Source organism: Lotus japonicus, chromosome 2, assembly GCF_012489685.1.
Source record: "Lotus japonicus ecotype B-129 chromosome 2, LjGifu_v1.2".
Taxonomy (NCBI): Eukaryota; Viridiplantae; Streptophyta; class Magnoliopsida; order Fabales; family Fabaceae; genus Lotus; species Lotus japonicus.
Genome location: NC_080042.1, coordinates 60,999,219 through 61,070,523, shown reverse-complemented (window position 1 = coordinate 61,070,523; position 71,305 = coordinate 60,999,219). Strand labels below are relative to the sequence as shown.

Here is a 71,305-nt window from a genome sequence, read left to right as displayed (position 1 = left end):
TAAGAAAAGGCTCTCGCTTAAGCGAATCTGAAGCTCGCTTAAGCGAGCCAAACCGCCTTGAGCCCTTATAAAAGGCCAGAACACGATTTTTCTCGGGATTTCTTCCATTCTTCACCATTTTTCCTCCCTAAAACATTCAGAGGAGGCTGAGCTTCATGGAGGAAGGGTCCTTAAGCTAGGAATTGATAGAGTGAAGCTTTGGAGCATGGTGACAACCTCTTGGTGGCTATGGAAAGCTTGAGAAAGTTTCCATCGCCGTGGATTCGTCTCCGTTCTTCGGGTTTCATCTCTTCCTTTCTTATCTCTTGTATATGTTCTTTTCTATTTTTGTATCTAGAATGTTATAGCTTAGTTCTTTGATTCTTGTAAACTCAATTATTGATGTAAATGGAAATCTTTCATGTATGGTGTTTCTTTTTGTACTTCATGCTTCTAACCAATCAATTGATAATCAAAAGAGCTTCACTAATTTATAAATATATCGAGAGGTTGATATGAGTTGGTGTATGCTTAGATCAATGAAAGTAGAATGCCTATGTCTTAGGTCACGCCGTGTGTTAAAGTTTTGCTTTCTACACTTCAAGTATCATTGATTTGTGTTAGATTTTTATGGACTAGCATGAGATCGGGAGATAATTGCGGGTCCGGTTCAAGAGAGAAACCACTCAATGAACTTGTTGTCTTATGGTGAGATTATCTTAGGTAGGAACAATAGTGGGCTTCCACGTGACAGGTGGGGTTTTGAGTTCTAACAGGAGTTTCCGGGGTGACAACGGAGATTCGCAAGCCTAGGTTACCTTGTCTTAGGATAAATTTGTTATTGGGAATGTCTTTGAGAGAGAATTTGAGTTTTAATGTTCCTTTTGGTTTTCTAGATGGTAAGGCGTCTAGGAATTCCAACTGATAGATTCACCTAGGCTAGGGATAGTTAGGTGGATAACTCTCGACATCATAAATGAAATGTACCTTTACATAAGTGATTGAGTGGAAACAATTAGAGGATTAGGTGAATGCATTCTGAATATGTTTTCTTCTTCGTTGTCTCTGTAAACTTTCTTTTACCGCTTTCTTTATATTTAAAATCACAAAAACAATTTATCAAACATCTTTGTATCCGCTCAAATCAATGTTTAACTGGTAGAACTGATGTTCACACAATCCCTGAGGACGATAAACCCGTATCTGCTTCGCTATGATTGAATCATAAAGGTTTAGCCAAAAGCAGTACAAAAAAATGAGGAAAAAACCTTTTATCAAATTTAGCGCCGTTGCCGGGGATTGTGTTTGTAATGTTGGTGAAACTTGTAGAATGTTGATTTGAGTTGTAAGAAATGTAAATAGTGTACATATTCAATGATGTTCTTGTGTATCAATATCCCTGGTTTATTCTTGTTATTAATGCTTGTTGTAGCCTGATCAACTATAACATGATTTGTGGTTTGGAATTCTGTGAACCTGTCTTGGAATGAATCAGCTAGTGAATTTAATGTAATTTAGGTTCATTAGTCATGAATTGATGCATAGGATAATGTATATAGGTGTTGTCTTGTGCATAGTTGTTTGTGTTTTCTTTCTCTTGTTCTCTTGTTTTTGTTTTTAAATTTCCTAAGGATTCCTCAATTTGGGTTCTTGAATGATCTTTGTATGCTTTCATGTTTAAAATCCTCTTTTGAGTTATTTGAATCAAGATAGAACCAAGAGTTTTGGAAACCATGTGTTTTGGTGTGCTTGTTTTCTCTTTTTAAATTATGTAGTATATGTGATTTAGTGAAGTTGTGCCTAAAGTTTAGTTTTTATGAGCTTCACAAGTGTTATTTAGCATATTGAGATTGTTCAATGAATTTGGAAGCAAGAAATATGATAAAATCAAAATTTGGGGGTGTGACTTGTTGAATTTGCATGTAGAATGGAATGTGAATTGGATTATGTGCTTTTGATGCTAACAATCTGCAATTGAGACTTGAGACAGGTCCAAAGAGTGTTTTTCATGCATATGGAATGATGAAAAGAATGGATGCTAAGTTTAGCTCATTTTGAGGTATGAGGTTGTATGAATTTTGTGAAGAAGTAAGTCCCTTTTGTAAACTTCTGCATAATTATGCAGGTTGCTTCCCATAACTCTTGAATTTTAACATGTTTATTTAATATAAGTGTTGGTTTGATGTAATTGTGTCTTTGAATTATGTATTGTAAGATCAAGTCTTGATCTAGTAGTACAACTCTATGTTTTGATGATTACAAGTTAACCTTTTGATATGAACAATTGTGGTACTCTAACGTGTTTTTCTGAGTGTGCTATTTACAGGCTCTGACCTCAACTCAATCTCACACAAATCAGAAGCACTGTGTATAAAGAGCAACCCAAGCAACGCTTTCGCATTCACCATGTTCAGTATGAACAGTGGAAAAGCTTCAGAAGTTCTGAAGTTATACAAACTCTGATGTGGACTCAGTCACTAGAAGCTCTGAAGATCCAGAAAGTCTGATAACCAAGAAACACTGAAGGCTCAGATATTCTGATGGTGTAGAAGACTCTGAAGATCCAGAAGCTGATTAGTGAAATTCTGTTGTCCAGAAGCAAGATACTCTGAAGACCATGTTCTTCCCTCTGAGTTCAGAATCAGAAGAAACAATGGTCAGAGGATCTGGGCTTTCCCTCTGACTCTGATCAACCGGCTTCACAAGTTCCAATATGAAGCATTCCCCTGATCAGAAGTCTCCTAGGTTTAAAGGTCAAGTCGCTATCCAAGTACAAAAGCAACTGTACCTTCCTGACGACCTACCTAACAGTCTCAGACACAGCAGAAGCTGGATTTTCCAGAACTTCCCTCCAACGGTAGCATTTCCCATGCAACGCTCAACCCTAATCCTTGGAGTATATAAAGAGGCTGAACTGAAAGAAACGGCTAGAAGCATTCACATACGCGCAAGACAAACTTAAATTCTTCTAAGCTTTCTTTCATCTGAAATTCATTGAGTTTACTATTAGCTTTTTAGAAGCAAATCTCTTGTAAACAATTCTTTGATAAACAGTTTGTTTAGTTCCTTTAGGAGATCAAGGCTGATCGGATCCTAGAGAAGACTAAGAGAGTGAATCTTAGTGTGAGCTAAGTCAGTGTAATTGTTAGTCACTTGTAGGTTTCAAGTGCAGTTGTAACTCTTACCTGATTAGTGGATTGCCTTCATTCTAAGAAGGAAGAAATCACCTTAACGGGTGGACTGGAGTAGCTTGAGTGATTTATCAAGTGAACCAGGATAAAATCCTTGTGTGCTTTTCTATCTCTTATCTTTAGCACTTAAGTTCTCGAAAGATTTGTCAAAATCTTTAAGGTGGAAGTTTTATACTGAAAACGTTATTCAAACCCCCCTTTCTACCGTTTTTCATACCTTCATGTATGTGTAGTTTGGTATGCTAGTGTTTAGGTTTGTTGTGTTTCAAGTTCATGTCATTAAAGTTTTAGTACTTAGGAAGTGATATTTTGATATTGTAGATTGAACGCTTGAATTTTTTATTTTAAGTTCTCCACATGTTTCCCTTGATGTATATAGAAGGTTTGCTCATCTACAAGGCCTAGAAAGTGAAAGGATTAAAATTTGGGTATGTCACTTGTGAAAATTGCATGCAAATTAACTTGAATTGAATCTTATGTTCTTAATGACAACATGTTTAATTTGAAGCTTCTCTCAAGTTTAGATTGATGTTTCACATGCAATTGAATGAATTTGAAGGTTAAATTATGATGGAAATGGAAATTGGGGGATGAAGTTGTAAAAAAATGGAAATTTTCCCTGTTATGTACTGTCAAAATTATGCAGAAATTTAGTGAGTCTCGCTTAAGCGAAGACTTATCTAGCTTAAGCGAGACCTGTGTAAGAAAGATTAGTGATTCTGTCAAAGAATTTCGCTTAAGCGAGATTCTGTTGGCTTAAGCGAAATTGACTATGTTTGGCTCTGTGAAGATTTTGGCTTAAGCAAAAATGACCATGGCTTAAGCGAGAACTACCCCAGAAAATTTTTCACCTCTTTGTGACTAATTTGATTTTAAGTGACTGTTAGCAGGAATCTTTTGTTGCTGGTATTGTTTGACCTGAGGACAGTCCAATTTTCTTGGAGGGTGTGAGAAGTTTGATGAGCAATCCTGAACTGAAAGCAAAGTATCACGAGGGAGTACTTTTTGTCCTTCTTTCATTTGTTTTTAATTTCTTTTTAGTACATTAGTATGTGAATAATTAACACTTTGTGATAGATTTCATTGATATCTGACTGATTTCATATGGCATGGTTGATGAAATATCAATTGAATTGCATGAATGTGTTAAAATGCGATTTGAACTGTTGATTCCAGGGTTTATCATATGTTTTCACTCAAAGATAGCATAATTTGATATGATTGTATAATTCACATGTAATTCATAGGCATAACATGAAATTTTTGAAAATCAGGGACTGCTTTGAACCTAAGCCATGTGAGGGAGTGAAGCCTATATACACTTGTGAGCTGAGAGAATTCTCACTGTGTTACATGATTGGTTTTGTTTGAGTCTCCAAATTATCATTGTTGTATGGAATTTCTTGGAAATGATCAAGACATTTTTTTTGTTATGCATATATATCTACTTAGCCAAATAGCCTACATTTTTCATTTAAATTCCATTGTTACCCCTTTGAGCCTAAAAATGTGATTTCTTCTTGTTTATAACCTTGAGCTTAAAAAGAAAGACAATGATCTCACCTAAGCTGAATAGGTTAAGAGAGCATTTGTTTATGATATGGTTGTATTCAAGTTGGGGGGAGAAGGATAATAGTGCTATTTTTGTGTGGTTTGTGTATCAATATGTTTGAGCATACTTGAAAGTGAAAACAAAAAGATGAAAAAAAAGCAAAGAAAAAAAAAGAAAAGAAGATAGATTGACAAAGAAAGAAAAATAAAAGGGTGAGCATAATTGAAAAAGGTGAATGAGAGAATTGGTAAGAGCATGAGAGTGATTCATTATTTGTGAATGGTTTGAACTGTGATTGCTCTCTTAGCTTGTTGAGTATCTTGCATATCCAGAAAAACCAAATTTCTTTGAAGCCTAACCACATTACAACCCTCAAAGACCTTAGAGATCCTTGATTGAACATACAGCCTTGATAACTGCGGAGATGGGTAACAAAATTTATTTATGTGATTCAGCGAGTGAAATGAGTGAAACACTCTCCTTACTTTGAACATAATTAAATGTTGAGCGAATGAGTATCCCTGGTTGGAAAGGAATGAATTGTATGCTTATTGATTTTCAGAGTGGATGTGCATTTGTATCACTGTTATGTTTTCTTTTGTGGGCATCACATTTCTGACTTGGATCTCTTATTTGAAAAATAGGGAAATCATGCACTTTGAGCTTTATTGATTCAGACACCATGTCTGCTTGAATGAAATTCATTACCTTTTGTTTGAGGACAAACAAAGTGTTAAGTTGGGGGGAGTTGATAAGTGCCAATTTTACATGTCTTTAAATATCATTTTAAGCACTTATTTGACCTCTATGCTTGGATTGTTGATTATTTTATCCCCATAAGTAGTTAATTTAGTAAATAGTTAAGTTTAGTATATAAATAGAGTGAATATTATATTTTCACATTTAATCTTTTGTTTTCAATGATAGGTGAAAATCTATGAAGATCTGTGCCACAAGATGTCAAAAGGCCAAGAAATGAAGAATCTCGCTTAAGCCAAATGTTATTCACTTAAGCGAAATTATATGGCAGAGGGTATCAATTTTGGAAGGCAATCTCGCTTAAGCCGAATTCTTTCTCGCTTAAGCGAACCATTCAGTGGCATAGAAGGAAAGTGAACCCTCGCTTAAGCGAGACTTATTCTCGCTTAAGCGAGAAGAGTACTTCAGTGTTAAGAAAAGGCTCTCGCTTAAGCGAATCTGAAGCTCGCTTAAGCGAGCCAAACCGCCTTGAGCCCTTATAAAAGGCCAGAACACGATTTTTCTCGGGATCTCTTCCATTCTTCCCCATTTTTCCTCCCTAAAACATTCAGAGGAGGCTGGGCTTCATGGAGGAAGGGTCCTTAAGCTAGGAATTGATAGAGTGAAGCTTTGGAGCATGGTGACAACCTCTTGGTGGCTATGGAAAGCTTGAGAAAGTTTCCATCGCCGTGGATTCGTCTCCGTTCTTCGGGTTTCATCTCTTCCTTTCTTATCTCTTGTATATGTTCTTTTCTATTTTTGTATCTAGAATGTTATAGCTTAGTTCTTTGATTCTTGTAAACTCAATTATTGATGTAAATGGAAATATTTCATGTATGGTGTTTCTTTTTGTACTTCATGCTTCTAACCAATCAATTGATAATCAAAAGAGCTTCACTAATTTATAAATAGATCGAGAGATTGATATGAGTTGGTGTATGCTTAGATTAATGAAAGTAGAATGCCTATGTCTTAGGTCACGCCGTGTGTTAAAGTTTTGCTTTCTACACTTCAAGTATCATTGATTTGTGTTAGATTTTTATGGACTAGCATGAGATCGGGAGATAATTGCGGGTCCGGTTCAAGAGAGAAACCACTCAATGAACTTGTTGTCTTATGGTGAGATTATCTTAGGTAGGAACAATAGTGGGCTTCCACGTGACAGGTGTGGTTTTGAGTTCTAACAGGAGTTTCCGGGGTGACAACGGAGATTCGCAAGCCTAGGGTACCTTGTCTTAGGATAAATTTGTTATTGGGAATGTCTTTGAGAGAGAATTTGAGTTTTAATGTTCCTTTTGGTTTTCTAGATGGTAAGGCGTCTAGGAATTACAACTGATAGATTCACCTAGGCTAGGGATAGTTAGGTGGATAACTCTCGACATCATAAATGAAATGTACCTTTACATAAGTGATTGAGTGGAAACAATTAGAGGATTAGGTGAATGCATTCTGAATATGTTTTCTTCTTCGTTGTCTCTGTAAACTTTCTTTTACCGCTTTCTTTATATTGAAAATCACAAAAACAATTTATCAAACATCTTTGTATCCGCTCAAATCAATGTTTAACTGGTAGAACTGATGTTCACACAATCCCTGCGGACGATAAACCCGTATCTGCTTTGCTATGATTGAATCATAAAGGTTCAGCCAAAAGCAGTACAAAAAAATGAGGAAAAAACCTTTAACAACGGGCCGACATCGCCTCTACCCTGACAAGAGCAACGTCAAGAAGGGACCTGGGCGTCGGTACTTCCGCATACTCGTACATCCTTCCTACCTTGAAGCTTTCACTCGCCGGGATGGGACTGCTCTGTTCCCTTTCTACTGGACCGAGAGTCCTCGCGACGTCCCGCAACCGTCCGACACATCGCTGAGTGATGAAGATAAAGCCATCCTTGGATTTTTCGCTGGGCTCCCCATCCTTGAGTGCTCACAGTTGCTTGAAGCCGCTCGCAAAAACACCATCCGCTCATTTCTAGGAGGAATGAACTTCACTGAAGTCGCGCTCAAGTGCGCCCTAGCTGCTGACTCACTTGAGTTTCCTCCCGTTTTTAATACTAACGGGGTTAAGAGGAAGCGTGCTGTCGCGGATGCTGATGCCGAGGTCGCCGCTTCCCTTCTAAAGAAACGGACCAGAAGATCCGGTGTTGCCCCTTCTGAAACGGTCGTGACGGCCCCAAACGACGTTGCCACGGGGTCTGGCGAGTCAATACCAGACTCCATCCTTCCGCTGGAGATTGACGAGCCAGCTCCGATGTCCACCGGCGACGCTGACCAACCTTCCCCAACAAGAAAATCCCAAAAATCCAAAAGGGTCGCCCCTGGCACAGATGAAAAGTCGAGTGTCACGACTCCCTCGCCTCAAAAGTCAAAAAAGAAGAAGAAGAAAGCCAAGAGACCCAGGGCTGGCGAAACATCTGCCCCTCGCCAAGACCTGGTGGGCGGGGAAAAGCCAAACCCCACGGGCAATGCGGGGTCCTCGCCCTTTCTTGAGGAAGTCATCGATGATCAACATGCTTCTGAAGACGTTCCCTCTGGTTCTCCCCAAACGACCCTCTCTCCTGACCATTCATGTCATCAAGCTGAGGCAAGCCCACCTAGGGCCTCCCTCGTTCCCACCATGAGTCATGGCAGAGGAGACCAAACCCCCACCGCCTCGCTTCCGCTTCGTCGTTCTTCCCCCGCCGCTAGCCATCTGATTGTTGATGGGCAGACGTGCTTTGTTTCAAATCAGCAGCCCTTCCCCTGTCGACTTTATGTTAACTGACCCTTTTCTTGGCAGCATGAGAGGAACTGAGAGTCCTGACCTTGATGGTGTGGCGCGAGAAGCCATCTCGAGCCTTTTGCGTGCGGGGTGTCTCTTCGCCAAGTTGTCACGGGACTCTTCCACAGCCGCTGAAGTTGAAGAGCTTCGTCAGAGGGCTGAGGGTTACTGCCACGCTACACTCAAAGCGCATGGCGAGCGTGACAAGTTGCTGACCCAGGTAGCGACCCAAATGACTAAACTGAACAATTTGGGTATCGAGATGAGTTATCGCGAGGCTGACTTGTCCGCTTGTGAAAGGAGAACGGAGGAACTGGAGGGCGAGTGGGACAATTTGCAGCAGGAACTGAAGGCAAAGGCCGAGGCGGTTGCCCCGTGCAGTGCTGCTTGCCTTGTCAAAGACAAAGAGATCGCGTTCCTTCGTAGTGAGTTGGGGTCGACGAATGAATCTCTCGCCGAGGTGAGATGTGAATTAGAAACAAAGGCCAAAGCTGTTGCGGACGCGGAATACAATGCGGATTCTGAGGTCAGAACTCTCCGGGCAAGGTTGGCGGCCAAGGCTGCTGCCAAGGCCGTGGAAGAGCGTGGTCGCGGTTTCTTCCTCGCCAAAGCTCAAGTTCAATATCTTTATGAGGGGATTGACCTCAGCGGGACGGGAGCCTTCATGAAGGTCACCCCCCACGGATTGGTCGGCTCGGACGATCCCCCGGGCTTCAATGCTGCATATTTTTCGGCCGTTGAAAACGCAAGGGAAGTAGAAGACGTTAATGTAGTGAGAATATTTTGTATTGATTTTTCTCTTACCTTTTCTTTTTGTAATTAATATCACCCCACGTTATTTAATGAAAATTTGCTGCGATTTCATTTGTCCATTTCTTTCCTCGTTCGCGCCCTTGTGCCCTTCGGGCTTTGCATTTTGTGCTCGTGTAGCGATTTTGAATGTGTGCTAGCGAAACTAGGACTTTAGTGTAAGATCAAGTTTTGATCTAGTAGTACAACTCTATGTTTTGATGATTACAAGTTAACCTTTTGATATGAACAATCGTGGTACTCTAACGTGTTTTTCTGAGTGTGCTATTTGCAGGCTCTGACCTCAACTCAATCTCACACAAATCAGAAGCACTGTGTATAAAGAGCAACCCAAGCAACGCTTTCGCATTCACCATGTTCAGTATGAACAGTGGAAAAGCTACAGAAGTTCTGAAGTTATACAAACTCTGATGTGGACTCAGTCACTAGAAGTTCTGAAGATCCAGAAAGTCTGATAACCAAGAAACACTGAAGGCTCAGATGTTCTGATGGTGTAGAAGACTCTGAAGATCCAGAAGCTGATTAGTGAAGTTCTGATGTCCAGAAGCAAGATACTCTGAAGACCATGTTCTTCCCTCTGAGTTCAGAATCAGAAGAAACAATGGTCAGAGGATCTGGGCTTTCCCTCTGACTCTGATCAACCGGCTTCACAAGTTCCAATATGAAGCATTCCCCTGATCAGAAGTCTCCTAGGTTTAAAGGTCGCGTCGCTATCCAAGTACAAAAGCAACTGTACCTTCCTGACGACCTACCTAACAATCTCAGACACAGCAGAAGCTGGATTTTCCAGAACTACCCTCCAACGGTAGCATTTCCCATGCAACGCTCAACCCTAATCCTTGGAGTATATAAAGAGGCTGAAGACTGAAAGAAACGGCTAGAAGCATTCACATACGCGCAAGACAATCTTAAATTCTTCTAAGCTTTCTTTCATCTGAAATTCATTGAGTTTACTATTAGCTTTTTAGAAGCAAATTTCTTGTAAACAATTCTTTGATAAACAGTTTGTTTAGTTCCTTTAGGAGATCAAGGCTGATCGGATCCTAGAGAAGACTAAGAGAGTGAATCTTAGTGTGAGCTAAGTCAGTGTAATTGTTAGTCACTTGTAGGTTTCAAGTGCAGTTGTAACTCTTACCTGATTAGTGGATTGCCTTCATTCTAAGAAGGAAGAAATCACCTTAACGGGTGGACTGGAGTAGCTTGAGTGATTTATCAAGTGAACCAGGATAAAATCCTTGTGTGCTTTTCTATCTCTTATCTTTAGCACTTAAGTTCTCGAAAGATTTGTCAAAATCTTTAAGGTGGAAGTTTTATACTGAAAACGTTATTCAAACCCCCCCCCCCCTTTCTACCGTTTTTCATACCTTCAATTGGTATCAGAGCGCAAGTTCTGATTACCACACCTAACAGTGTTCAGTGATCCGGGCCGGTGTGAAAAACAATGGCTGCCACCACCAGTGAAACTCAAAGAGATGGTTACAATGCAAAGCCTCCTATGTTCGACGGTCAAAGGTTCGAATATTGGAAAGATAGACTGGAAAGTTTCTTTCTGGGTTTCGATGCAGATCTCTGGGATATTATTGTGGATGGCTATGAGCGTCCAGTTGATGCAGATGGCAAGAAGATCCCAAGGTCAGAGATGACTGCAGATCAAAAGAAGCTGTACTCACAACATCACAAAGCAAGAGCAATTCTTCTAAGTGCTATTTCTTATGAAGAGTACCAGAAGATTACAGATCGTGAGTTTGCGAAAGGCATTTTCGAATCTCTGAAGATGTCTCATGAAGGAAACAAGAAAGTCAAAGAATCAAAGGCATTGTCTTTGATCCAAAAGTATGAATCCTTCATCATGGAGCCAAATGAGTCCATTGAAGAAATGTTCTCCAGATTTCAGTTGCTTGTAGCTGGTATACGACCTCTCAACAAGAGCTACACAACAAAAGATCATGTCATAAGGGTCATCAGGTGTCTTCCTGAAAGTTGGATGCCTTTAGTGACTTCAATAGAGCTCACGAGAGACGTTGAGAATATGAGTTTAGAAGAACTCATCAGCATTTTGAAATGCCATGAGCTGAAGCGCTCAGAGATGCAAGATCTGAGGAAAAAGTCCATAGCCTTGAAATCCAAATCTGAAAAGGCTAAGGTTGAGAAGTCAAAAGCTCTTCAAGCTGAAGAAGAGGAATCTGAAGAAGCATCAGAAGATTCTGATGAAGATGAGCTGACTCTGATCTCCAAGAGACTCAATCGCATCTGGAAGCACAGGCAGAGCAAATACAAAGGCTCTGGAAAGGCAAAAGGAAAGTCTGAATCCTCAGGCCAGAAGAAGTCCTCAATTAAGGAAGTCACATGCTTCGAGTGCAAAGAATCAGGGCACTACAAAAGTGACTGTCCAAAGTTGAAGAAGGACAAGAAGCCAAAGAAGCACTTCAAGACAAAGAAGAGTCTGATGGTGACGTTTGATGAATCAGAGTCAGAGGATGTTGACTCTGATGGTGAAGTCCAAGGACTCATGGCTATTGTCAAAGACAAAGGAGCAGAGTCAAAGGAAGCTGTTGACTCTGACTTAGAATCAGAAGGAGATCCTAACTCAGACGATGAAAATGAGGTATTCGCTTCTTTCTCTACCTCTGAACTAAAACATGCCTTGTCTGATATCATGGATAAGTATAACTCTTTAGTGTCTAAACATAAGAAGCTGAAAAAGGACTTATCTGCTGTCTCCAAGACTCCTTCTGAACATGAGAAAATTATTTCTGATTTGAAAAATGATAATCATGCCTTGATCAATTCTAACTCTGTGCTTAAGAACCAGATTGCTAAGTTAGAAGAAATTGTTGCCTGTGATGCCTCTGATTGTAGAAATGAATCTAAGTATGAAAAGTCTTTTCAAAGATTCCTAGCTAAAAGCGTGGATAGAAGCTTAATGGCTTCAATGATCTATGGTGTAAGCAGAAATGGAATGCATGGCATTGGCTATTCTAAACCAATTAGAAATGAGCCCTCTGTGTCTAAAGCTAAATCCTTGTATGAATGCTTTGTTCCCTCTGGTACCATATTGCCTGATCCTGTACCTGCTAAAGTTGCTAAACACCCTCTTAAAAAGGGATCCTTCTCTGTGACTAAATATCATGCAAATATTCCTTTAAAATATCATGTTGAGACACCCAAGGTGATCAGAACCTCTGGGGTAACTAACAAGAAAGGACCCAGAAAGTGGGTACCTAAGGACAAGATTATCTATGTTGCAGATATCCTTGATAGCTCCACTGAAACACCAATCATGGTATCTGGACAGTGGATGCTCGCGTCACATGACGGGAGAAAGGCGTATGTTCCGAGAGCTGAAACTTAAGCCTGGAGGCGAAGTTGGCTTTGGAGGAAATGAAAAGGGTAAAATTGTTGGTACTGGTACTATTTGTGTAGATAGTAGTCCATGCATTGATAATGTGTTATTGGTAGACGGCTTAACACATAACTTATTGTCTATAAGTCAATTAGCTGACAAGGGTTATGATGTTATATTCAATCAAAAGTCCTGCCGGGCTGTAAGTCAGATCGATGGCTCTGTTCTGTTTAACAGCAAGAGGAAGAACAACATTTATAAGATCAGATTATCTGAGTTGGAGGCTCAGAATGTGAAGTGCCTTCTGTCTGTTAATGAAGAGCAGTGGGTATGGCATAGACGGTTAGGGCATGCCAGTATGAGAAAGATTTCTCAGCTGAGCAAGCTAAACCTTGTCAGGGGCTTACCCAATCTGAAGTTCGCTTCAGACGCTCTTTGTGAAGCATGTCAGAAAGGCAAATTCACAAAAGTCCCTTTCAAGGCAAAGAATGTTGTCTCAACCTCAAGGCCGTTAGAACTTCTGCATATCGACCTTTTTGGACCAGTGAAAACTGAGTCTATAGGTGGCAAGAGATATGGGATGGTTATCGTTGATGACTATAGCCGCTGGACATGGGTAAAGTTTCTAACCCGCAAGGATGAGTCTCATGCTGTGTTCTCTACCTTCATTGCTCAAGTGCAAAACGAGAAGGCTTGTAGGATTGTGCGTGTCAGAAGTGACCATGGTGGAGAGTTTGAGAATGACAAGTTTGAGAGTCTGTTTGATTCCTATGGAATTGCACATGATTTCTCTTGTCCCAGAACTCCTCAACAAAACGGTGTTGTTGAGAGGAAGAACAGAACTCTTCAGGAGATGGCTAGAACCATGCTCCAAGAAACTGGCATGGCTAAGCACTTTTGGGCAGAGGCAGTAAATACAGCATGTTACATTCAGAACAGAATCTCTGTGAGACCAATTCTGAATAAGACTCCTTATGAATTGTGGAAGAACATAAAACCCAACATTTCTTATTTTCATCCTTTTGGCTGTGTTTGTTATGTTCTCAATACTAAGGATAGATTGCATAAATTTGATGCTAAGTCTTCTAAGTGTCTATTACTCGGTTATTCTGAGAGATCTAAAGGTTTTAGATTTTATAATACTGATGCTAAGACTATTGAAGAATCTATTCATGTTAGATTTGACGATAAGCTTGACTCTGACCAGTCAAAGCTAGTTGAAAAGTTTGCAGATTTAAGCATTAATGTTTCTGACAAAGGCAAAGCTCCAGAGGAAGCTGAGCCAGAGGAAGATGAACCAGAGGAAGAAGCTGGTCCCTCTAACTCACAAACTCTGAAGAAGAGCAGAATCACTGCAGCTCACCCTAAGGAATTGATTCTGGGCAACAAAGACGAACCAGTCAGAACCAGATCTGCCTTCAGACCCTCTGAAGAGACCTTGCTCAGTCTGAAAGGATTGGTGTCCTTAATTGAACCGAAGTCCATAGATGAAGCTCTTCAGGACAAGGATTGGATTCTGGCCATGGAAGAAGAATTGAATCAATTCTCCAAGAACGATGTTTGGAGCTTAGTGAAGAAACCTGAGAGTGTCCATGTTATTGGAACGAAATGGGTATTCAGAAACAAGCTGAATGAGAAAGGAGATGTAGTCAGAAACAAGGCAAGGCTAGTTGCTCAAGGCTACAGCCAGCAGGAAGGAATAGACTACACTGAAACATTTGCTCCAGTAGCAAGACTTGAGGCAATCAGACTGTTGATCTCTTTCTCAGTAAATCACAACATAGTTCTACATCAGATGGACGTAAAGAGTGCCTTCCTAAATGGTTATATCTCAGAGGAAGTCTATGTTCATCAACCCCCAGGTTTTGAAGATGAGAAGAAACCAGACCATGTGTTCAAATTGAAGAAATCACTCTACGGTCTGAAGCAAGCTCCCAGAGCATGGTATGAGAGACTTAGCTCATTCCTTCTGGAGAATGAGTTTGTAAGGGGTAAAGTAGATACAACTCTTTTTTGCAAGACTTATAAAGATGATATCTTAATTGTGCAAATTTATGTTGATGATATTATATTTGGTTCTGCTAATCAATCTCTATGCAAAGAATTTTCTGAGATGATGCAGGCTGAATTTGAGATGAGTATGATGGGAGAATTAAAGTACTTTCTGGGAATACAAGTTGATCAAACACCAGAAGGAACATATATCCATCAGAGCAAGTACACTAAAGAACTTCTGAAGAAGTTCAATATGCTGGAATCTACAGTGGCCAAGACTCCAATGCATCCTAGATGCATTCTGGAGAAAGAAGATAAAAGTGGTAAAGTATGTCAGAAGCTCTATCGTGGCATGATAGGTTCACTTCTATACTTAACTGCATCTAGGCCAGACATACTATTTAGTGTTCATTTATGTGCTCGTTTCTAATCAGATCCAACGGAAACCCACTTAACTGCTGTTAAGAGGATCCTAAGGTATCTGAAAGGCACCACTAACCTTGGCTTGATGTATAAGAAAACATCAGAGTATAAGCTTTCAGGTTACTGTGATGCTGATTATGCTGGAGATAGAACAGAGAGAAAAAGTACTTCCGGAAATTGTCAATTTCTGGGAAGCAATCTAGTCTCATGGGCAAGCAAGAGGCAATCAACCATTGCACTATCAACTGCAGAGGCAGAATATATCTCAGCAGCAATATGCAGCACTCAGATGCTCTGGATGAAACATCAGCTGGAGGATTATCAGATCCTTGAGAGCAATATTCCAATCTATTGTGATAACACTGCTGCAATCTCATTGAGTAAGAATCCTATCCTACATTCAAGGGCAAAGCACATTGAGGTAAAGTCTCACTTTATTAGAGATTATGTGCAGAAGGGCGTACTTCTTCTGAAGTTTGTTGATACTGACCATCAATGGGCAGATATCTTTACAAAGCCCTTAGCAGAGGATAGATTTAATTTTATTCTGAAAAATCTAAACATGGACTTTTGTCCAGAGTGAAGATGGATCAGAACCTCTGACTATGATACTTCTTGATCAGAAGATGTCTAGTCCAGAAGGTAACTCAATCAGAGTGTGTGTACCCACTGGTACTGACTCTGAAGCTGAGACAGCAACACGTGTGTCAGTATTTCTGATGCATAGTTCCTTGTGCCCGTGTGACAGTCTGTCATGATTGCGTGTAGATGTGCTTCTCTCCTGTGTGTGATTTGTGTATTTACTGTTACTATCTATCTTTAATTTTCAACCGTTGATCTTAAATTGCTTTTTGAATCAACAACGGTTATTTGTCAAAACCCACTATACACACACGATCTCTTTCACTTCCGGTTTTTACTCTCGCTCTCTCTGCTTTTTCGAAACCGCTTATCCTCGTTTTCTCTCTCGATCTCTCTTCATCTTTCAACCTTCATCTTCTACCTCAAACCCTCAACCGCTTCAAAAATGGTGAGTCAAACCAGAAGAGCTACTGCAGATGCACCCCAGTTCCCTCACATGGTAGTTGGTCTAGCAACGGGTCCAAGGGGCCCTGAGAATCCGACACAAGATCAAGGTCAAGCTCAAGAGCAGATTGTTCCAATTGCAGAACGGGGCTGTGCCGTTCACTGCGTATATGCTCCTGAGGAACTTCAAGTCTTGGCAGAATGGAGATTCGACCTCGACAACCTGGCTACAAATGGGTATGATCTTCGTCCTGAAGTCCAAGTTCAAGGTTGGGGAAATTACTTCAACAGACTTCGAGGACCGGTGTATGATAGACTGGTCAAGGAATTCTGGAAGCACGCCTACTGCGATGATACTCAGGTGGTATCTCATATTCTTGGAAGAAGGATCATCATCACAGAGAAGTCTTTCGTGAATTTGTTGGGTACAGACACTGCTTTTGGGTATCGTTTCCAACTCACGGAATCGAAGCTGAAACCCAGCACCAAGGATACAATCAACCAGGCCCTGTACACCAACTACAAACCGGGCAAGACGAATTACAAGGTGATGGACCTTCATCCCAAGCTCAGGATCTGGCACAAAATTTTGCTCCACTGCATAAACCAGAGACCAAAGGGCAGTTCTCCAGACTACATCAACTTCAACCAGAAGGTGATGTTGTTCTTCATCCAAGACCAGAAGAAGATCTGCCTTCCCTACTTCCTGTTCTCCTACTTGAAGGAATGTATCCGGAAGTCTCGTACCACTGCCTCCATCAAGTCAGCAATCAAGTATATCCCCTATGGGAGACTGCTCTCAGATTTTTTCATTGAAAGCAACCTGGTGCAAGATCTGGTCAATGCTGATGAAGGTATGAAAAACGGTAGAAAGGGGGGGGGTTTGAATAACGTTTTCAGTATAAAACTTCCACCTTAAAGATTTTGACAAATCTTTCGAGAACTTAAGTGCTAAAGATAAGAGATAGAAAAGCACACAAGGATTTTATCCTGGTTCACTTGATGAATCACTCAAGCTACTCCAGTCCACCCGTTAAGGTGATTTCTTCCTTCTTAGAATGAAGGCAATCCACTAATCAGGTAAGAGTTACAACTGCACTTGAAACCTACAAGTGACTAACAATTACACTGACTTAGCTCACACTAAGATTCACTCTCTTAGTCTTCTCTAGGATCCGATCAGCCTTGATCTCCTAAAGGAACTAAACAAACTGTTTATCAAAGAATTGTTTACAAGAGATTTGCTTCTAAAAAGCTAATAGTAAACTCAATGAATTTCAGATGAAAGAAAACTTAGAAGATTTTGAATATGTCTTGCGCGTATATGAATGCTTCTAGCCGTTTCTTTCAGTCTTCAGCCTCTTTATATACTCCAAGGATTAGGGTTGAGCGTTGCATGAGAAATGCTACCGTTGGAGGGCAGTTCTGGAAAATCCAGCTTCTGCTGTGTCTGAGACTGTTAGGTAGGTCGTCAGGAAGGTACAGTTGCTTTTGTACTTGGATAGCGACGCGACCTTTAAACCTAGGAGACTTCTGATCAGGGGAATGCTTCATATTGGAACTTGTGAAGCCGGTTGATCAGAGTCAGAGGGAAAGCACAGATCCTCTGACCATTGTATCTTCTGATTCTGAACTCAGAGGGAAGAACATGGCCTTCAGAGTTTCTTACTTCTGGACTTCAGAGTTTCCACTATTCAGCTTCTGCAACTTCAGAGTCTTCTACACCATCAGAACATCTGAACCTTCAGTGTTTCTTGGTTATCAGAACTTCTGGATCTTCATAGCTTCTAGTGACTGAGTCCACATCAGAGTTTGTATAACTTCAGAACTTCTGAAGCTTTTCCACTGTTCATACTGAACATGGTGAATGCGAAAGCGTTGCTTGGTTCACTCTTTAAGCACAGTGCTTCTGATTTGTGTGAGATTGAATAGAGGTCAGAGCCTGTAAATAGCACACTCAGAAAAACACGTTAGAGTACCACAATTGTTCATATCAAAAGGTTAACTTGTAATCATCAAAACATAGAGTTGTACTACTAGATCAAAACTTGATCTTACAGCTGGATGTGTAGAGGATCTGACCACCATTGTCAGTGATGTCTTCACTGCAAATTCTCTGAAGAAGATGGGTTTGGTCCAGAAGAAAATCGCCCCTGCTCGTGAAGACACATTTTCTGAAATCAGAAGTAGAAGGAAGCCTCTGACTGACTACCCTCTGTGGACACAGGCAGACAATCCTGACGCCATTAGGTGCTATGTTGAAGACCTAAGGGCTCAAGGATTCGAAATTGATCTTGATGATTTCGTCAGCAGACTGCCGCCACCTCCAGAGTTTCCTTCTCCTCCCAAGAAGAAAGCTCAGAGGAAGATGATCCTAGAAGAATCTTCTGAGGAATCAGATGTTCCTCTGATCAAAAAGAAGAAGAGAAAGCCTGATGATAGTGATAATGAGGATGGCCCTCCTAAGAAGAAGAAGAAGCAGGTCAGAATTGTGGTGAAGCCTACTCGGGTGGAACCAGCTGCTGAAGTGATCAGAAGGACTGAACCTCCTGCCAGAGTGACTAGATCATCAGCACATTCAAGTAAGTCTGCACTTGCTTCTGATGATGATTTGAATTTATTTGATGCACTCCCTATATCTGCCATGCTCAAACACTCCTCAAATCCCCTCACTCCTATTCCTGAATCCCAACCAGCTGCACAAACCACCTCTCCACCACATTCCCCAAGATCTTCGTTCTTTCAACCCTCCCCTACTGAAGCACCTCTCTGGAATTTGCTTCAGAACCAACCCTCTAGGTCAGAAGAACCTACCTCTCCCATTACCATTCAGTACAACCCATTATCTTCTGAACCCATCATCCATGAACAACCAGAGCCCAACCAAACAGAACCACAACCCAGAACGTCTGATCACTCTGTTCCCAGAGCATCAGCACGTCCTGCTGCCAGAACCACGGATACAGACTCTTCCACAGCCTTTACACCTGTATCCTTCCCAACCAATGTTGTTGATTCTTCTCCCTCCAATAACTCTGAATCCATTAGAAAATTCATGGAGGTAAGAAAAGAAAAGGTGTCTACCCTAGAAGAGTATTATCTCACTTGTCCAAGCCCTAGGAGATATCCTGGCCCTAGACCTGAACGTCTAGTTGACCCAGATGAACCTATCTTGGCCAATCCTTTACAAGAGGCAGACCCTTTGGCTCAACAAGCTCACCCTGCCCCAGACCAACAAGAGCCTATTCAACCAGAACCTGAACCCGAACAATCCGTGTCTAACCAATCCTCGGTTAGATCACCCCATCCTCTGGTTGAAACTTCAGAACCTCACCTTGGAACCTCTGAACCCAATGCTCAAACGTTTAACATTGGTTCTCCACAAGGTGCCTCTGAAGCCCACAGCAGCAATCACCCAGCCTCTCCTGAAACCAACCTCTCCATAATTCCTTACACTCACCTCCGACCCACATCTCTCTCTGAGTGCATCAATACTTTCTATCATGAAGCTTCTTTGATGCTACGCAATGTGCACGGTCAGACTGACCTAAGTGAGAATGCTGAACGTGTGGCTGATGAGTGGAACAATCTGGGCACTTGGCTAGTGGCTCAAGTTCCAATTATGATGCAGCTCCTGCATGCAGAGGGAAGTCAGAGCATTGAGGCTGCAAAGCAAAGGTTTGCTCGAAGGGTGGCTCTTCATGAACAAGAACAGAGACACAAGCTTCTTGAAGCTATTGAAGAAGCCAAGAGAAAGAAAGCTCAAGCAGAAGAAGCTGCACGTCAAGCAGCAGCTCAAGCTGAACAAGCCCGATTAGAGGCAGAACGACTTGAGGCTGAGGCTGAGGCTCTTAGATGCCAAGCACTGGCACCAGTAGTGTTTACTCCTGCTGCTTCTGCTTCCATTCCAGATCCTCAAGCTGCTCAGAATGTTCCTTCCGGTTCTGCTCAGTCAAGCTCATCCAGACTCGACATCATGGAACAGCGTCTTGACACTCATGAATCCATGCTCATTGAGATGAAGCACATGATGATGGAACTTCTGCGTCGAACGGATAAACCTTAGTTTTAGAATCTCTTCGTTTTTCTTTTTCTTTAACGTTGTTTTATTTTTGTTAAACTCTGTTTCTTTTTATTTACTTATTCTACTTTGTTCGTTTGTGATTATCTATGCATATCTATATATATTTGTGTCACATATGTTTGCAAAAATCCTTTTATTCATCATATCTTTGTGTTTACATCATACATTCCTTCCCTAAAAGTCTAGAATGGAGGATCTCTCCTCATTCTTCTGCACTCCTGGCGCTGCTCTGACCTATCCTTCTCCAGACGCTCCAGTGCATACTGGATGTTGTTGAGCCTGTTCTCTAGCTCATCCCTCTCCAGAATCTCTTCTGCAGTCTTGAGCTTCTCTTCCAAACTCTCTTTTTCTTCCAGCAGCTTGAGTTCAAGCCGGCTGAGTTCTTGCACCTCCTCCACGAAGGCAAGAAATTCCCTCAGGTCTCTCTTCAACTCTGGACGCAGGTCCTCTTCCAGCAGTGTCCGTGTCAGCTCCGCGATGGTCGTTGTACCCTCTGGATGCCTGATGTTCAGGAACAGGTCCTCCTCAAAGGCCTTCTTCCTCAGCTCTTCTAGTGCTACGATGTATGATGCCATTTATTTTTTTTTTCTGAAAATTGTTCGAGGTGTGAAGCTTACCTTTCTCTCCAACGCTTTATATAGGCTTCACTTTCTCTCTGAAAGTTAATGCTCCTACAGTTTCTCGAGGTTAAGTTCTTGGTAACTGACCCCTCTCTTTACTCCCTTGACCGGTGGTAAACGTTCTTCTCCTGCATTAACTCTTCTATTCATTTCGCCTAACTCTGATTCTTGCATCGTTTTCATTGTCTTTAAACTTAGACCTTCTCTAAGGGGGAGTACCTTGTACTTCAAGCTAAGTTTTTCACACCCCAAGCTTTTTGCTTATGACAAAAAGGGGGAGTAAACCCAGTTTTTGATGTGTAAGATGTGTTAGTGTGATTTATTTTTCTTTTGGAGAATTTAAGAGTTCCACCTTCATGACCATAGATGTGTCACTGGGCAAAAACAAGGAATACATTTCACTTCTTCTGAAGTGATTCTAAGTTGACTCTGATACCTAAGACTCTAATACCTTGTCCGTGACTCTGATTACTTATGCGCTCTGATTACTCGATTTTCATCTATGTCATAAGTTTTTCACTCTGAACTCTTATATCATTTAGCTCAGAATCTAGACTTTACTAACGTTTTCATCAAGTATTAGATTCAGGGGGAGCTAAGCTCAGAATCAAGCAGTAACTTGAATTCAGAATGAGCAAGATAAACTATTCACATCAGGATAAGTCTTATTCTATATCTCTAAACTCTGAGTGAATTTAGTTTAATGTTTAAGAATTGTTCATCAAAAATCTTAGTTTTGTCATCATCAAAAAGGGGGAGATTGTAAGATCAAGTTTTGATCTAGTAGTACAACTCTATGTTTTGATGATTACAAGTTAACCTTTTGATATGAACAATCGTGGTACTCTAACGTGTTTTTCTGAGTGTGCTATTTGCAGGCTCTGACCTCAACTCAATCTCACACAAATCAGAAGCACTGTGTATAAAGAGCAACCCAAGCAACGCTTTCGCATTCACCATGTTCAGTATGAACAGTGGAAAAGCTTCAGAAGTTCTGAAGTTATGCAAACTCTGATGTGGACTCAGTCACTAGAAGTTCTGAAGATCCAGAAAGTCTGATAACCAAGAAACACTGAAGGCTCAGATGTTCTGATGGTGTAGAAGACTCTGAAGATCCAGAAGCTGATTAGTGAAGTTCTGATGTCCAGAAGCAAGATACTCTGAAGACCATGTTCTTCCCTCTGAGTTCAGAATCAGAAGAAACAATGGTCAGAGGATCTGGGCTTTCCCTCTGACTCTGATCAACCGGCTTCACAAGTTCCAATATGAAGCATTCCCCTGATCAGAAGTCTCCTAGGTTTAAAGGTCGCGTCGCTATCCAAGTACAAAAGCAACTGTACCTTCCTGACGACCTACCTAAGAGTCTCAGACACAGCAGAAGCTGGATTTTCCAGAACTGCCCTCCAACGGTAGCATTTCCCATGCAACGCTCAAACCTAATCCTTGGAGTATATAAAGAGGCTGAAGACTGAAAGAAACGGCTAGAAGCATTCACATACGCGCAAGACAATCTTAAATTCTTCTAAGCTTTCTTTCATCTGAAATTCATTGAGTTTACTATTAGCTTTTTAGAAGCAAATTTCTTGTAAACAGTTCTTTGATAAACAGTTTGTTTAGTTCCTTTAGGAGATCAAGGCTGATCGGATCCTAGAGAAGACTAAGAGAGTGAATCTTAGTGTGAGCTAAGTCAGTGTAATTGTTAGTCACTTGTAGGTTTCAAGTGCAGTTGTAACTCTTACCTGATTAGTGGATTGCCTTTATTCTAAGAAGGAAGAAATCATCTTAACGGGTGGACTGGAGTAGCTTGAGTGATTTATCAAGTGAACCAGGATAAAATCCTTGTGTGCTTTTCTATCTCTTATCTTTAGCACTTAAGTTCTCGAAAGATTTGTCAAAATCTTTAAGGTGGAAGTTTTATACTGAAAACGTTATTCAAACCCCCCCCCCTTTCTACCGTTTTTCATACCTTCATTTAGCTCAGCCTTAGACTGAGGCTTTCTTCTTCACACCAATATTTCCCGTAAGAGCAGGTGCGGCCTCGCCGGTTTTATCCCGGCGAGAGCTTACAGTTGCTAGGGACCCAATGGCCATATAGGTTTACCCAGACTTATGCCTAGTTTTTGTTCTCGCCCATATTTCGGGGAGGTCTCGTTTGCCCATATTTCGGGGAGACTTTTGGGATAAAATGCTTGTCATTGGACAAGGAGCTTACCCGCACACATCACCAACGAGAGGTCAGCGATTCGCGCCAGACTTTCCAGAACAATCCCAAGACATCAAGGTCGTGTTGGGATTGCCACCTTCAGGGAATTTTTCCCACCGGGCGAACGTGACATGTTAGTTGAGTTGCTATTTGGGTAGCAGCGGTTCGCGTCGGACTTTCCCGGTGCGATCCCCAGACATCAAGGTTGTGTTGGGATCGCCACCTTCGGGGAATTTTTCCCACCGAGCGACCGTCGTATTGTAGTCCAGCTAGGAGTATTACTTGAGAATATCATTTTGTATTTGATTTGTAAAAAATTTTACATGGGAGGGATGCCTCATTAAAAAACTCCCGTGGCGGAGAAAAATAGTGCATCTTTATTGTTAGTCCTAATTTTTGGTTTTGTTGTTGTGTCCTCGTTCCTGCTTACTTTGCTGCGTCCTCGGCCCTGCTTTCCGCACGCTTTCGCTTCCAGCCCCTCGGGTCAAAGTATCATCCCCATCACCACATCTTTTGAGCCTGACGTGCTCGCTATCCACTCATCGTTATTTCTGGGCTGGCTTCCTTCCGTGCCCGCCTGGTGACAATGAGGAACTTCTCCTATCTTGCCTTTCTGCTTGTCGCGCTTGGACGTCCCTGGGTTGAAAACTACCGAACCCACATGCTTCCAATATTTTGACTCTCTTTTTGCTTTACTTGGGCGACGACTCACTGGGCTCCTTTCCCTCACCTTTTTCTTGTCCTTAGACCGCTCGAGCGCCTTGTTATCTCTCTTCTCGCCGCTGCCCTGCTGGACGATTCGCTGATCCATTCCTTGAATCGTGATTCCTTTTCCCTTTTGCTCATCTCGCCCTGAATTCGAGAGATTCGGTTTCCTGAACATCGGCAGCTCCCAGAGTTCTGGGTCTGTTGAGCTCCAGCTGAAGAGGTCAAAGTTGTCCTCTACCAGCTTCTCTAAGCGTCTCCCTTGACTAACCGTGAGCCTGGGCTCGATCGCCAACACCCCCTGCTGAATTTATACGCTTCTAAATCTGCGATCACACTTGCCCAACGCTCCTCTGCATGAGCGTCCGTGAACTGTCCATCCTTGCCCGTCCTGCCATCTATCCTGACCTGTCCTTTGTTGCTCCCTAATCTTGCTATCTTCCTGTCAACCCCCTGCTTCGATCCCCCTTGCCTGCCTTGATTACCTTGGATGACCTCAACCTCATGACACATGTGTCCCTCGCCAGCTCCTTTCTTTCCATACAGGCTGAGACAGTTGTTGTAACATTCTCTCGCCCTCCTTTGATCAACTACAATCTTTCCCACTCTTCCACTCATCAGCGGATATTTCACCGCCAGGTGTGCCGTCGAAATTACTGCACAGAGACGATTGAGTGTGTTCCTTCCAATGATGACGTTGTAGGATGCCACAACCTGCAACACAAGATACCTTGCGCGGAGTAGCTTGGCGTTATCGTCGATACCAAAGACTGTGTCCAGATCTACATATCCGCGTACCCAGACTTGCGCGCCCGAGAAGCCTACCAACGTTCCTGTATAGGGCATCAAATCTTTGTCCGTCAATCCTAATTGATCAAAAGCATCGCCGTAGATGATGTCAGCGGAGCTTCCTTGGTCCAAAAGAACCCGCCGCACATTAAAACTGTTAATCCTTATCATTACAACCATGGGGTCGTCTTTATGTGCCTTGATATCACAATATCTGGATGCTGGAAACCGAATGGGTTTTCATACTGTTGCACTGATGTCACCGCTCTCGCGTGCCTTCGCCTTGCCGACGTTGTGTCTCTACCCCCGCCAAAGCCACCCGCGATTGTGTTTATTGTCCCAACTGGCGGCTGAAGGTCTTTATTAAAGGTTTCTTCCGCCCCCTTCTTCCTTGTTGTCAGTGTTTCCTTTTTGTCAGCGGTTGGCGTACGTCGGCGGTCGTCTCGCCTGCGGTCATCCTGCTGACGGCCCCCTTTGTACCGGTTCCCTTGCTGTCGTTCTCCATTCCACCGATCGCGAAGGTCGTTCATCTGCGATCGTCCCGCTCGAATGAGTCTTTTAATCTCGTTCTTCAGGGTAAAGCAATCTCCCGTGGCGTGGCCTACCGAGCGCTGATACTCGCACCACTTCGTTTTATCCAACGCCGCTCGGGGCGGGTCGGCCTCTTTCTCGCCTTCCTCAACCGCGTGGGTTGCCTTGACCTCTCGAAGCAACTCCGTCAAATGTGCATTTAGACTCTTCCCTGACTCCTCTTGCCGGCGAGGGTCAGCTTGATGCCACGGTCTGCGGCGCTCAAATTTTTTTCTCTTGGGGTACAATGGCTCCTTAGCAGCCTTATCTCCTGTCCTCACCTTCCTGTCTCGCTTTTTGTTGCCCTCTCCTCTCTCCTTATTCTGTTTCTCTTCTGGCAAAGCGTCCCCCTGTTCACCGTCTTTCTCCATTTTCGCGCGCCTTCGCTTGAAAGCATCATCCTCCTCGTCCAGAATGTAGGTGTTTGCTCGCGTCCGGATCTCTGCCATGGACTGAGCCGGCTTGCGGCTCAACTTGCTATTCAGCTTCCCCGTCTGCAACCCGTTCTTGAAGGCACGCGCACAGGCGTGCGGCTCTGACTCCTCAATTTTTACTGATATCGCGCTGAATCGTTTTACGTACTGCTTTAGAGTCTCGCCCTCAGATTGGCGAACGTTGTAGAGATCCTCAATTGTCACTTACTTGGTTTTACTGGCGGAAAACTGGACAAGGAATTTTAATGAGAAGTCACGGAAATTAGTGATGGATCCTCGGGGTAGCGTGGTAAACCACGCCATGGTTGTGCCTTTGAACATAGCTGGAAACATCCTGCACTTCACAGCGTCGGAAGCGGCACTGATCACCATTTTTGTATTAAAATATAACAGGTGCTCCTTGGGATCAGCTTTCCCGCTATAGGTCTCAAGGACAATATTCTTCATGTTATCTGGTATAGAAACCTCCCTCATTGCCGTTGAGAACGGCTCGAATTCAGCTACGGCCTCCGCTTCGCGCTCCCCTTCATCCTGCTGCTCGGAACGATAATATTCTAGCTGTTCTTGTAAATAATCGTTTTGCTGCCGTATATCGTCAACACTACGGATCAAGCGCCTCCAATCTTGGCCGAAGATCGGTGCCTGAGGTACCGGAGTCTCCTCTCCCGAAGCTCCGAGTGAGTGCGCTGGTGATCTCTGCTGCTCCGGTGAAGTTGGCGGAGAAGGTAACGGAGGCGTTGGAGAAGGAGGTGGAGGTGGTGGTGGAGGAGGAGTTAACTGATCTGTTTCTTCAGGGCGAACTTGATCGCGTCGCGGCCTGCCTCTCACGCGGCGTGGAGGCGAACCGCGCCGCCGCTTCTGATCTTCCTCGCGTCGTCGACGACGTGTCTCCATCGATCTTGGTTAGTGAACCGAAGAACTTCAAGCGAAAAACTGAAAACTGAAGAAAATTCACACAGAGAATCGAACTTCTCTAGATCCAATTGCAATCCACGTAGTCCGGGAATCAAAATCTACCGTTCCCCACAGACGGCGCCAAATGTTCCGTCATGAACATTGAGATGAGGTATAGTACCTAAGGTGTAAGGAACGTGATGTGAGATTCCTAGGGAGAATGAGAGCGTAACCGCTTTGGAAAGAGAATAATTGAATTTCAATCTTGTTATTTCACAAATGAGCCAAGAGTCCCTTACAATTGGTATTTCCCCCTATTTATAGTTAGGGGAGTTGGGCTTAGCGCCTCTGAATCATCCTAATGGGCCAGTTGGGCCTCCGGGATGAAGGCCCAAGTCCCCGGTCTGCTCATCGCCCCAGGTCAGCGCTCCTGGGCGAGGGACCCTGGGGTCTCGCCCAGTCAACATTATCCACTTCGCTAGCTTCCTTCATGACTTCTTCATCTTCATCAGAGAAGTCACAATCCTTATTCGTCCCCATTGGATTTTAGTAGAACCACCTCTACTAATTGTAGATTTTAGACCTCATATCTGACAAACCGTCCGATACGCTTTTTTTAACAATCATCCAAGCCCCAAAGTTCCCCATTCTTTTTTGATTCTAGAACCTTCTTAAAATTCTTTGATGTACGTTTCTCCTTACACGTCGGTTGGTCTTCTAGGTGCCTAATTAGGAAAGAATACAGACGGTGCCAATTTGCCTCACCTAAAACATATGAGATTGAGACCTTCATATTCTACTTTATTGATGAGGTTATGGAGATTAAACTTCTAGATTAAAAACTTACGTGGATCCACTTCAATACATATGCGAGCAAATTTCCCTCTCTCAGAAGCGAGCCTCTACCCTGGTGATCCATCATTCATTCTAAGAGTATTTTCGTTAGCCTTTACAAACCTGACAATAGTGTTCCTGATTTTTCAAAGCTCGTGATTGTCATAATACTCAATGGGAAGGATAGGAACTTGAACCCAAACCGTACTCTTTTGAGCTCATCTTCAAGAGGAAAGAACTCTGATTGTCATTGCTGAGCTACTAGATAATGTTTTAGAATCGTCCATGCTCTCGTCCCCTAAAACAGTATTCGTGTTGTCACTCCATTCAAAAAAATAGACTAAGAAGTACTCATTATCAAGATTAATGAAATCCATACACCTTATGGATACCACAACTTCATAAGCCTAGTCTTAAGAAATCGTATTCCAAGCCTTTTTCCAAGCAACTTGACTATTACAGCTTTTCATGTTGACCCACCTGCGATATTTCCTGCTTCGCGTTATCCACTTCACTCCTTCATGACTTCTTCATCTTCATCAGGAAAGTCTCAAATCCTCATTATCAGACTTGAACTCGAAGCAGTCACTCAAAATGTTATCCTCAGGGTAGATATACTTTTAAGAGACCATAACCACTAAAACCATAGCTCAACGCTATCTTTAGGAGACACTATTCGAGCGAGAAATATCCATTAAATACGTGGCTAACTCTCCCAACTGCAAACTTTTCTATCGAACACTCAAACATGAAGTATGCTTAAGGAAAATCAAACATGTACATGTACAGCTTAACTACAAATGTCATCATAGTCAAGAGATAATCTCACTTTGAAAAAGTAGATTAAAATTCACATTTGAAATTACAAAAATGCCATCCACCAGAGCCGCGTCGTGCAGCACCGCCACCGTCGTCCTCGTCGCACCGGAAGCCCAGCTATCCGCCTCGCTCCCACCATGGAAAACCATTCCTTCGACTCTCCATGCCTCGTGCACCCTTTACTTCTCACCTCACCCTCTCTCTGTTTATTTCCCATCTGTTCTCGGTGGAGCTCCGTTAGTCTCATCGAAGCTCACGATGAAGAACGACACAGGCACACACGAAGCTTCCGGTAAATTGTGGTGGCAGGAGGGTGGAAGATGCGGAGGTGAGGGTTCAAATTTTTTATTATCATATCTATCAACCAATGTATAAATTAATAGTGCACCACTGTCATGTATATATTTGTTAACTCATAAAAGACTTCACTTTCAATTTGTTATATACATAAAGTTGAATAATAATACAAAAAAAGTGGTCAACAAACGACATTCACACCCTACAATTGACTTAGTAGTCAAACGCAACTCGTAGATAGTTGGCCTCCTTAAGTATGTAGTCATCTGGAGATATCGATCCATGAGTCATGCGTGTGTAGAAGGATTTGTCACTTAATGTGATCTCAGAGCGTCGAGCGTCGGACGACTAGTCTCATGACTACTGATTATGGGATACCATGGAAAACAAAAAGAAAACGTCTTGATGTTCACATATGCATCAGGCTCACACTTCATTTCCTTCATCCTTGGAGTGTTACTTTAACTTGATCACCGAGCTCCTTTCCACTCTCCCCCCATAATCAACGAGCTACCACTTTCAGAAATGCTAATTTAACTTGATTAGGTGCAAGATAGTTGGTGGGAGCTTTCACTGGGAACTTCTCTTCAAACAGGTCTTGCTCTTTCTGGGTTTTTCCTTTCTTGATTATTGCTGCTTGTTAATGGCCTTTTTCTGTAACTTAGGCTCATTATATTGTGCTCAAATCTTCTACTGGCTCCTAACCCAATTTGCAATCCCTCATTGGTTATAATGCTTTATCTATTATAATAGAGAGTATATGTGTTATGTAGTAGTATTAGCATTGACGTTTGAACATGTAGAGGCAGGATCGGCATAAAGGGCATACATGTGTTTGTTAACTCTTCCATTAAAACTTGAGACCTTTGATAGTATTTAAATTTCAATTAGTGTTCATAGTTGGTTTAGTCAATGGATGTATAATTGTTATTTTTCCATGCTTCGAAAGGTTTAAGCTAAGCGGATTAATTATATCATCCTACATTTGAGTGCCAGCCACATAAAAACAAGGATCTTCTTTATGACTTATGATGCCTTAAGTTTCGTTTGGCCTTTCATTCTGAACTGATTATTTACTGTTTTATCATTCTAATTTTCCCCTTTCAAGTTTTAAGCTAAAGTGGATTATTTCATAATTCACATATATTGATGTTTTACTAGTTTCACAAAAAACTACAGAAACGTCAAGGAAACATGCCTCAATTCGACAAAGATGGGGTGCCGGTGCTGTTGGAAACACATGCTCAACAATCTGATGAATTCATGGATTCTAATTGCCGGAGGCTCTCATACAGGACACGGAGTGCATCAATTTCTATTCCGATGGTCCCCATTGAACCATATGAGGGAGGAACTCATCTTGTTGGACATACTGGTCCACTTCGTAGTGTGAGAAAACCACCCTCTGGGCAGATGAGTGGTCCACTATATGCTACCACTGCAGGAGCTGGAAATCATTTTCAGCACAGTATAGCTGTGCCAGGAAAAAAAGCAGTGGAGGGCAAGACACAACAACTTTCAACTTTTGATGGTACAGATGAGAATCTTTGGAACAACAACTATGATAGAAAAAATGAACACTTACTGAGGTCTGGGCAGCTGGGAATGTGTAATGATCCTTATTGCACTACTTGCCCTACTTATATTAAGGCTTCTCAGAAAGGAAATCCAAAGGTTTCGACTGTGTTTGATTCCAAGGTGTCTTTCTTCCTAAAATAGACTATTACTTCTTCATAAATTCTAAATAAACAAGGACTTAAAATACATTGCTATAAGTATTAAATAATTATTTAACATTTATTTAGAATTTTGAAATGATCCTTATTCCTTTTACTTTAAATACATTGCTATAAACCACTCTCTGAACCCTCGCAATTTCCATGTTACCATGCATCTCGTTATATTGCTTTTTTGTTGTTGATATTATTGTCTACTTTAAGGACAATAGAAGCATTGTCAATTGACCATTTGAAGCTGTCTCATTTTTGCAAAACTTATTTTCTGAAGGACACAATGACAGACTTCCTATTTTCTCTCAACCTTTTTCATTTCCTTTTGTAGACATTATATTGTCACTTTCATATAATCAAATGTATTTGAATGTTTACAGTTCCATAATTCTCTTTATGGGGAGGCAAAAGGTTTTGGAAGAAAACTTTTTTCTTTCTGCTCTTCATGTGTTCCTGGAGTTATGAACCCTCACGCTAAAGTTGTACAACAATGGAACAAGTTTCTGGCCATGTTTTGCTTGATGGCGATTTTTGTTGATCCATTATTTTTCTTCTTATTCTATGTGAGGAAGGTATGATTATTTTCCTTTTATTTAATTGTAAAATATTCATAGCTGTAGGCAGTAGATATTAATTTTCCTTGCTACAATTCTTGCAAATTTACTCTATTTTTTTCCCTCTCATTTTATCCAGGATTCTAACTGTATTGTTATCGACCTGACAATGACAAAAATACTTCTTTTACTTCGAAGCATAAATGATGTTGTATATTTATTGAACATTCTTCTCCAGGTAATTTATCAGTAGCCACCTTCTCAGAAGGTTTACCTCTGGCCTCCCTTTACATTGAATTTGTGCTAATTCGTATATTCGTAGAATGTTGTCCAATTGTTATAACAAAAACAACAGGAACAGCCAAAGGATTTTCTCACTAGGTGGGCTCAGTTACATGAATCAAACAATGCCATAATGTCTTTTCAAGAATCAAGCTAATGATAGATTATTTAAACCTCAGTCTCTCTTAATGGTTTAGCCTACATTTTTCGTTCTCTTTGTCTCTATCTCTTTATATAAATATGTTTTTATTATTCCATATAAAATAGTTTTGTTGCAACAGAATAGCAGGGTTTGGGTTTGCTCTTTCATCACACACAATTGTTTGCTAGAGAATAGTCAGATCATTGAAGCTCCAAAAGCATGCTGAACATTTCCTGTTCTACTTATATATCTTAGCGTATAAAGAGCCCAGTTTTGGGTTTGAGTCTTTTAGTGCCACCTGATTCAAAAGAGTAGTAGGCAATGCTATCACATGAATCATTCTCATCTCAAAGATATAGCGCATACAAGGGTGTTTCTGTTTTTACTTTGTCTTCTCTTTCTTGATTTTTTTGAATGAATGCATATAGACAATTTTGATAGATGGGGAGTGCTAGGAACAATTAGATGATGGAAGCAAATCATATCTAAACTTGATATGTGTGGATCTAGCTCCAGCTTAAATGTCTCAATAAAAAGCCTTGTATACAGCTATTCCAAGTGGTATTCCCCATCATAGAGCTTAAATAACTCTACTAAGTTGCTTCTTTGCAGTTTAGGTTGGCTTATGTTTCACCTGAATCAACGGTGGTTGGGGCTGGAGATTTAGTTGACAATCCCAAAAAAATTGCTCTTAATTACGTGAAGGGTTACTTTTTTTTTGACTTATTTGTCGTATCACCACCTCTACCTCAGGTAAATTTCTTCCTCTCCTTACTGTTGTTGAGGGCCAAATGTTTTTACTAATGTAAGCTGTTAGCTGCATGCATATAATTACTTTTTTATCTCAAGAACTGCATGCAAAAACTCTTTTTCCTTGAAGCATAGTCATGCCACAGGCTCACCTTATGTTGTGTTGAAATGAAATTAATTAAGAAGACGGAGAGGACATATCTCTTGATGTACCTTGTTAAGACCGATTATTCTAAAAGCTCAAGTTGAGAGTTATACATTAGAAATGATATCTTTTCTCTATGAAAACTTTCATGCTGTGGTAAGAATTTTGAAAATATTTATCGTATTGTTTCTTTGTTTATCATTTGTAAACTGCTTCTTGTTCTATATCATAATTTTCAAATTCAAAGTGAATCACAAAGATTTCTCCTTTTGGACATGGATATGTTCTTGAAAACATGTAACGAAGAAGAGAGCTTGTGATCTGTGAAAAAAAGACTGGTTTTATAAGGTACTCATCAAAATACTTGTCATGACATATGTGGTGAAATACTTACAGATAATGATACTTTTTGTCCTACCGACTTCCTTGGGATCACCAGGACCAAATTCTACTAAGAATGTTCTACATGTAGCAGTCCTTTTGCAGTATGTTCCCAGATTATTCAGGTTTTTGCCTCTGCTAATTGGCCAGTCTCCAACTGGATTCATATTTGAGTCAGCATGGGTGAATTTCGTCATAAATCTTCTCATTTTTATGCTATCTGGCCATGTTGTTGGATCTTGCTGGTACCTCTTTGGTTTACAGGTGAGTAAAAACAACAAATGAAGCCTCATTTGAAAAGTAAAAAATACAATATTTTGTGCTCACCAAGTGTCACAGTTTGCTTTAAAATTATCACCTTGCATGGAAAAGGAGGAAAGGTATCCTGAACCTCTGCAATATAAAAGGAAAATGCAGAAAAAGTATTTGCTGATTCACTTACTTGAATTCTTCTGATTTTCATGTATATAACACAATAATATTTAACAAAGGTATAGGAAAATTGAAGTATGATAGTGGTATGTGTAAGAAATTAAACATTATAATTACATATTAGTTCTGTTAGTTTCTGTTAGCTTGTTTCTAGTCTGTTAATAAACTGTTAGTTTCTTTTAGTCATGACTTCATGATTAGATCAAACGGTCATGATTTATTCCTATGATTCTCACATAAGAAGATCATTCTCATAAGATACATCCCCTACATATTTATACAAACACACTCTATTCAGAACCATAGAGCCAGAAAAACATTTCACAGTTTCTCGGAAACTACTTTCTCTTTTCTCTCAATCATAGCTGCTATAGGTTTCTGTCCGTATGTGATAGCATGTGCTAAAGTTAATGCTTCTAATTATTTTGTTAATAGATAATGAAATTCAACTATGATTAAGTTTCACAAGATTATGAAGAATAGTTTAATTGGAACCAGGAAATTAATTCAGTAAATGAATCTTAATTAACATTCAATTTACTAACTTTTCCCCTTTCCTCCCTTTTCTTCTTCCAGAGGGTTAATCAATGTTTGCAAAATGTCTGCCATAGTTCTATTAAACATGGATGCACGGAATTGATTGATTGTGATTCTAGGATGGGCCAGATGTCAGCTATGTGGAGAAACAATACAAATGCCACTGCTTGTTTGAATTCCACATCTGGTTCTTTCCCTTATGGGATATATGACAGAGCTGTAGCACTTACTACAGAAACTAAGGTGGTCAAGAAATATGTGTTTGCACTGTTTTGGGGCTTCCAAGTATGTATTTCATTCTTTTCATTTTTTTGTTCCTTAAGTAGTAATTTTGCACATTTCCCCCCCATGTATATGGAGATATGAAGATTCAAATGGGCTTAATAAAACGCATATGCATACATACACACACACACACACACACACACACACACACACACACACACATATATATATATATATATATCTATCTGTGTGTGTGTGTAATGCTAACCTTCTCTTTATGGGCAACTATGATCATGAACTTTTATAGTTTGACGCAAGCATGTTAATCTTTTCTTAATTAATTGACAATACATAGTTTATTAATCACAAATCCCATTAATTCTTTCTACGAAACAATTGAGATTAAATTTCAGGAGGTAGTTTTACTGGCTTTTTAAATAAGTTCCTACTTCCTATTGTTTATAAGTTCTTGATGGAGTATTTATACCACTTTACAGTTTTTAAATAGGTCCCTACTGTTTATAGTTTTTAATAAATAAGTCCTTGAAACCCTTAATTACAACACAGAATGGCTTCTAGATTACTATAAAGTATAATTGTATAAACATCCATTAGTGCCAGTGGAGCTTGATGGGGCTTATATAAATATCAGAAGTGTAAGAACCATGATCTCATAAACAATCTTGGTTGAAGAGGGACATATATGCAGCAGCCTGCTGGTTTTCAAAGTTCAGACAAGACCCTAGTTTGCAAGCTGAACAAAGCTTTATATGGGCTCAAACAGGCTCCAAGAGCTTGGTTTGATAGGTTGAAGACAGCTCTAATCAAATTTGGGTTCAGGGCAAGCTGTTGTGATCCTTCCCTCTTTACTTTCCATCATAAGTCAAGTATCATCTATATTTTGGTCTATGTAGATGACATCATTATCACAGGGAATTTTCTGCCCTTTATTCAAGAGATTGTTCAAAAGCTTAATTCTGAATTTGCTTTAAAACAATTGGGTCAGTTAGACTATTTTCTTGGTGTTCAAGTCCATCACTTGCAAGATAGGTCTCTCCTACTTACTCAGACCAAATACATTGGTGATCTTCTTGAAAGAGCAGACATGGCTGAAGCTAAAGGCATCTCTACACCTATGGTCAGTGGTGCCAAACTAAGCAAGCATGGAGCAGATTATTTTACAGATCCTACACTCTATAGGTCCATAGTTGGGGCCTTGCAATATGCCACTCTTACCAGACCTGAAATAAGCTTTTCAGTCAACAAAGTGTGTCAATTTCTCAGTCAGCCCTTGGAGGAACATTGGAAGGCAGTTAAGAGGATATTGAGGTATCTAAAGGGTACAATTCATCATGGCTTGCATATCAAGCCTTGTTCTCTGCATTCTCCAGTTGCTCTAGTGGCATACTGTGATGCTGATTGGGGATCTGATCCTGATGACAGGAGGTCCACCTTTGGTCCTAATCTTGTCTCTTGGACCTCTAAGAAGCAAACTTTGTAGCCAGGTCTAGTACTGAAGCAGAATATAGGAGTCTTGCTAATACCTCAGCTGAGTTGCTATGGATTCAATCATTGTTACAAGAGCTGCATGTTCCATTCACAGTTCCCAGAATTTTCTGTGATAATATGGGAGCTGTTGCATTAACTCATAATCCAGTTTTGCATACCCGCACCAAACATATGGAGCTTGACATTTTCTTTGTTAGAGAGAAGGTGCTGAATAAGTCTTTGTTTGTTCATCATGTTCCTTCCATTGATCAGCTTGCTGACCTCTTCACCAAAGCTCTTTCTCCTACTCGTTTTGAAGACCTTAGAAGCAAACTTAATGTGACTGAGAAACTAGTTTCTCACCCACCTTCAGTTTGAGGGGGTGTATTAGGATATATGTAGTCACATGCTGACATGGCATTGCTGACATGTCAATCTGTAACAGAATTAGTTATTAGGTGTAAGAGAATCAGTTCTCTCTCTTAGTAACAGCTTGCTACGCAAGCTTCTCTGATTCTCTATAAATAGCTAAATGCTATTCATTGTAACTCAACTTTTCAGAAATACAATTCAGTTAGAATCTTAACAACATCATTTGGAAAGCAAATGGGTAATTAAAAGATCCCAATAAACTTGTTTTCACTTTTCTCATTTCGTAGGTTGTATTACAAAAACATTCATACCATTTAACATTTTTCTTAGAAGAATGGGAAAGGCAAGAGTTGAACTTTAGAGCACATGATCATATATGCTCTAAATATCATTTCAAGGCCTAATTTGAACCATCACTAAAATTCCCACAAATGGTTTGATATCCCTTACCAATTATACTCATTTGATCTTTAATACAGCAAATCAGTACTCTGGCCGGTAATCAAAATCCAAGCTATTTTGAGTGGGAGGTCCTTTTTACAATGGCCATCATAGGATTGGGACTTTTGCTTTTTGCGCTTCTCATTGGAAACATACAGAACTTTCTTCAGGCTCTTGGACGGAGGTAGAACTCATTACTCTTACTCAAGTCTTACTTGTTGTGCCCCATGACTGTTGGTGACAATGGTGCTCTGTCATCTGTTTTCTTTTAAATCAATTTCTATTTAAAGTTTCTTTCATTTGAAAATTTAAAAATTATGCAGATGGGTGAACGACGGCTATTCTATAAGTCTAGATGCATCAAGTTTCATATTGTCATTTGTCAATATTTTGGACTGATATTCTTAAGTGGGTCTAGGAAGAAGACTTTTATAAATATTATGTCATATTAATTCTGTGATGGGAATTTTTTTTCCTTGTTAGTCAGTTTAAATTTATCTAGTGCTGGAACTTTTAACTTATACAAAGCTTTAATAGTGAAGTTCTGATGAGTTCAAGACCCAGGGTTGTAACACATTTGATATACTTTCTTCCATCTCACCTACAGGAGGCTAGAGATGCAACTTAGAGGCCGTGATGTTGAGCAATGGATGAGCCACCGTCGCTTGCCAGAAGGTCTCAGAAGGTATGAAATACGCAAATTCTTTTAACACATTATTCCTGATGAATTCCCTATCCCCTCCCACAACTTCTTTTATTGACTATGTACATGAGCAGCTTACTCTTACAGCTGTATTACATATATTAGCAGCTATTCAAGACTAACTTTAGTTTTTAAATGTGGCTATATTTCTGGACGACAACAACAACCTACATTTTTCCCACTAGATGTAGTTGGCTGCATAGGTCAAACAACACTGTAACATGCTGTCATGAATCATCTTTAAAGTCTACTAAAAAGATTATTGAAGTTTAAATCTTTCTTAACTATATTTTTTCTTTGGTTTCCCTCAACCATTCACTATTGGGCTATCCAACATCTGTTCTTTCCTTTCTGATTTTTCTTTTGGTCTTCTCCAGTTATGCCTAAAGCACCGACAACTATCACTTTATTCAGGTTCTATAAAATGTGGCCAGCCATGCTTCCATGTGTTCATCAAATATGACTAAGTTAGAATTAGTATCCATATTCGTGAAACTTATGGGGATTAGGGAATTACTATTGGGAGCATCTTATTAGCAAGATTGATTGTGTCACTTTTAGTGCTTTATTTTGTAAATCATATTTATTTACTTTTTCTATTTCCTCTTTACCTTTCTAAATGTACACACCATTTGTGTATGTTACAATAATCCACTTCCCATGAATTAAGTTCTTGTCTCTAATAAAATTATTCATATAGACAATGTACATATGTGTAGAGCTACTGATAATTATAACATAGAGCATATAATCCTGAGTCCTGACTGCTAAGAAAATAGTATGTGGACTATTTTTCACTTTATTTAGGTTCTATGCTACATGAAATAATGAATCACATCACATGTAATGTACAAATGATTGCTATTGTTTGCCGTGCAGGAAAGTACGTCAGGCTGAACGGTATAGTTGGGCTGCAACAAGGGGGGTTAATGAAGAAATGCTTCTAGAGAATTTGCCGGAAGATCTCCAGACAGACATTAGACGCCATCTCTTCAAATTTGCAAAAAAGGTATGGATTAGAATATTTGAGGCATACTTCAAAATTCAAATTTTCAGCCATGACTTTGTAAAAAACTTTGTTTTCCGTGTCTAATTGTAACCTGCCAGAATTGAATAGAAGTTGAAAATGAAAACCATTTTGAAGACAAAGCTGTATGCATATTCATCATGAAAGTAAAACAATGACATGTCGAAAGCCAAAGTGTATTAAACAACCCCGAATGTGTTATGTAATGATGACTTAATATTCTCTGAGAATATTAGATATCCGCAGGTTCGAATTTTTGCCCTGATGGATGAACCTATCTTAGATGCTATTCGTGAGAGACTTAAACAGAAGACATACATCAAAGGAAGTAGAATTTTGAGTCGGGGAAGTCTTGTAGAAAAGATGGTCTTTGTTGTGCGTGGAAAATTAGAGAGCATTGGAGAAGATGGAATTGGAGTTCCCTTATCTGAAGGAGATGCTTGTGGTGAAGAACTTCTCACATGGTATCTTGAGAATTCTTCTGTAAGCAAAGGTATGGCAAAAAATACTCGGTGCAAAGATAATGGATGACATGCCTGTTAAATATCTTTTAGTAGAGATCAGAAGAATTTACTACAGTCAGGAACATTGCCTCACTACAAAGTGAGAAACAACATGGTTTATCAATGTGGTTTCTCTTGCAGATGGTAAAAAAGTAAGGCTTCCAGGACAGAGGTTGCTAAGCAACAGAACTGTGAGATGCTTAACAAATGTGGAGGCATTTTCACTCCATGCTGCAGACCTTGAAGAAGTAACATTTCTTTTCACAAGATTCTTGCGGAGCCCTCAGGTCCAAGGAGCTCTAAGGTTATTTCACTCCATTTCCTTGTGTTATTTTAGTTTATATTTCAGCATATTCGTGACTGTTTCATGAAGAGTGCTATGCCATTTTGTCTTCAACCCCGTGGTTCATTTTCAATAAAGGATATGGATATTCATTGTCATCATATTGCATATGTGATATTGACCTTGGTCCCAAAATTATCTATCTTTTTCTTCCCCAAAATGTAGAGAAAGAGGGAACGAAATGGCCTTCACATATTTATATGCTAGCAGTGTGTAATTTTTACACCTGATATCTGTTTCAAAACTAGGCTCTGACATAATGATCTGGCCTATTTTAGGTATGAATCACCTTACTGGAGATCCCTTGCAGCAAACAGAATTCAGGTTGCATGGAGATACAGGAAGAAACGTCTAGGTCGTGCTCGTGCTAATATCTCACAATCAGATCAAACACCGAAGTCGTAGGAATGAATCACTGATTTGTATGCCATAGAGAACTAGATTGTAAAGTGCTTAATGAATTTGCAATTCTTGTAAACTAGGAATGAATCATCACATTATCATAAAACAACTTATTTTCTGCCAAATTATCAGTTGAAGATTCACTTATTTAGAATCTTGCAAAAAAAAAAAAGATTTATCCTGAGAGGCGCCTAAGAGGCTAATAAGACAAATGAGACTTCTTTGAGCAAGAATAACATGCAGGTAAAATGGAAGGCGCCTTATTGTAAATTGAATGTTGATGCAGCAAAAGGTTTAACTGACATATGGGTATAAAGTAATTTATGGATGCGTAAAAAATAATTCCCTGCAAAATAGGTCACATAAAATTACTTAGACATGTGGTAATGGTGATGTGTCCCAATGTTTACTACGAGGACTAAAGCCAAAACAATCTGTAAAAGTAGGGACTAAAACTACAAAATTAGATAATAGGACCAAAATAAAATGTGAGAACAAAGTGAGTGATTTTAAGAAGAAAATAATTGAGAAAGATTTGTTCAGCTAAATCAATTATTCTCGCTTGATTAAGACTAGTAGTCGGAGGCACCAGGGTTTGAACCTAGAAAATTAGAAAAACTCACTACACTACAGCACATGTTTTTTTCTAAAACAAATCCACCAAATGGGAATAATATAATATTTCTGTTTTTAAATGAAAAGTTGCCGAATTTGTAATTAAGCTTGCGAATATATCTGCCGTACCGTTTATAACAAAGTAGCAGGCAACCTTAGTCACAACACAAGATGACGTTAAATTGCCTTTGTTTCTCTCTACTTTGCATCACCATTGGCATCGTCCATGTTTTCACCTTTAAAACTCTCTCTCACACACACTAAACACTGTTGATATTTACACATAATCCTCTCTATTTTTTCCATGCATTCTTGAACTTGAATGGGAGCAAAATAGAGTTGGTGGGGGTTTCACTGGGAATTCAATTCCTTTTCAACCAGGTCCTACTCTCTTCTCTGGCTTTATCATCTCTGTTGTTGGCTTTTCTTAGCTATATATTTACTTCTTGTTCATGCATGCGTACAGAAGATAGCTCAATAATTAGTGATACAGTAAGGAAGACTCTGAGTGAAATCATTAAAAATGATCTAGAATTAAGTGGCATGCATGGAATCTCTGAAGTATTGGTTTTGGACATACTAGAGCGAGTTCGTTTAATTCTTTAACTGGCTCTACTTAACTAGTGGAAAATGACTTCAGTTATTACATGTTGTCTTTGTACACTGCAACTCATCATAATGGTTCATCTTGTTGCAATAATATAGTATGTGGTGGATGATGACATTCAAGTACCCTTCATTCTTTTAATTCAATTTCCTTCTCTATCAGATATTATTGTGCATTCCCCATAACTCAGCAAACTTTCTTTCTATATAACGATGACAAATTTATAGTATTATTAAGACATTCCTTATTTGATTGAGTCAGCCTTTGATATTGTCGTTGAAATCATGGCTCTTCTTCCTTTATTAATCATTGATTGGGAACAAATTCCATTTAGTGAATTGTCTCCCTGGCTGGAAAGACCAATTTGCATATATATAAAGAGAAAGGCAATGTGCCAATTTGCTTTCTTGTTCCTTGTTCTTCTTTCTACTTCTAGGCATTATTCTGTGAGGCTTCAAGGTGTTCTGCCTCGATTGCACGAGTTAGATCACAAGCTGTGTAAATCCTTTCGGGGCAAAACTGGCTTTTAGGATTTGCACCGGAGTTCCCCAGCAATTTTGCTTCAGGGGTAGTGGTTCTTGCCAAGGCACCACTTTCCTACTCTTCTATATTTCCAACAGTATATATGTGCTAACTTTGAACACAAACACCTATGCATGTGGAGGGAGCAATGGCATGAAGAACAAGAGCATATAGATGTGTCTCCCATAGATACTACAGATGTTGGATGGTACATGCATTTCAATGATTTCTCTATTAGTTCAGGTCACTTGATTTTGAACTGGTTTCTTCCAAGCTTCAGAGGATTTTCAATTAGGGGATTTACTACTTCTCTCTTAGTACAAATTTCATTTCTTAATTTTTTTATGTTGTGAGAATAAATTTCCAATATAGAGACAAATATATCACTCTGCTGACTTCAGCTAGCCACATAAGCTAGGATCTTCCTTATAATGCATTAAGTTCCATATGGCTTTGAAAATAAAGCATAGTCTTTGGCTTGAATTGTATTTTCATAATTTAGATGTCCCCATTCTAAGTTTTAAATTGAATTGAATTGTTTGATTATTAAATTGCTGATATGGTACAGAAACTCATTTGTTTGATGTTTTGTTAATTTTGTGAAAAATTACAGAATCATCAAGAAACTATGGATAATTTTGAAAAAGATGGGGTTCCTGTGCTGTCAGAAACACATGTACAAGTATCTGATAAACTCATCGATTATAATTTCCGGAGGCCTGTATCAAGGACAAAGAATGTAGCAATTTCTATTCCCATGATATCCATGGAGTCACATCAGAATGAAAGTAGTCTTAAGGAACACACTAGCCCATTATGTAGTGAGAGGAAAAATCCCTTGATGCAGATGAGTAATCCGCTATATGGTACTCATGGAACTAGAAATCTTTTGCAGCAGACAATGGTTGTGAAAGAAAACAAAGTATCAGAGAGAAAGACAGAAAAAAATTATACTTTCCACGGCACAGGTGAGCGGCACTGGAATAGTAACAGCCCTGATAAGAAAAATGAACACTTGTGGAAGTCAGGGGAACTGGGAATGTGTGATGATCCTTATTGCACTACTTGTCCCACTGACTTCAAGGCTTCTAGGCGAAGAAACTCAAAAGTTTCCACTGTATTTGATCCCAAGGTTTCTTCTTCCTAAAATATACTATGGTTTCATCTTAATGTTAGACATTTATCTTAGAATTTGATGTATCATTATACTTGAATTTCTTGTGAGCTTTTTCAATTCATCTTGTAGATATTTATCCTCTGTCACTTTCACATAACCAAGCATACTTTTCTTCATGATTTGAATGTTAACAGTTCCGCAGTTCTCTTTATGGTGAAGCCAAGGGTTTTGGGAAAAAACTTACGTCTTTTTTCTCGTCATGTATTCCCGGAGTAATGAACCCTCACACTAAAGTGGTACAAAAATGGAACAAATTTTTCGCCATCTTTTGCCTGGTGGCAATTTTTGTGGATCCATTGTTCTTTTTCTTAATCTATGTGCAGCAGGTATTATTCTTTTCCTTTTATTTAACTGCAAAATCTTAAGATTTTCAGATGCCAAAATTCCACTGCTAATTAATTTTCTTGTATTTTTACTTTCCTTTTTTTTTTCTATTCACTGTATGCAGGACTATAAATGTATTCTTATCAACTGGAAAATTGCAGAAACACTAATTTTACTCAGAACCATAAATGATTTTGTATACTTCTTGAAAATTCTTCTCCAGGTAATTGATTTCTCACATTCTACCGCTTTAGAATGTCACCCTGCCCTTAAGTTTGGTTAGTGTGAACTACCATATATAAATTAAATTGGAAGAATAAATAAATATGAAATGATTACTTTAGCAGATGATAGGTTAAAAGTAACCTTATTGATAGTCTATTGCAGCATATCATGTACTTTTGTATGCCTTACTTTGTTTTACCGTAAGTTGAGATCAAAAGGAAAAGTAAAGAAATGGATAAGTTCATGTGTCCTGAATCTTGAATATATTTACCTAATTGCATGTACTATTTCTTTTTACCATTTTTATATGTTCATTTCATGGTTTGTTGAACTTATATTTTGGGTTAACCTAGGCCTATCCTACTTAAACCTGTTCTTAATAGATTATTATACCAGTGGATTTCTTAAGGTTTATATTTTGCTTCAGGTCTAAAGAATTGACACGATCAAAATTTAAGGCCAAATGAAATATGATCAAAAACATATTCAAACCCACACACTTAACTCTACCAAGTTTCCTTTTGCAGTTTAGGTTGGCCTATATTTCTCCTGAGTCAAGGGTGGTTGGTGCTGGAGATTTAGTTGATGATCCTAAGAAAATTGTTGTCCATTACTTGAAGGGTTATTTTATTCTTGACTTGTTTGTTGTCTTGCCTCTTCCTCAGGTAAATTTCTTCTCATTCCTCGTGAAATCTTTTTCTAACTATGGGTTTGTTAAGTACTTATCAAACTCCTTGCCATGATATCAATAGCGAAATATGTGCAGATAATGATACTATCCATCTTACCAAGGAACTTGGGGTCATCGGGAGCAAATTATGCTAAGAATCTTTTGCGTGCAGTGATACTTGTGCAGTATATTCCCAGGCTATTTAGGGTTCTGCCTCTGCTAAATGGCCAGTCTCCAACAGGATTCCTATTTGAGTCATCATGGGCAAATTTCATTATAAATCTTCTCATGTATATGCTTGCTAGCCATGTTGTTGGCTCTTGCTGGTACCTCTTAGGTCTACAAGTGAGTAAAAGATAACATTTGAAGTTTTTTTTTTGTTTTTCTTAAGAATGCAAATGTGATATATTTTATTCCATGTAATGATTCTGAAACATATTTATCAAAAACAAACAAGAAGTAGAATCAAACCACAATAAATTTCTTCCTCAAAAAGCCAGAATCAATTTTGGAGCAAAGTTTTTGTGAGTAACTTGTGGGTTTCATAATTGATTAACTATGAGGAAATAGGAGCTGAAAATGAAGTGCATTCTCAGTATGATAGTAATAAGTGCTTAGAAATTCAATCCTGGTAACTAATCTATTAATTTGATTCTATCTTAATTATTATGTTTCCTAAGATTCTTTAAAGATGAGTACTTCAATCAGAATTGAATTTTCAATTCAGTAAATAAAAGGTTAACAGTTTCTCCTTTTTTCTATCTTCTTTCTTCCAGAGGGTTAATCAATGTTTACGAGATGCCTGCAGTAAGTCTAATATTAGTGGATGCATTAAAGTCATTGATTGTGGTAAAGGTCATATTGGATATAGCCAGTCTGGCCCAACACCAGTTGTGTGGAACAACAATGCAGATGCCATTGCTTGTTTGAAGCCCTCTCCTAGTGGATTTGATTATGGGATCTACGTCAATGCAGTACCACTTACTATAGAAACTAATTTGGTGAAAAAATATGTGTACTCTCTTTTTTGGGGATTCCAGGTATGCATTTCATTCTTTTCTTTTCTTGTTCATTTAGTTGTAACTATGTACATTTAGTCCTGCATTAGTTAGGGACTATGGATTCAAGTAATGATCATGCAAGCCTTTTTCTTGAAGGTAAAGCACACAAAGTGTGTTGGAAATGTAGGGAATAACTTCAACCACATCTATATTAGGATTTCGAACACAAATAAAATCATTATAAATTACGTACCTCTTGAAGACACAATGAGAATTGTCGTAGCTTCAAGAATGTACCTGCATTGAGATGTCATGCACAAGCGTGCATTCTCAGACCAGGATTTTCCTCTCCTTCTCTCTATCAATATCGGGGCTCTGGATATGAAGACTATGCAACCAGTGTTCAAGAGATGAGAGGGGATCCTGACCATATATACACAGTGATTCCATCCATCATGGGCCCTAGGTTACTTACTTGGCCCTACACCATAATCTTGCACACTTACCAATTGAGCTTAAGCCTAATAAATATAAACATATAAACAGTGATTCCCTAGCCCATAATGGATCAAATAATTACAGGAAATATAGCTTAATTTGGAATAATAGGGAAGACAACGATTGAAATTTTAAATATTTCTATAAATGTTCTTTTATCATATTTAGTCTTAACTTGAACTTACACAACCATATGCTCTTCTGTAACAACACATGAATGGTTTGGTATCTCTAATTAATCATTTTGCGCTATCTTTGACACAGCAAATCAGTACCCTAGCTGGTAGCCTAACCCCAAGCTATTTTGTTTGGGAAGTCCTTTTTGCAATGGGCATCATAGGGCTAGGACTCTTGCTTTTTGCACTTCTTATCGGGAACATACAGAATTTTCTTCAAGGTCTTGGACAGAGGTAGGATTTAGTGCTCCCTCATACTGTGCACCTTAATTCTTTGATGACAATTTTGCTCTTATTTATCTATTTCCCTTTTAAATCAAATTCTGTTTAGAGTTCCTCTCAAGGTATAAATTTGAAAACAATGCATAAAAATGAGTTATGGGCATCCTATGATTGTAATTGTATCAAACTACAAGATATAATTCCATGTTCTCATTAGCATGCCTCTTATGTGATTCACATTGTCATTATTTTGGACTGAGATATTTATGTTTGACTAGGAAGCAGTTCTCTCTTAGTATTATATCATTCTAGTTCTGCTCTGTGTTGTGAATTTTTTGTCCTTGTCTATCTATTTAATTTAGGCTTAAATAAGTTTTTGGTCCCTAACCTTTACTAAATGCTTGGTTTTCGTCCCTCGCCGGAGCAAAGGTGGGTTTTAGTCCCTAACCTTTGCCAAAATGTTTGGTTTTCATCCCTCCGGAGCTCTGGGTCAACGCCGGAGCTCCGGTGACCCATGTGGCATTGCCACATGGGATTAATGAGGCCAGCTGTTATTATTATTAATTTTTTTTAAGAAAAATAGAAAATTAACTCAGTAATTAAAAACTCTTAACTCACTGATTAAAAACCCCAATTAACCTAAACTAATCCCTCACCACAATGCACTAATTAACCTCTTTTTTAATTAATTAAAACCCACACCCAGATTTCTTCTTCATCATCATCAACACCATCATCCTTCCTCATCTTCTTCTCCTTTACCTCATCCCAAGCGCAGAAATTGCTTACAGACACTCCATCCCAACCCCAACCCCAACCCCAACACCACCTTCACCCCATCTTCACCACTGATTCTTCCTCAAAATCGCAACTTTTAACAACCCATTCCCCCAAATCAACCTTTTATTCAAACACTTACCACCATGGCCGGAGCCACTATGAAGCCATCGATGGTTATACAAAGGGTGCGACTGAAGGGATAGGGAGGAGGAGATAACGAGAGTAGAGGGAGGCAGTCATTGAAACCCAAATCCAATTCAGATCCCTCAAACCCCAACCCAGATATGAAACACAACGGTGGATGGCCTCCATGAAGATGATGGTGGCGGCGCGATTTCAGAGCAGAAACGTGGCGGCGGTGCGCGCTTGACGAACCCTCACCGCACCAAGCCACCACGACCCCTGGATCTGGGTTTTCACATGCATCTCAGATCCATATTTCCACCGGCATCTGAGATCAATCCTTCATTATGGAATCCTACCAGTCCAAATTAGGCAACACATGATCTTCCAATTGTTCTTCTATATTATGTTGTTGTTCGTCTGGTTCTGGCAATTTGGTGCAGTGGTTTTCTTCTCAGGGCTGGGAATGTGACAAAGATCGAGTACTGATTTGGGCTGTAGCACAGGGTTTGATTGTTGATGATGGTGTGTTGGGATTGGGAGGGGTGGTGTGGAGGATCACGTTTTTGGGTGAGTGAAAATACTATTTTAAATTGCTTTTTGAAAGATGAAAAGAATTGTTGAGATTAAACATAATTTGGAGATTGTGAAAGATCTGGAAACTTTGAGTGGATGCAGGCTGTTGAAGAAGGGAAAATATTAGTTTATTGCAATTGAAGAGTTTAATTAGAGCACCCCAATTGGACTGGGCGAGCCCCTAGAGGGGCAACGCCCAGCATGTATCCCGCCCTGAGGCGGGGCCCTGGCCTTCAGATGGGCCTTGATCTCGGAGGCCCAATTGGCCCAATAGGTAGTACCCAAGCTCTATAAATAGGAGGTAGTTATCAATTGTAAGGGACTTTTTGGCTCATTTGATGAAGTAACACATAAAATTCAGCATTCTCTCTCTTACTCTCTCTCTCTAGCACAATCTCTCTACCCTTAGGTACTATACCTTTCCTCAATGGTCATTCCCAGAACATTTGGCGCCGTCTGTGGGGACTGTAAACTTTCTACTCCCATTCACGTGGATTGATTGTGCATGAAGTTACCTCTGATTGTGATTAGGCAACTCTCTGGTTTTCCGATTTTGATTCTGTGACTAGTGTTGGTTTTCCGATCGAGTTTGCATCGTTTCTGGTTTAGATGGAGACTCGACGCAGGAGGCAACATCATTCACCAATGCGACAGCGGATTTCGCCGCCTCGGCGGCCTCATCGTGTGGACCTGGATTCTCCGGTGCGAACGGCAGGAGTACAGTCGCCCTCTCCATCACCACCACCTCCTCCATCGCCTTCACAGGTGGGATCTCGGGAGCACTCACCAGGGAATTCACCTGCTCCGGAACAACAACCGGCGGTGACGCAGGAGCAATGGCGCCATTTGATGCGCAGCATTGGCAACATCCAGCAGCGGAATGAGCATCTACAGGCTCAGTTAGATTTCTACCGTCGCGAGCAGCGAGATGATGGAAGCAGAGAAGCAGATTCCGTGGCTGAGTTCCGTCCGTTCTCGGAAGATGTCGAGAGTGTGGCGATTCCGGATAACATGAAAACGTTAGTTCTGGATTCTTACAGCGGAGATTCCGATCCGAAAGATCATCTACTGTACTTTAATACGAAAATGGTGATAATTGCGGCGTCAGATGCGGTGAAGTGCAGGATGTTTCCATCGACGTTCAAATCGACGGCAATGGCGTGGTTCACAACTTTGCCGCGTGGATCGATTTCAAATTTCAGAGACTTCTCATCCAAGTTTCTAGTGCAATTCTCGGCAAATAAGAATCAGCCGGTGACGATCAATGACCTATACAATATTCGTCAGCAGGAAGGGGAGTCACTGAAAGAGTACATGGCAAGGTATAGCGCGGCGTCGGTAAAGGTAGAGGACGAGGAGCCTCGAGCTTGTGCTTTAGCATTTAAAAACGGTTTGCTGCCGGGAGGGTTGAACAGCAAATTGACACGTAAGCCGGCGCGCTCGATGGGAGAGATGCGTGCTCGTGCCAGCACTTATATTCTCGACGAGGAGGACGACGCTTTCAAAAGAAAGCGCGCGAAGTTGGAAAAGGGCGACACGTCGCCCAAGCGCGTGAAAAAAGATAGGAGCGGCGAAGATAAGGGGGATGGCAAACAGCAGAGGCCAGGTAAGGGGAAGTCGGTATTCAAACCGACCAAGGAACAGTTGTATCCACGGCGCGATGATTATGAACAACGTCGGCCTTGGCAATCTAAGTCTCATCGCCAGCGGGAGGAAACTGATATGGTGATGAACACAGATGCATCGGATATGCTCCGAGGGGCAAGCGACGCAAATCTAGTGGATGAGCCGGAGGCCCCAAAGTATCAGCCACGGGACGCCAATCCCAAGAAGTGGTGCGAGTTCCACCGGTCCGCCGGGCATAATACGGATGACTGTTGGACTTTGCAGCGGGAGATTGATAAGTTGATTCGGGCGGGATATCAAGGAAATCGTCAAGGCCAGTGGCGCAATGGTGGCGATCAAAACAAAGCGCACAAGCGGGAGGAGGAGCGAGCGGACACTAAGGGCAAGAAAAAGCAAGAATCAGCGGCTATCGCCACAAAAGGGGCTGATGACACGTTCGCTCAACACTCAGGACCGCCCGTCGGGACCATCAACACCATCGCCGGGGGATTTGGCGGCGGTGGCGACACTCATGCGGCGCGTAAGCGCCATGTTCGTGCCGTTAATTCCGTTCATGAGGTCGCTTTTGGATTCGTACACCCTGACATAACAATCTCGATGGCGGACTTTGAGGGGATAAAGCCTCATAAGGACGACCCGATTGTGGTGCAGTTAAGGATGAACAGTTTCAACGTTAGAAAGGTACTCCTGGATCAGGGTAGTTCGGCTGATATTATCTATGGTGATGCATTTGACAAGTTGGGACTAACTGACAATGATCTAACTCCATACACGGGAACCTTGGTAGGTTTCGCGGGGGAGCAAGTAATGGTGCGGGGATACATTGATCTAGACACAATATTTGGGGAAGACGAGTGTGCTAGGGTTTTGAAGGTAAGGTATCTGGTTCTCCAGGTGGTAGCATCCTACAATGTCATCATTGGGCGAAATACATTGAATCGCCTTTGTGCTGTAATTTCGACAGCCCACTTAGCGGTCAAGTATCCGCTAAGCAGTGGAAAGGTGGGAAAGCTGAAGGTGGACCAGAAGATGGCGAGGGAGTGTTACAATAATTGCCTTAACTTGTACGGCAAGAAGAGTGCGTTGGTTGGTCATAGATGTTATGAAATCCTAAGCGCCGCTGTCGGCATCGCCCCATCCCCCACCAGTTTCTTCTACCTTTACGACGTCGACCCCAAGTCCATCAAAAACAAAGGATGGATTTCCTTGAAGGCCCGAGCCGGCCGGAAGTGTTTGCATCCCCACAAAAGTAACGCGAAGTCCTCCTTCGCACGAAAGTACTTCCGTGTGGCGGTTCATCCCGCCTACCCAGAGGCATTCACCCTCAGAGACGGGACCGCCCTCTTTCCTCTTTACTGGACAGAGAAGCCCAACGGGATCAGGAGTCAGAGCTTGCCATACTGTGCGCTGAGCTGGAGTTAGTGAAAAAGGCGTTGGCGGAGCAAGAGAAAAAGTCTGCGGAGTCCTTGGCCTTGGCGAAATCTGACATGGAGGCGGTGATGCAGGCTACGTCCGAGGAGATCAAGAAAGCGACCGAAACTCATGCCGAGGCCCTCGCCACGAAAGATGCTGAGATTGCTTCCCAACTAGCAAAGATCAAAAGTCTAGAGGACGAGCTGGCGACGGAGAAGGCCAAAGCCATTGAGGCGAGGGAACAAGCCGCTGACATCGCCCTTGACAACCGCGAGCGCGGTTTCTACCTCGCCAAAGATCAGGCCCAACATTTGTACCCGAACTTTGACTTTAGCGCCATGGGAGTAATGAAAGAGATAACCGCCGCAGGACTGGTTGGTCCCGACGATCCTCCCCTGATTGACCAAAACCTCTGGACAGCGACTGAAGAAGAAGAGGAAGGAGAAGAACAGGAGAAAGAAAACAATGAATAATGTAATTTTTAACATTACCTTTATCTTTTACTGTCACCTTGTAGTGTACTTTTCCGCCATTCGTCTATGTTTAAGGAACCCTTCGCCATAGCTTTTTATATCGCCGTTGGATATTTTGTAAGTCATATTGGAACGCTTTCGCCGTACACTACTCGCCTTCCCTCCTATTCATTCGCCGACCTTATATCTTGCGCTATTTTTCACGCGTCATATGATTGAATTACGCCTAACGATTTCGTGCCTTAATTTTAACTAGGACTTGTTGCTTGGTATTCCACCACCAAGACTTTAGACGTTTTTCCCTAATAGGAAGAAACGGCCTCCATTCTCGAGGACTTCGCCCGGGGCTTTGCCCGCTCGGGGCTTACAATGCTTGGATCCCAATGGCCATTTGGGGGTCCCAAGACTTTTGCCTAGTTAACGGCGCTCGTCGTATTCTGGCGAGACTTACCCAGCACATCGTTTATGGGACCGGCGATCACGTCAGACTTTCCGGAGGGTGATTCCCAGGCGTCAAAGGCCATTTGTGGAATCGCCACAACCTTCAGGGTTCCAGCAAGCCCCTTTGGGGATCAAGCTTGTCCCACTTAGTGATCGCCGTAATTCTTTATGTCGATCGGCAATTCCGATCGTCAGGGAATCCCTGGAATTTTTTGGACACGAATTTCGTGAACTTTTGCCTAGTTAACGGCGCTCGTCGTATTCTGGCGAGACTTACCCAGCACATCGTTTACGGGACCGGCGATCACGTCAGACTTTCCGGAGGGTGATTCCCAGGCGTCAAAGGCCATTTGTGGAATCGCCACAACCTTCAGGGTTCCAGCAAGCCCCTTTGGGGATCAAGCTTGTCCCACTTAGTGATCGCCGTAATTCTTTATGTCGATCGGCAATTCCGATCGTCAGGGAATCCCTGGAATTTTTTGGACACGAATTTCGTGAATTTTCGTTTTATTTTATTGATTTGTCGTTGTAGTACATTGGAGAATTTGAGAACACTTCGGAAAATCTTAAAGATATCTGGCTCCGGCGATTCCGCCTTGTTCACTTTCTCGCCTGCGATCAACTATAAAAGTAGCGCAAGCTCAAACCATTGAACGATCGAGGTAACCGCCTCCCATCAAGCTCCTCTAAGTGATAGGCCCCATTACCAAGAACTTTAATAATGCGGTAGGGCCCTTCCCAGTTGGGAGTAAGCTTGTTCCCCGGGGCTCCCGATCGCCACTTGAGGACTAGGTCGCCAACCTGCATATCTCGGACGCGAACCCTGCTGTTGAACTTTGCCGCCACGCGCTGCTTCATTGCTGTTTCCCGAATGTGCGCCTCGTCGCGCGTTTCCGACAAAAGGTCTAGCTCCACCGCCATGTTGGCCTGATTTTCCTCTTCAAAACCTGGTCGAGTCCGCCATGTAAAGTTGTCAATCTCCACCGGCAACATTGCATCTACCCCGTAGGTCATTCTAAAGGGGGTTTCCCTTGTAGTAGATTGCTCGGTGGTGTTGTACGACCACAGCACCGCCGGAAGTTCATCCAACCAAGCTCCCTTAGCCTCCGCGAGTCGTCGTCTTAGTCCTCGTAGGATTACCCTGTTTGCAGATTCTACCTGCCCGTTCGTCTGCGGATGCTCAACAGAGGCGAACCTCATCTGTATGCCCATTTCCTTGCAGAACTCCCTTGTTTGACAACTTGAAAACTGGGTCCCATTGTCAGATACGATCGCCCTTGGGATCCCGAACCTGCAAACAATACGCTTCCAATAGAAATTGACTATCTTTGCAGAAGTAATCTTGGCCAAGGGTTCCGCCTCAATCCATTTAGTGAAGTAGTCCACCGCCACCAATATAAACTTCATTTGTGCCCTGGCGGTCGGGAAAGGTCCTACTAAGTCCACACCCCACATGGCGAAAGGCCACGGGGCGCTCATCGTTACCAACTCTTTTGGCGGTGCCTTAGACAAATCCGCGAACACTTGACACTCCTTGCACTGCTTCACGAAGTCCATACAATCTTTCCTGAGGGTGGGCCAGTAAAAACCCGCCCTCAACACTTTGCAAGTCAAAGACCTTCCCCCGATGTGGCTCGCGCACACTCCTTCATGTACTTCAGACATTATCGCTTCGTACTTCTCTGGCGGTACACATTTCAACAATGGCGTCGAGAAACCACGGCGATACAAGTGTCCGTCAATGAGAGTATAGTGACTCGCCTCCCGCTGCTGCTCCTTCGTGCATTGCTCCACTTCTGCCGAGTCCCCCGCCAAGATAGATATTATGGGATCCATCCATGTTCTCCCTCTGTTCACGCAGGCCATGAGCTCGCCTTCGATGCTTGGGTACGCCAGCGTTTCCTGAATCACACTTTGTTATTGCCGGGCTTCCGCGTGCTTGCCAGTTTGGCTAGCGCGTCCGCCCGCTGATTTTCTGCCCGAGGAACGTACTCCACCACGACCTCTTGAAAGAGTGTCATCAAATACCGTACCCGCTCAAGGTACTTGATTAGATTAGGATCTTTGACCTGGAAAGTTCCCTTCACTTGATTTTCCACCAATTGTGAGTCCGTTCTTATCAACAAACTCCTGATCTTTACTTCCCGCGCCAACTTCAATCCGGCGATGAGAGCTTCATATTCTGCTTGGTTGTTCGTTGCTTTGAACTCAAATTTCAGAGACTGCTCCAACACTAGTTCCCCTGGCCCTTCTAACGTTACTCCCGCGCCGCTGACAGATCTTTTCCTTTGAACTCAAATTTCAGTATGAATCGCCTTGCATTTTTCTGGGTTCAGAGATAAACCCAGAAAAATGCAAGGCGATTCAGCAGATGAAAAGCCCTTCCAATGTGAAAGAGGTCCGGAAATTTGAGTTCAAAGGAAAAGATCTGTCAGCGGCGCGGGAGTAACGTTAGAAGGGCCAGGGGAACTAGTGTTGGAGCAGTCTCTGAAATTTGAGTTCAAAGCAACGAACAACCAAGCAGAATATGAAGCTCTCATCGCCGGATTGAAGTTGGCGCGGGAAGTAAAGATCAGGAGTTTGTTGATAAGAACGGACTCACAATTGGTGGAAAATCAAGTGAAGGGAACTTTCCAGGTCAAAGATCCTAATCTGATCAAGTACCTTGAGCGGGTACGGTATTTGATGACACTCTTTCAAGAGGTCGTGGTGGAGTACGTTCCTCGGGCAGAAAATCAGCGGGCGGACGCGCTAGCCAAACTGGCAAGCACGCGGAAGCCCGGCAATAACAAAATTGTGATTCAGGAAACGCTGGCGTACCCAAGCATCGAAGGCGAGCTCATGGCCTGCGTGAACAGAGGGAGAACATGGATGGATCCCATAATATCTATCTTGGCGGGGGACTCGGCAGAAGTGGAGCAATGCACGAAGGAGCAGCAGCGGGAGGCGAGTCACTATACTCTCATTGACGGACACTTGTATCGCCGTGGTTTCTCGACGCCATTGTTGAAATGTGTACCGCCAGAGAAGTACGAAGCGATAATGTCTGAAGTACATGAAGGAGTGTGCGCGAGCCACATCGGGGGAAGGTCTTTGACTTGCAAAGTGTTGAGGGCGGGTTTTTACTGGCCCACCCTCAGGAAAGATTGTATGGACTTCGTGAAGCAGTGCAAGGAGTGTCAAGTGTTCGCGGATTTGTCTAAGGCACCGCCAAAAGAGTTGGTAACGATGAGCGCCCCGTGGCCTTTCGCCATGTGGGGTGTGGACTTAGTAGGAACTTTCCCGACCGCCAGGGCACAAATGAAGTTTATATTGGTGGCGGTGGACTACTTCACTAAATGGATTGAGGCGGAACCCTTGGCCAAGATTACTTCTGCAAAGATAGTCAATTTCTATTGGAAGCGTATTGTTTGCAGGTTCGGGATCCCAAGGGCTATCGTATCTGACAATGGGACCCAGTTTTCAAGTTGTCAAACAAGGGAGTTCTGCAAGGAAATGGGCATACAGATGAGGTTCGCCTCTGTTGAGCATCCGCAGACGAACGGGCAGGTAGAATCTGCAAACAGGGTAATCCTACGAGGACTAAGACGACGACTCGCGGAGGCTAAGGGAGCTTGGTTGGATGAACTTCCGGCGGTGCTGTGGTCGTACAACACCACCGAGCAATCTACTACAAGGGAAACCCCCTTTAGAATGACCTACGGGGTAGATGCAATGTTGCCGGTGGAGATTGACAACTTTACATGGCGGACTCGACCAGGTTTTGAAGAGGAAAATCAGGCCAACATGGCGGTGGAGCTAGACCTTTTGTCGGAAACGCGCGACGAGGCGCACATTCGGGAAACAGCAATGAAGCAGCGCGTGGCGGCAAAGTTCAACAGCAGGGTTCGCGTCCGAGATATGCAGGTTGGCGACCTGGTCCTCAAGTGGCGATCGGGAGCCCCGGGGAACAAGCTTACTCCCAACTGGGAAGGGCCCTACCGCATTATTAAAGTTCTTGGTAATGGGGCCTATCACTTAGAGGAGCTTGATGGGAGGCGGTTACCTCGATCGTTCAATGGTTTGAGTTTGCGCTACTTTTATAGTTGATCGCAGGCGAGAAAGTGAACAAGGCGGAATCGCCGGAGCCAGATATCTTTAAGATTTTCCGAAGTGTTCTCAAATTCTCCAATGTACTGCAACGACAAATCAATAAAATAAAACGAAAATTCACGAAATTCGTGTCCAAAAAATTCCAGGGATTCCCTGACGATCGGAATTGCCGATCGACATAAAGAATTACGGCGATCACTAAGTGGGACAAGCTTGATCCCCAAAGGGGCTTGCTGGAACCCTGAAGGTTGTGGCGATTCCACAAATGGCCTTTGACGCCTGGGAATCACCCTCCGGAAAGTCTGACGTGATCGCCGGTCCCGTAAACGATGTGCTGGGTAAGTCTCGCCAGAATACGACGAGCGCCGTTAACTAGGCAAAAGTTCACGAAATTCGTGTCCAAAAAATTCCAGGGATTCCCTGACGATCGGAATTGCCGATCGACATAAAGAATTACGGCGATCACTAAGTGGGACAAGCTTGATCCCCAAAGGGGCTTGCTGGAACCCTGAAGGTTGTGGCGATTCCACAAATGGCCTTTGACGCCTGGGAATCACCCTCCGGAAAGTCTGACGTGATCGCCGGTCCCATAAACGATGTGCTGGGTAAGTCTCGCCAGAATACGACGAGCGCCGTTAACTAGGCAAAAGTCTTGGGACCCCCAAATGGCCATTGGGATCCAAGCATTGTAAGCCCCGAGCGGGCAAAGCCCCGGGCGAAGTCCTCGAGAATGGAGGCCGTTTCTTCCTATTAGGGAAAAAACGTCTAAAGTCTTGGTGGTGGAATACCAAGCAACAAGTCCTAGTTAAAATTAAGGCACGAAATCGTTAGGCGTAATTCAATCATATGACGCGTGAAAAATAGCGCAAGATATAAGGTCGGCGAATGAATAGGAGGGAAGGCGAGTAGTGTACGGCGAAAGCGTTCCAATATGACTTACAAAATATCCAACGGCGATATAAAAAGCTATGGCGAAGGGTTCCTTAAACATAGACGAATGGCGGAAAAGTACACTACAAGGTGACAGTAAAAGATAAAGGTAATGTTAAAAATTACATTATTCATTGTTTTCTTTCTCCTGTTCTTCTCCTTCCTCTTCTTCTTCAGTCGCTGTCCAGAGGTTTTGGTCAATCAGGGGAGGATCGTCGGGACCAACCAGTCCTGCGGCGGTTATCTCTTTCATTACTCCCATGGCGCTAAAGTCAAAGTTCGGGTACAAATGTTGGGCCTGATCTTTGGCGAGGTAGAAACCGCGCTCGCGGTTGTCAAGGGCGATGTCAGCGGCTTGTTCCCTCGCCTCAATGGCTTTGGCCTTCTCCGTCGCCAGCTCGTCCTCTAGACTTTTGATCTTTGCTAGTTGGGAAGCAATCTCAGCATCTTTCGTGGCGAGGGCCTCGGCATGAGTTTCGGTCGCTTTCTTGATCTCCTCGGACGTAGCCTGCATCACCGCCTCCATGTCAGATTTCGCCAAGGCCAAGGACTCCGCAGACTTTTTCTCTTGCTCCGCCAACGCCTTTTTCACTAACTCCAGCTCAGCGCACAGTATGGCAAGCTCTGACTCCTTAGCAATCAGCGCCTCGCCTCGGGCGATCAAGTCCTTCTCAGCTTGCTCTTTTTCCTTCTTGCAAGCTTGAAGGCTTGCATCAAGCTCATCTGCTTCTTCCTTCATCAGCGCCAGCTGATCCTCCAGCTCGCCGATTTTAATCCCCGCCGTGCCAATCATCTTGTCGGCATAGACTTTGTCTTTTCCTGCCTGCGTCGCCAGTTTGTCGAAACGCTTTTCCCAAGCAGCGGCGGCTTCTTGATGCTTAGCACTTTCGGCCTTCAACCGCTCAGCTTCAACGTTGGCGGCATTGAACTTTTCAAACGTGTGAGCAAAGATGCACCCAGCGCGTAGGAGGCAAGCAAGAGTCTCCTCCTTGGTGTCATTCAGGCCCCGACTCAAAACTTCTTTTTCTATAACGTCACGGTTGAGACCAGCAAGAAAGAATTCTGAGGGTTCAATGGCGTTGGGGAGCATATTATAATAGCTTGAGGAACCGACCTCGGGAGCAGGGGCTTGTTCAATTCGAGCTGCTTCAGAGGTAGTGGCAGCGCCAGGACAGGATTTTTCCCCTTGATGAGGCGGGGAAGGCATGGAGCCTGCATCATGTGTTGAGGGCGGGCTAGGAGGCGCATCTTGGCGAGGGGGAGACTTTGGGGTTTCATTTTCTTTTTCCTTATCTCCAATAGGAGTGTCGGAAGACGCAGCAGCTTTTGTGGCGTTAACGCCGGCGGAGGCGGCTGTTGCGCCAATAGAGGACTCAGCGGCAACAGCAGCGGTCGCACCGGCGGAGGCAGGAGAAGAAGCTGGTACGGCGGTTGGCTCGGTAGCTGCGGCGACAGAGGCTTCAGCGACATTTTTGCCTTTAGGCGCAGCAGCAGTGGTGGGCTGAGCGCCAGGGTTGGATGTGCCGGCGTCGGAGGAGGCTTTGGTCAATCTTCTCCTCTTGGGAGCTTTGGTGCTCTCGGCTTGGTTCTCAGCACCGCCCCGTTTTTTCGCGTCGCCCTCAGTGTTGAATTTTGGGGAAAAGCGAGCCATTCTCCTCTCGCGGGCCTTCAGGAGCTCGGCGTTCGTGAAATTCATATCTTCTGTAACAATAAAAAAAAAACGATCAGTGATAACATAGGAGTCGAGAAAGGAAATGTCAATAATAAAAGTGAGCTATGGGCAACCTAAGTATTTGGGAGTTCTTGAGAGGTCAGCGCCCTCAAGGACTGTTGTGCAGTCAAGGATGGGAAGTGGGGCAAGGAGATTAAGAAAGGCTTTATCGTTGGCGGACAAGGAATCCTCTGAAGGATCGGTGATCCCGTTGGGCTTCTCTGTCCAGTAAAGAGGAAAGAGGGCGGTCCCGTCTCTGAGGGTGAATGCCTCTGGGTAGGCGGGATGAATCGCCACACGGAAGTACTTTCGTGCGAAGGAGGACTTCGCGTTACTTTTGTGGGGATGCAAACACTTCCGGCCGGCTCGGGCCTTCAAGGAAATCCATCCTTTGTTTTTGATGGACTTGGGGTCGACGTCGTAAAGGTAGAAGAAACTGGTGGGGGATGGGGCGATGCCGACAGCGGCGCTTAGGATTTCAAAACATCGAATGAAGGCCCAGGCGTTAGGGTGGAGTTGACAGGGAGCCGCGTTGATGTCGCGGAGGACGGTTTGGACAAAGGGCGAGAAAGGAAGCCTGATTCCAAGCTCGCTAAACATGTATTCGTACGCAAAGAAAAAATGGGATCTCTTTACGTCGCCGTCTGGCTTGTGAAGCCAGGGGCGATCCCCGGGACTGCAAACCCAGATCCTGAGTTTGGCGTTAAACTCATCGTCATTGGACAAGCCACCCAGGGAGTTCACGAATTGCACAATGGGATCGCTATCTTGGAAGATGGAAGGTTGATCTATAGCCTCGTGTTTGGGGGCTACTTGGACTGGAAGGGGCAGAGTGGCGTAGGTTTTTAGTCGGTGAGCTGGGATCTCCGGAACCTCTAAACGGAGGCCGCCGGCAGCGGTGGAGTCAGGGTCGCTTTCGGAGGAGGAAGAAGAGTGATTAGGGGAGGTAGGGTTTGAAGCCATTTTTAGAAGACAGTGAAGTGAAAGAAAGGAAAAGATCAGTATGTGTCCGATGTAAAGATAAGGACAGTGGGACTCACCGGAGTAGGATGTGAAGAGTAGGTAGCGGAAAGGGTGATAAGCGACGGCTCCGGAGCGGAAGTGGGCAGAAGGAGTTTGGTAAGCGATTAGGGAAGTGAAGAGGGGTCTCGGAAAGGGATGACAGTGGGGAAGAAGGGTTTTTATAGGAGAAGGGGAGAAGCTGGAAGGGTGACGCGTGTTGGACGCGTGTGGAAGGTTGGAAGTCATGATGGTTTTGGGGAGGTGGGTCGCGTGCAAAGGGGAGTTACTGCGCACGATGGGACGGTTATGAAAGGTGAAGTGACGGTTCCGGAGAAAGAGGGAAATTGATGTAACCAACACATCACGTGGGGCAGCCACGTGAGGCAGATAGAAATTTGAAAGGGTTTTAAAATAAGGGAAAGCGCGAAAAGCCTCGCCACTACAAGGATCAAACACCATCGCCTGACGATTGACAACAACAACGAAGTTCAGTCGCTCGCCGGGGTCACCGCCAGTCAATGATTGAATGATCGGCACATGACCCATGCCTGCCACCTTTCCCGCCGGCGAGCGATCATACACCTGCTCCAACTTATCACCAATACAAAGTAGTCGTTCTCGCCGCTTGCGGACTTGTGGACTTGCCAGCTTGGTTTGCTCGTCAAGTCGGTGGACTGGGTAACTGAAAATGCTAGTTTCCTTTTGCTCACGCCATGTTGGCGATATAGTTAACTTCTCTTTTCTCAAGCCATGTTGGCAGTGTAGATTCCGGTGTACAATAAGACATGTAACAGCATTTAAAAGACACCCTTAGCTCTCGTACCTCGAGCTCGGTGTCTTGTGGACTAGTGGACTGGGCGAGCCCCTAGAGGGGCAACGCCCAGCATGTATCCCGCCCTGAGGCGGGGCCCTGGCCTTCAGATGGGCCTTGATCTCGGAGGCCCAATTGGCCCAATAGGTAGTACCCAAGCTCTATAAATAGGAGGTAGTTATCAATTGTAAGGGACTTTTTGGCTCATTTGATGAAGTAACACATAAAATTCAGCATTCTCTCTCTTACTCTCTCTCTCTAGCACAATCTCTCTACCCTTAGGTACTATACCTTTCCTCAATGGTCATTCCCAGAACACCAATTAACGCAAACAACAGAAAATATGGTGAAGAGAATAATTTTCTTTTTTTTTTAAATAAAAAAACACCTGGCCTCATTAATCCCATGTGGCAATGCCACATGGGCCACCGGAGCTCCGGCGTTGACCCAGAGCTCCGGAGGGATGAAAACCAAACATTTTGGCAAAGGTTAGGGATTAAAACTCACCTTTGCTCCGGCGAGGGACGAAAACCAATCATTTAGTAAAGGTTAGGGACCAAAAACTTATTTAAGCTTTTAATTTATCTAATGCTGCAAGTTACTTTAGATTGAACTTTTAAAGTGTAAATTTTGATATGATAAGTCCTAATTCCTAACTCCCAAGTATGACGCACTTGATATATTTTCTTCCATCCCGCTTGCAGGAGGCTAGAAATGCTACTAAGAGCCCGCGATGTTGAGCAATGGATGAGGCATCGTCGCATTCCAGAAGATTTAAGAAGGTATGAAATGTTCTAATCTGATAATCAATCAATCTACATTGCCAAAAAAACATCCGTCAATTTACGTCATTGGTTGATAATTTTCATGCAGGAGAGTACGGCAGGCTGAACGGTATAGTTGGGTGGCAACAAGGGGAGCGAATGAAGAAACACTTCTTGAGAATTTGCCAGAAGATTTACAGATCGACATAAGGCGTCATCTCTTCAAATTTGTTAAGAAAGTATGCTTGAGAATATTGTTTGGCATAAATGCATATTTATAATTACAAAATTGATGTATGGTGAAGTTCAAAGCCACAGCCATTATGCCTCATATTAAAAACAAAATTCCATATCTATAGTTGTAAAATTTTCCTTTTCTACTTTGTAAAAAGTCGTATGCAATTCTAAGTATAAACAATGTGGACAGATTCGAATTTTCTCCCTAATGGATGAGCCTATCTTAGATGCCATTTGTGAGAGACTAAGACAGAAGACATACATCAATGGAAGTAGAATCTTGAGCCAGGGTGGTATAGTGGAGAAGATGGTCTTTATTGTGCGCGGAAAATTAGAGAGCATTGGAGAAGATGGAATTCGAGTTCCGTTATCTGAAGGGGATGCTTGTGGTGAAGAACTCCTCACATGGTATCTTGAACATTCTTCTGTAAGCACAGGTAAAGCAATAGTTGATAAAATGGTAACATGCCTTTTAAGTATCTTTAAGTATCAAATGAGAAATAGTTGATCAAAATGGTTTCTCTTGTAGATGGTAAAAAGGTAAGGCTTCCAGGACAAAGGTTGCTTAGTAGCAGAACAGTGAAGTGCCTAACAAATGTGGAGGCTTTTTCACTCCGAGCTACAGATCTTGAAGAAGTCACAACCCTTTTCATGAGAACCTTGCGGAGTCTACGTTTTCAAGGACCTCTAAGGTAACTCATTTCCTTGTTTTTTTTATCTGGATTCACGGTTCACTTCAGCATGATCTTGACCGTTTCATGACTTAGTAAAATGAATAGTTTTTTCCATTGTGTTTACAATTTGTCTACATAACTTGGATTACAATGGTTCATCAAAATTTATTTTCTCTGGGTCTGACTCTGACATATATAATCATTTGATCATGTGAGGTATGAATCCCCATATTGGAGATCCCTTGCAGCAACTCGAATTCAGGTTGCATGGAGATACAGGAAAAAACGTTTAAGTCTTGCTGATACCTCATAATCAATTCAAACATTGAAGTCAATTGTGGCAGGTTGGAGAGTCCAAGGGAAGGAGGAAGCCATGGCATTCCAACTTTGTAATTTTTTTGTACACTATATTAAAATAAGTATACATTTCCTTGCTGATATCTATCTCTTTAACATCGAGATTCGAGACTAAGTAGGAATTTTCAATAACTCAATAAAGGAAATTTAATCTTCATAAAAAATTGAAGATTTATGCATTTTGGTATGTCTTCTATCATAGAAGTGGGGTAAAAAGCGAGCCAGCTATCACGTAGCTAGTGAAGCTTGGCTTGAGAGCAAAGTAGAGACAAAATGAGTAATGATTTATACACACCTCACTTTCTCTTCCATTTCATTTCCACACATTTTTCTTTTTATCTCTCTCTATATTTCATGTCACATCACATATCATATCACTCATTACTCTCATTTCTCTTCTTATTCAAGTGAGGTGGAGGTGAAAAAGATATGTGTATAAAACATTATTGAGACGAAATACATGTTTCATTTTCTCTCATCATATATTTTCTTATTTTTGGTCCATGCCTCCGCACCTTCCAACAAGTAAAGTCACTTTAATGTTTGAAAAGTCAAATAAATAAAGAGTTCCATATGGTTAACCTCATGGTTGCATTCTCTTTTGATTCATCAAATTAGTTTACTTCTTCATGGTAACCATACAACACTTTAGGTTAACCAGATTTTTACATATGATTAACCATTGAATACGTAGGTCAAGAAAAAAGAGAAAACTTTTCCACCTGAGAGCATATGAGTGACTGATCCATCCTAATCTTCACTATTTGGTCTAGTAATTTTTAGGTTTTATTACATATCGTTTGGACTAACTCTTATGGGCTTATTAAATAAAAACTATTTTAAGTTAAAGGTTATTAGAAAGAAACAGAAAGCTTTTGTTTTATTTAAATTTTTTATTCTATTTCATATTGATAGCAGAAATTTAAATTGAAATATTTATTGTAAAAGGTAACTTTTTATATGTATCAATAAAAGTTAAAATAACTTTTTTTTAGTATTTCAAAGGTGCTGTGCTGATTTTATTTCTATTTACCACTATTTCCGTATTTAATTACAAACATTATATTTTTTTCACAAAAATGATTCGTATACACCAAACTAAGATCTTGTTGTACATGATTAAGTCCAATTTAGGAACAGTAAAAACTAAATTTATAGATTAAAATTTAAAAATTTTAATATTAAAATAGTACTTAAATTTTCTACCTGAATTGTCTTTCTCTTGTAAAAAGAAAAAAATCTACCTGAATTGGTTATGTGAAGTACAACCCTACCCGTTGAAAATGGCTAATTAAACAAGTTTACTCAAAATGTCACTCATTTCACTAACACTTCATACTAAAAATAAAATTATTTTCCTACGCTCAAAATAAAATACTAAAAATAAAAGCAAAATTGATCACCATTCACCACTAGTTTCTTTCAAAGATGTCAACTTCATTTACAAAGTCTCCTAGGCCACAAACTCCACATCTATACTAGATTACAAAGTACCGACAACCTTTTAGCGAACCAATCACACCAAAATCTCAGGAAATTTGCTATAATCCGTCAAAAAGTAAGTGGTTAAGAAAATTACACAATTCAATTTTAAACTAAACTTATCAAATTACGTAAAATTATCTTTCTTTGAAACCGAAAAAATATCACGTAAAATTTATTATATAACAATCCCTACAGAAATGTTTTCATTAGCTTAACTGCTTAAGTGATTTTTCTTTCACTCTGAACTATTATTCGATTCATGAGAATTAGTTCCTCAAATTCGAAAATCATATTAAGTATATTAATTCTCTTTAACAAATCATTTCCATACACACCGTCCAAGAATTAAATTGTTTAAGCAAAACTTTTCTTAATTTTTAATTTTTTATTAATAAAACGATATAATAGAGAAAAAATATCTCTAGATTGTTCGACACGCGGCCAGTACCAAGCTAAAGAAACTCACTCCTAAATAACAACGTTGAGGTTTTTCCCCATCAACTAAAATTTTTCTAGAAGTAAGAAGATTTGAACTGCCGACCTATAAAAATGTGAAAATTATACCTAAAACTTGAGACCAATTATTTGTTAAAACATGAAATTTATTTAACCTCAAACAATTAGTCACTTAGAAAATGTCTAATCAAGTTAGTGGAAAGACTAATATATAGATCTCTTCCAATGTTCATGTTGGCCAATGACATGACACGTGGCAAACCATGAATCCACAGGATCTTCCATTTCTTGAATATCTTCCTCTCTTGGCATATACTCTTTGTGTAGTGTGTGCAACCGAAAGTGCGGGTCACGACACGTGAGCCGTCGCTTTCGCACACGTGTCTTCCTTCTACCGAACAAGCAATCCTTCATAGCATCGCGTTTTCTGGGAGCTTCACGCGCAATCAAAATCCAACCGTCCATCAAATCTCAAGATCCAGCAATCTCAACTGTTCAATCCCTCAACCGTTAAAATACCCGCCACGCAACCCAAGGACACGTGTCGCGAAAGCAACGGCCAAATCCAAAGTAGTCACTATTTTAATATTATCCAGAACCTCGCTTCTTCTCTTTATAAATCGCGACCCTTCCTCTTCCATCTTTTCCTCACACTACAATCACTAAACCGAATCAAATCGAAAAGAAAAAAATTGTAAAATCAAATTCTTATTATTATTTATTTTCATTTTCCTGCGTTTTCTGGGATTCTATTATTTTCCCGGAAAATTGTGATTGTGAAGCGAGGGTTAAGAAAAGGAGAATCATCAGAATGGCGTTGAGCATGACTCACCAGATCGGAAGCCTCGCCGGGACGCCGGTGACGTCTGAATCTGGCTCCGGAGAGACAACAGCGTCGGTGAGCGCGGCGGCGGTTTGGAAATCTCCGGCGATGAATCTCCGGTGCCAGGTGACTAGGTCAGAGGGCGCGACTGCGGATGGATTGTCACCGCCGGTGAGTCCGTGCAGGTCGCCGGCGCTGCGGGCGGATCTATCCGCGGCGTGCCAGGCGTTTGAGACGGCGGTGGTGGAGAAGGAGCATGGAACGGGAGCGAAGGGGGAAGGGAAAGGGACTGGAGTTCCGGTTTATGTGATGATGCCGTTGGATAGCGTGACGATGGGGAATACGGTGAATCGGAGGAAGGCGGTGAACGCGGCGATGGCGGCGTTGAGGAGTGCTGGTGTGGAAGGGATTATGATGGATGTGTGGTGGGGATTGGTGGAGAGAGAGGCGCCTGGGGAGTATAACTGGGGCGGTTATGCGGAGCTTCTGGAAATGGCGAAGAAGCATGGGTTGAAGGTGCAGGCGGTTATGTCGTTTCATCAATGTGGGGGTAACGTCGGTGATTCTTGCACGTGAGTTCTTCAATCTTCTTCTTCTATTTCATTATTATCGTAAATTGCTATTTGGATAATTTGTCAAATAACCACTTAATCCCAAAAGCTTAAGCTGTTGGGTAAGGGCAACTTTAATGGTTTTATATTATATTCTAACACGCCCCCTCACGCAAGAGCCCTTTGGGCTTGAAGCGTGGACAAATGCACAGGCCCACCTACCAAGTGCTTAATTAAATTCCACTTTTTAATTAGAAAGTGAGGGGAGCGAGGATCGAACTCTAGACCTCTCGGTCATAAAGGCTCTGATACCATGTCAAATAACCACTTAACCCAAAAGCTTAAGCTGTTGGGTAAGGGCAACTTTAATGGTTTTATATTATATTCTAACATAATTTTCTTAGAATACTCAGATTCATTGATGATAGCTGAGCCTGAGAGTTGAGGGAAACTTTAGATTTAGATTTTGATAGAATTTATTCAGGAAGAATTGATTTGATTCGTGGTAGTTTACTCAACAGATAGAAAAAAGTTTGTGATAATTTGATAGGATGAATGGATTTAGAATAGTTAATTTAATTTTTTTTTGATAGTTTTATGAACTAAATAATGGTACCTTTATTTTCATAGTAGTTACTTCGGATGTAAGAATTTAGTAAAATATTATTGTAAGAAAAAGAATTTAGTAAAATATTACTATGATACACATTTTAATTTGTTTTAGAATTTCATAATTTTAATAAATGTTTATTATTAAACTATATTAATAAAACTTAATTAATATTTTACTCAAAATTGATAGGAAATTAAAAGTCATTTATTAGGAGGAATTGTCACCGATTTTGAATAGGTTAATACGTGTTAAGGATAAATGCATGTTTGAACTCTTAGGTCCAAAGTTTGATTTTTAGAAGTCACACTCTTGTTCCATAGATGCTGCAAATGTCAGCTTAAGTCAACATGTTAGCTGCAATTCTGAAAAATAGTTTTTCGAATCTTTAGGTCGAAAGTTCAATTACTCTAAGCTGCATTTTTCTCGGGATATCTTCAACATTTACCACGTCCACCTCTGCGAGAGCTGCCCAATCAATAAAAACGGAGTAGATTTTTACGATTAATATGTTTCACGTTAGAAACAATAATTGTATACACGTGTAGATAGCTTTGGAAAAGCAATAAGATACCCAAAAAGTATTGCTTTTGATTTTGAATTTCAATTTCTTCTACGCCACAGCAATTCAACCACTAGGCAAATGGACAATAAAAGTTCATACTAAGCGGCTGAAATTCAATTTTGGAAAATCGAGTAATTTAGAAGAATTTTTGCGCCTTTGGCATTGAACTTATCTGGACAAGGCAAATTTGAATAAAATTCAATTGCGTGGTGTTGCGGTCTCAGTTTTTCTGTCACCCTCACCTCTTGAAGGAAATATATGGCTCATATTATCTTGGGTTAATAAATTATTGTTGTTCTAGTATTATTATTCAAAGACATGGTAAGAATTTTATTTTAGTGACTATTATATTTGTTTAAAATCAAGTAGGCTAAATTGTATTATTAATTTATTTTTATTATAAGAAGAGGCGTGAGCAGTACGGTGTAATAAACCGACCAATCTCATTTTATTTGTGGCCTTTAGTGGAAAAGTAAACAAAAGGAAAGTGTGTGGTTTCGTGAAGGATAGATGAGGACACGTGAGGTTTAGACTTGTACGCATTCTCACATGGGCATCGTTCCAAAAAGTGGACTAGCTTTTTACGATTAGATTTGATGAATTTTATGTTTCAGCCAATAATTTATTCAGCCAAAATAATTTTCTATTTCCTGGCTAGTTGGAACTTGATAATTCATCCAAAATAATTTCATAATTGATTAATTTACTAATTATTATGCCAGTTGCTAAGTTTGTCTTCTGTCTACATTTTTGATTGCATTGTTTGTTTGATTTGATACTGTTCAAGTGTAAAATGTAAATGCCTGGTGTTTTCTTTGTGGCTTACAAATTTTTCTTGTGTGCAGTATTCCCTTGCCGAAATGGGCTGTGGAGGAGATTGAGAAAGATCCTGATCTTGCATATACTGATCAATGGGGAAGAAGAAACTATGAATATATATCTCTTGGGTGTGATACTTTACCAGTACTCAAGGGCCGTACACCAGTTCAGTGTTATGCTGATTTCATGAGAGCTTTCAGAGACAATTTCAAGCACCTTCTTGGTGACACTGTTGTGGTAAATATTTTTCATCCCTGTTCACAATTCTGTCTAATTTAACTGCGTAATTTGTTGCTTAATACCATGCTGTGTTTTGTTGTATGATTATGATATAGCTTCTTACCTGAATTTCTATCAATGTCAAAATTCAGGAAATCCAAGTTGGGATGGGACCAGCTGGTGAGCTGCGTTACCCCTCATACCCAGAGCAAAATGGGACATGGAGATTCCCAGGAATTGGTGCTTTCCAATGCTATGACAAGGTGCATATATATCCTTTATGTTTTTTTGTCTCTGTTATGTAGTGCTTGGAAATCATTCTTCAACTGATTCTAAAATTAAAATCAATTTTAAGGAGAAGTCTCTGAGTAACTTCTGAATCCTAGAATTGATTCGGAAGAAAGCTCATACAAATATATGCTAATAATCGTGTCGGAAGTGTTATTTGGCTTCAAATTCTAATATTCTTAGTTTCACTATGTTGCAGTATATGTTGAGTAGCTTAAAAGCTGCTGCTGAAGCTGAGGGTAAGCAAGAATGGGGAAGCACTGGCCCTACTGATGCTGGCGAATATAACAACTGGCCAGAAGACACTGCATTTTTCCGCAGAGAAGGTGGAGGCTGGGATAGTCATTATGGTGAATTTTTTCTCACCTGGTATTCTCAGATGCTGTTAGATCATGGTGAAAGAATTCTCACATCAGCCAAATCAATCTTTGACAGCACTGGAGTTAAGATCTCAGTGAAGGTTGCTGGTATTCACTGGCACTATGGTACAAGGTCTCATGCTCCAGAGCTTACAGCAGGATACTACAACACCCGCTTCCGCGATGGCTACCTCCCCATTGCTCAAATGCTTGCACGCCATGGTGCCGTGTTTAATTTCACGTGTATTGAGATGCGTGATCACGAGCAGCCACAAGACGCTCTCTGTGCACCGGAGAAGCTCGTGAACCAAGTGGCTTTAGCTACGCAGAAGGCACAGGTCCCACTTGCTGGGGAAAACGCTTTGCAAAGGTATGATGAACATGCACATGAGCAGATACTCAAGTCAGCACAGTTGAATGATGACACAGAGATGTGTGCCTTTACATACCTGAGGATGAACCCGCAGTTGTTCCAACCTGATAACTGGAGGAAGTTTGTTTCGTTTGTGAAGAAGATGAAAGAAGGGAAAGGTACCCACAAGTGTTGGGAGCAGGTAGAGAGGGAAGCTGAGCATTTTGTGCATGTTACACGGCCTCTTGTGCAAGAGGCTGCCTTGATGCACTGAGAATTGTTGGATTTCCACTTATTACACATCAATAGAGCTTAGAAAAGTAGCCACGAGTAGGCTGTTAAAAGTTTTAGGGAACTAGCAGCCATGGTTTTCTGGCTATGCAGATGTGTAATTTTGTATTATATTGTAGTACTTCACAACATCTTGTTATTTGCTTCTAAAACTTGTATCTGTTACCCTTGATATTTGTATAGATTATGTTCGGATACCCGTCATGATTTAGTACTTAGTATGCATTTTAAGATAAATTGTTACTGAACGGTGTATTGGCAGAAATGATTACATTCAATTACACAAGCAAACGGGATTAGGTGGTAAATTGGTCTTGAAGCGGACTGCATGTTCCTTACTGCTGTCCACCTAACATGAGGGGCTTTGTGGCGATCATTGGGCGAGCTGGGCGAGTTCTCCTCATATATTAGGAATGATCCACTGATAAAGAATGCCCGCAGGAACGATTCGCCTATGAAGATAGAAAGCCTACCAAAGTACAAGACTAATTACATTGGTTACAGGTAAATTCATGTTGGATGAATTAAAAAATCTTTTATTAGTTCGTGTTTTTTTATGAAGAGAACAATCTTTTTATGGAAGGATCATTAAAAAATGGGTCTAGAGTTCTTGTAGAAATATTTGGAAGATTCAAAACCAACTATTTACTAGCAATAATACAATGGAGACAATCCATTAACATAGATTTCAGATCAATCTAACTCCATCACCCCTTGAGTTGAATACCTTATTCAAAAATTATTTTATATCTGATTCTGAGAATACAATAGAAAAGGCAATCGATCAAACAATAATTTAAAACACCGTTTTTGCTTAAAAGTGAAATGGTACAAATTAGAGACTATAGCTTAGTGTTTACGTCTTTTCTACTATAAAACGAGTTGTTGACTTGTAATTAGAATGTTCTTTTCGGTTAATAGTAAATGACAACTTGGGTTTAGCCTCGGCTTCCGTTATCTATCACTCAATTTAAACATTAGCGTCATCTGTGAGATCAAACCCACTACCACATGGTTAAAAGCTTGAGTTTTTTCTTAGTTTGAGGTGGTGGAGACATGTTATGGACGTAGGCGCAGTGGTGGACGCGGTCCAAGGGGCGGTGGTCGCTGTCCGAAGGTTGGTGTTGGACGTGGTCCAGGAGGTGGTAGGTGCGATCCATGTAGGGGAGGATCACAAGGTCTTAAAGGGTGAGTATATCTAGAGCCAGATGATGCTCGCGGCTTTTGAGGAGATCGTCGCGATACGAGATCTTATGTATGAAGAAAGATTTGTTGGAGGTGTCACTTAATGTGAGTTTCATGTCTCGATGAAATTAATCTCATAATTGTTTTCTATGGGATAGTTTGAGAAAAAAAAAAGTAATATTAGTTATCACTAATTTTCAGAGAACTCTCAAGAAAAAGAACAGTAATTTTTTTTTGCATTGTACTTATTTTTTTTTGTTTTGGTAAAGCATTGTACTTTTTTTGGGTCAAGCATTGTATCTCAATAGTTTTATGAACCCGTGTTTTTATTTCCAAAAAAAATGCACCCGTGTTTTTGCATGGTCCATCAAATTAAAAGCGCTGGGAATAAAGCCCTTTTAATTTATGATTATGTTGGGCCAATGGGAGCCCATTAATGAGTTTGCGGACAAATAATTGTCTTTTGTTGACAAAAAACAATGTCTATTTCGGTATAGGGTAGGAATATAAGCATAAAAAGCTCTCTGCTAGGGCACAAGAACAGGGAGCAGCCGCCATCCCCCTTTGGGGGTCTCCTCCTCCATTGGGGGGTTCTTTCTCCTCTAGGGAGTTCTTTCTTCTGCTTTGTAGATGTTTCCTCCCACAGTAGGTGGGTCTTCTTCCACTTTAAGGTGGATTTTCTTCCACTTTAGGTGGATTTTCTACCCAAATAAGTGGGTTTTGTTCTTCCTTTCATCTCTCTGTTTTCCTTCCTCTGCTTCCAACACGCCATCTGCAGCCACCTCCGTCCACCCTCTGTCCCTGCCTCCGCCTCCGCCCACCCTTGACCGCTGCTAATGCGCCGCCGCCGCCTGGCCTCTGCCAACGTCGCCTCCGTAACCTCCCTTGCATCCACCCTCACCATCCTTGTCTCCCTCTCTGTTCTGGTTGTGTTTAGTGCAGATCTGCTTCAGATCTGTAGATCTACAGTTGTTCTATTTTTCAGGATCTCAATGTCTTTGGATTGACTCCCTACAAGTGCTGTTGGAGCCACGATCTAAGCTGCCTTGAAGATCGTTCAGTGCGATGCAGCCCCGGCAGAGTCGGTTGAGTTGCAAGAAGTTGAGCAGTTGTTTAAAATGGAACATTAATACTGCTCAGAAAGTCAGTTTGATTCATTGATGATCTTTGAAATTTTGGATCTCTGTAGGTGTTAGTTTGTTGATTACTTGTGTCAACTTGACTGTAAATGCCTTGATTTTAATGGTGTTATATGTAATGCATTGTAATTTCAGTCCTTGAGAGTAGTCTAACTGATGTAAGTGTATCTCTTGTAAGTGCCACTGGGCATCCTTTGAATATCAATCTATGATCCTTTGACCAAAAAAAAAACCAAAAAGAAAAGGGTAGAATATAAGCACCGACCAAAAAACAAAAAAGTGTAGGATTATAAGTAATGAGTTGATCCCATTATGTGAAAAAAAAAAGATAAAAAGTTGATCAAAATTGTGTAAGTTACCTGACCAGACATAACCGAGTACTTTACAACAATAATATTTGGTGTACACTCAAACGGTACAGACACATAGAGTAAGATAAGAATATAAACGAAATGTGATATATGATGTGATTGGATAAGAAGAAAAAGATAGAGAGACAAATTAGGTGTATGTAAAATATTGTTATTGTTATTGATTCATAAACCGAGACTGTTTACCATTCCTTCATTTGCACAATATGTCGGACAACGTGCATCGCATAATGTTGCGCATAACAAAAATGTAGTTGTAGAATGTGATAAGAGAGATTTTTTCATACAAATTTTCCCTTCCTTCTCGGAACAAAACTAGAAGTAAAACGGGGTTGCCGCCCAATAAGAGAAAAATATTTCTATAATAAAGTATTGTTTAAACGGCATTTGTGCCCCAATTCAAAAAGCATCCTTGAAAAATATCTTCCTCAAATCTAAACCAAGACCCTTTCAAATCACAACATGCCTTATGACATGATGCTCAAGTATGGGGCCAAGTTTTCTCTTCTAATTCCCAACCAAAACATTGCCTCCTAAATTCCACAGCGCAGCTCTATTTCTGTCCATTAAACATCCCACATCACGAACTACCGCATTTCTTTGGGAAGCTAAGGCAAAAAGGCGAGGGGACACAAGGCGGCATAAAGGGACTGACTCTACCCAAGGATCGAGCCAAAAACAGATTGAGTTTCCAGCTCCAATTTTGCAGAAGAGGAGTTCTCTAAAAGATTTGGTCAAAACCACCCGCATCTTCTAAGAGGTTATTCAGAATATCCTGCATTATTGTGGAACAAGTAGAGAAGCCATCCACCAAAAGGTGTAACACAAGTGATTTAGTTTCCCAACCATACTTGGAGAAAATAGTCTTCCTCCAAAGAGCATCCTTCTCTCTCCCAAAGCGACATGCCATTTGAGTAATAAGGCTTTGTTCTTCCAACCTAGAAAACCAAGCCTCAAACCTCCAAGTTTTTGGCTTTTGCAAACTTGTTCCCAAGCAACCCATGAGATGCGTTTCCTTCCGTGTGAACTTCCCCAAAGAAAAGATCTCATCAATTTTTCAATATATCCAACCACCCCTATTGGGGCTTAGAACACAGACATATAGAAGATTGGAATGGAGGCAATAGCAGATTTTGAGAGAATAAGTCTACCGCTCACCGAAAGGAATTTAAAGCTCCAAGAAGAGAGTTTAACTCTCATCTTCTCAAGGATTGGCTG

At 41.4% G+C, this 71,305-nt stretch overlaps 3 protein-coding genes across 3 annotated transcripts; all 3 read left to right on the top strand.

The window, feature by feature from the left end:
* The first annotated feature begins 28,266 nt into the window (after nucleotides 1-28,266).
* Nucleotides 28,267-38,674, top strand: LOC130738658 (probable cyclic nucleotide-gated ion channel 20, chloroplastic). The gene is made up of 13 exons (XM_057590748.1): nucleotides 28,267-28,665; nucleotides 29,250-29,768; nucleotides 30,181-30,372; nucleotides 30,494-30,592; nucleotides 31,391-31,531; nucleotides 32,070-32,318; nucleotides 33,063-33,308; nucleotides 35,588-35,733; nucleotides 36,157-36,234; nucleotides 37,132-37,261; nucleotides 37,526-37,772; nucleotides 37,924-38,086; nucleotides 38,404-38,674. The coding sequence occupies exons 2-13, from the start codon at nucleotides 29,265-29,267 to the stop codon at nucleotides 38,528-38,530; spliced, it is 2,322 nt and encodes a 773-aa protein (XP_057446731.1). The 5' UTR covers nucleotides 28,267-28,665; nucleotides 29,250-29,264; the 3' UTR covers nucleotides 38,531-38,674.
* Nucleotides 38,675-39,370: 696 nt separating this feature from the next.
* On the top strand, nucleotides 39,371-60,753 carry LOC130738660 (probable cyclic nucleotide-gated ion channel 20, chloroplastic). Its single transcript, XM_057590752.1, has 13 exons — nucleotides 39,371-39,523; nucleotides 40,885-41,403; nucleotides 41,583-41,774; nucleotides 41,897-41,995; nucleotides 42,525-42,662; nucleotides 42,764-43,012; nucleotides 43,444-43,707; nucleotides 44,431-44,576; nucleotides 59,247-59,324; nucleotides 59,416-59,545; nucleotides 59,734-59,980; nucleotides 60,073-60,235; nucleotides 60,434-60,753. The coding sequence occupies exons 2-13, from the start codon at nucleotides 40,900-40,902 to the stop codon at nucleotides 60,528-60,530; spliced, it is 2,307 nt and encodes a 768-aa protein (XP_057446735.1). The 5' UTR covers nucleotides 39,371-39,523; nucleotides 40,885-40,899; the 3' UTR covers nucleotides 60,531-60,753.
* A 2,395-nt stretch (nucleotides 60,754-63,148) lies between these two features.
* On the top strand, nucleotides 63,149-67,589 carry LOC130738657 (beta-amylase 1, chloroplastic). The gene is made up of 4 exons (XM_057590747.1): nucleotides 63,149-63,910; nucleotides 65,910-66,120; nucleotides 66,255-66,365; nucleotides 66,590-67,589. Exons 1-4 carry the CDS (start codon nucleotides 63,327-63,329, stop codon nucleotides 67,373-67,375), a joined length of 1,692 nt encoding a protein of 563 aa, XP_057446730.1. The 5' UTR covers nucleotides 63,149-63,326; the 3' UTR covers nucleotides 67,376-67,589.
* Nucleotides 67,590-71,305: the final 3,716 nt, after the last annotated feature.

What these genes read in the sequence shown, in the direction of transcription:
- LOC130738657 (XM_057590747.1), top strand. Translation starts at nt 63,327, where the DNA reads ATGGCGTTGAGCATGACTCACCAGATCGGAAGCCTCGCCGGGACGCCG. An exon ending in AACGTCGGTGATTCTTGCAC is followed by an intron (nt 63,911 to 65,909) that starts GTGAGTTCTTCA and finishes TCTTGTGTGCAG; the next exon opens with TATTCCCTTGCCGAAATGGG. An exon ending in TTCTTGGTGACACTGTTGTG is followed by an intron (nt 66,121 to 66,254) that starts GTAAATATTTTT and finishes GTCAAAATTCAG; the next exon opens with GAAATCCAAGTTGGGATGGG.
- LOC130738658 (XM_057590748.1), top strand. Translation starts at nt 29,265, where the DNA reads ATGCCTCAATTCGACAAAGATGGGGTGCCGGTGCTGTTGGAAACACAT. An exon ending in GGTACCTCTTTGGTTTACAG is followed by an intron (nt 32,319 to 33,062) that starts GTGAGTAAAAAC and finishes TTCTTCTTCCAG; the next exon opens with AGGGTTAATCAATGTTTGCA. An exon ending in GAATTCTTCTGTAAGCAAAG is followed by an intron (nt 37,773 to 37,923) that starts GTATGGCAAAAA and finishes TTTCTCTTGCAG; the next exon opens with ATGGTAAAAAAGTAAGGCTT.
- LOC130738660 (XM_057590752.1), top strand. Translation starts at nt 40,900, where the DNA reads ATGGATAATTTTGAAAAAGATGGGGTTCCTGTGCTGTCAGAAACACAT. An exon ending in GGTACCTCTTAGGTCTACAA is followed by an intron (nt 43,013 to 43,443) that starts GTGAGTAAAAGA and finishes TCTTTCTTCCAG; the next exon opens with AGGGTTAATCAATGTTTACG. An exon ending in CGTTTTCAAGGACCTCTAAG is followed by an intron (nt 60,236 to 60,433) that starts GTAACTCATTTC and finishes TGATCATGTGAG; the next exon opens with GTATGAATCCCCATATTGGA.